The sequence below is a fragment of the Chlorocebus sabaeus genome, chromosome 12 (genome assembly GCF_047675955.1).
Source record: "Chlorocebus sabaeus isolate Y175 chromosome 12, mChlSab1.0.hap1, whole genome shotgun sequence".
In the NCBI taxonomy this organism is placed as follows: Eukaryota; Metazoa; Chordata; class Mammalia; order Primates; family Cercopithecidae; genus Chlorocebus; species Chlorocebus sabaeus.
In genome coordinates this window covers 113,003,356-113,070,312 of record NC_132915.1, presented here as the reverse complement: position 1 = coordinate 113,070,312, position 66,957 = coordinate 113,003,356, and the positions used below count along the sequence as shown (strand labels likewise).

The window sequence follows — 66,957 nt, the reverse complement described above, 5'->3', positions numbered from 1 at the left end:
AGAGAAGAAAATGGTTGATAGCACCTCAAAGATCTGTGGGGCAAGACAAAAAATGTAAACTAGCCTGAGAAAGAAAAGAAAGTGAGAATATATGAAGAAATAGTGGCCAAAATAACCCAAACTTGATGAAAACATCAACTTAGATAGCCCAGAGGCTCAGAGAAACCCAGGTGGAATGAAAAAAAGCCTCACAAAATCACACCTAGGAACATTATAGTGAAAGCACTGCCAACCAATGATTTAGATAAAAATTTAAGAGGATCTGTGGGTAAAACACAGGACACAGCCAGGCTTGGTGGCTCATGTCTGTAATCCTGTAATCCCAGCAATTTGGGAGGCCGAGGTGGGAGGATCACTTGAGGTCAGGAGTTTGAGACCAGCCTGGGCAACATAGTGAGTCTTCACCTCTCTTTAAAAACAAACAAACAAGCCGGGTTCAGTGGCTCACACCTGTAATCCCAGCACTTTGGGAGGCCGAGGCGGGTGGATCACGAGGTCAGGAGATCGAGACCATCCTGACTAACACGGTGAAACCTCGTCTCTAATAAAAATACAAAAAATTAGCCGGGCGTGGTGGCAGGCGCCTGTAGTCCCAGCTGCTGGGGAGGCTGAGGCAGGAGAATGGCGTGAACCCGGGAGGCGGAGTTTGCAGTGAGCCGAGATCTCGCCACTGCACTCCTGCCTGGGCGACACAGTGAGACTCCATCTCAAAACAAAGAAACAAACAAAAAAAGACAGGGCATGATATAGTTTGGCTCTGTGTCCCCACCCAGATCTCATGTGGCATTATTGTAATGCCCAATGTTGGAGGTAGGGCTCGGTTGAAGGTGATTGGATCATGGGGATGGATTTACCCTTGTTCTTGTGATCATGAGTGATTCTCAGGAGATCTGCTTGTTTAAAAGCGTGTAGCACTTCCCCTTTCATTCTCTCTCCTGCTGGCCATGTAAAGACTTACCTGCTTCCCCTTCACTTTCAACTATGATTGAAAGTTTCCTGGCTGGGTGCAGTGGCTCACGCCTGTAATCCCAGCACTTTGGGAGGCCGAGGCAGGAGGATTACCTGAGGTCAGGAGTTTGAGACCAGCCTGGCTAACATGGTGAAACCCCATTTCTACTAAAAATACAAAAAATTAGCCAGGCATGGTGGTGTGCACCTGTAATCCCAGGTACTTGGGAGGCTGAAGCAGGAGAATCGCTTGAACCCAGGAGTTAGAGGTTGCAGTGAACCGAGATTTCATCATTGCACTCCAGTTTGGGCAAAAAAAAAAAAAAAAAAAAAGGAAGTTTTTGAGGCCTCCACAGCCGTGCTTCCTGTACAGCCTGTGGAACCATGAGCCAATTAAACTTCTTTTTTTCATAAATTACCCAGTCTCAGGTAGTTCTTTATAGCAATGTGAGAATGGACTAATACAGGGCATAAATGGGGGGACACAGTGGCTGTCTTCTCATGGCAAATGGAAACCAGGAGATGACAATAGGGAATCGTTACATTGCTGAAAAAAAAAATCAAAGCAGATCTCTATAACTAGGACAGATATTCTTCAAAACTGAGGGTCAAATAAACATACTTTGAGACAACTGGAAGTGGAGGGAATTTATCTCTAACACAGCTTCAGTACAATAAATAAATGCCAAGGATATTCCTCAGGCAGAGGGGAAATGACTCTGGATGGCCACTCAGGTCTGCAGGAAGAAGATCCGTGTGACAAATGGGGACCAAGTGAGTCCATTGGAACCTGCATTCCTTGTCCTCCATTTGGTTACTTAATTATGTCAGCATGAACTCAGTAGTTCCTGTTTTCTTCCATAGGTTACAATTGATGAAAATCGTTTCTACCCAATGGGAGTGCCTTCGAAGTGGCTTCAGAGTATTGTTGGCACATTCCCCGATTCCTTGGGCACATTTTTGCTTTTTGGCACAAAAAACATTCCAAGTTCCTCTTATGTTTTCTGTACACAGGCTTTGAATAATTCACCTTTTCGTATAGAACCGTGTTGAGAAACCAAGCTCGGAGTGTTGGGCGTGCTTGCTTTTGCTTTTACTGGGTCTGATTGTATCTAAACCTTCTCAGCAGACAGAGCCTGGACTTTCCTTCTTCCCCTTCCTCCCTCCTTCTTCTTCCTGTCCCCTGCCTCCCTCTCTCTCTCTCCTTCTTCCCTTCCCCTCCCATTTCTCTCTCCTTCCTCCATCCTTCCCTTTCCTCCTTCCTTCCTTTCCTCCTCCCTCTCTCCTTCCCTCCCTGCCTCTCTTTATCTGTCTACCAAAATCGGAGTTCACATGGATACCTCCAATTCCAACCCAATGCCACAGGGTTCACTTTGATCTCTCCCCTTTCTACATGTCTATATTTATAATTCTCTTTTCCAACACAGAGAAACCCATTATCCTTGATATATTTACTCATTAGGTCCCTTCTAGAGCTCACGGAAAGTAGTATCAGAATTGCTCACCCAAACTACTATTAGCCATGAGCCTGCCCGCTAGAGCTTAGGATGTGTTTACAGCTCTTTCTACTGTTAGCCCGAGAATACAGAGAAAAACTACTGTGTTCAGAAGTTACCAGGGGCAGTCCTTTCTCCTTCAGTGTGGCTGTCATTTATTTATAATGCAACTGTATCCGATGTTAGGAATTTGTTTATTTTACTTTCCTTCCTTCCTTCCTTCCTTCCCTCCCTCCCTCCCTCCCTCCTTTTTCTTTCTTTCTTTCCTTCTTTCCTTCTTTCTTTCTTTCTTTCTTTTTTTCTTTCAATGGAGTCTTACTCTGTCACCCAGGTTGGAGTGCAGTGGCCGGATCTCAGCTCACTGCAAGCTCTGCTTCCCGGGTTTACGCCATTCTCCTGCCTCAGCCTCCCAAGTAGCTGGGACTACAGGTGCCCACCAACAAGCCCAGCTAATCTTTTGTATTTTTAGTAGAGACGGGGTTTCACTGTGTTGGCCAGGATGGTCTCGATCTCCCGACCTCGTGATCCGCCTGTCTCGGCCTCCTAAAGTGCTGGGATTACAGGCTTGAGCCACTGCACCCGGCTCGCCCTTTCTTCTTCCCTTCCCTTCCCTTCCCTTCCCCTCCCTTCCCCTCCCTTCCCCTCCCTTCCCCTCCCTTCCCCTCCCCTCCCCTCCCCTCCTCTCCCTTCCTTTCCTTGATGGATTCTCACTCTGTCACCCAGGCTGGAGTGAGTGCAGTGGCGTGATCTCAGCTCACTACAACTTTCACCTCCCGGGTTCAAGTGATTCTCCTGCCTCAGCCTCCCGAGTAGCTGGGATTATAGGCACCCGCCACCACACCCGGCTAATTTTTGTATTTTTAGTAGAGATGGACTTTCACTATGTTGGCCAGGCAGGTCTCGAACCCCTGACCTCAGGTGATCTGCCCACCTGGGCCTCCCAAGTGCTGGGATTACGGGTGTGAACCACCACGCCCAGCCTCATAATTCTGTCTTGTTTTTTGTTTTTGTTTGTTTTTGTTTTGTTTTGAGATGGAGTTTCTCAAAAGATTATAGGTGCACACCACCACGCCAGGCTAATTTTGTGTTTTTAGTAGAGACGGGGTTTCACCATGTTGGCCAGGTTGGCCATGCACTCCCAACCTCAGGTGATCCGCCTGCCTCGGCCTCCCAAAGTGCTGGGATTAAAAGCGTGAGCCACCACACCCAGCCCTGTTTTTAATGGTATAAAGGTTTAAGGTGGCCGGGCGCGGTGGCTCAAGCCTGTAATCCCAGCACTTTGGGAGGCCGAGACAGGCAGATCACAAGGTCGGGAGATCGAGACCATCCTGGCTGACACGGTGAAACCCCGTCTCTACTAAAAAATACAAAAAACTAGCTGGGCGAGGTGGCGGGCGCCTGTAGTCCCAGCTACTCGGGAGGCTGAGGCAGGAGAATGGTGTGAACCCGGGAGGCAGAGCTTGCAGTGAGCTGAGATCCGGCCACTGCACTCCAGCCTGGGCAGCAGAGCGAGACTCCATCTCAAAAAAAAAAAAAAAGGAAAAAAAAAAAAAGGTTTAAGGTATTTTTCCTATGATTCCTGTTTTACATAGTGTTTTTGTTATATTTATATTAATGAAATTCTGTAATTTCAGTTTGTATTTTTCTTTTCATCTGGAAGTATTTTTTAAAATATGTTCAAAATGTTCCAGGCTGGGCGCAGTGGCTCACGCCTGTAATCATCCCAGCACTTTGGAGACTGAGGTGGGTGGATCACCTGAGGTCAGGAGTTCGAGACCAGCCTGGCCGACATGGTGAAAACCCATCTCTACTAAAAACACAAAAATTAGCCAGGTGTGGTGGTGAGTAGTTGTAATCCCAACCACTCGGAGGCTGAGGCAGGAGAATCGCTTGAACCCAGGAGGCAGAGGTTGCAGTGAGCCAAGATTGCGCCATTGCACTCCAGCCTGGGCGATAAAGGGAGGCACTATCTCAAAAAAACAAAAAGAAAAGAAAAGATAAAATGTTCCAATTTTCTTGTACTGTGGCCAGAGAAGGTTGGCATATTACTAGTTTAAGATGCTTACTTACACTTTCTTCATGGCTGAAAAAATGATCAAGTTGTGTGCCTGTTCAACTCTCTCTCTCTCTCTTTTTTTTTTTTTTTTTTTTTTTTTTTTGAGACAGGGTCTCACTCTATAGCGGATGTTGGAGCACAGTGGCGCAATCATAGCTCACTGCGGCCTTGAGCTCCTGGGCTTAGGCGATCCTCCCACTTCAGCCCGTTGAGTAGCTGGGACCACAGGCACATACCACCATGCCCAGATAATTTTAAAATTTCTCCTAGAGGTGGGGCCTCCTTTTGTAGCCCAGGCTGGTCTGCAAATCCGGGGTTCAAGTGAGACTCCCAAGGTGCTGGGATTCCAGGCGTGAGCGCCCACATGCGGCCCACCGGCCCCCCTCGCCTAAGCTGTGTGCCCATCCTCTCGGCTGACACTTTGCTCTTAGAAAGTGGTGACCACTCAGGGCTGGGCACAGTGGCTCACACCTGGAAACTCAGCACCTTGGGAGGCGAGGTGGACAGATCACTTGATGTCAGGAGTTCAAGACCAGCCTAGACTTCCTTTCCTCCTCTCCCTCCCTCCCTCTTCTTCCCCTCCCCTGCCTCCCTCTCTCCCTCCTTCCTCCCCTCCCTCCTTCCTTTCCCTCCTTCTTTCCTCCCCTCCTTCCCTCTCCAACTCCAAAATGGGAGTTCACATACAAACTTCTAATTCCAATCCCACACCACAGGTTTCATTTTGATCTCTTCCCTTTCTATATGTCTGTATTTATAATTCTTTTTTCCAACACAGAGAAACCCATTATCCTTAATATATTTACTCATTAGGTCCCTTCTAGAGCACATGGAAAGTGTATCAGAATTGCTCACCCAGGCCGGGCGTGGTGGTTCACACTTGTAATCCCAGCATTTGGGGGGGCCGAGGCAGGCAGATCCCGAGGTCAGGAGTTCGAGACCAGCCTGACCAACATGGTGAAACCCCGTCTCCACTAAAAATACAAAAATTAGCTGGGCGTGATGGCGCGTCTGTAATCCCAGCTCTCAGGAGGTTGAAGCAGAAGAATCACTTGAACCGGGGAGGTGAAGGTTGCAGTGAGCCGAGATTGCACCACTGTACTCCAGCCTAGATGACGGAGTAAGACCCGCATCTCAAAACAAAACAAAACAGAACAAAACAGAATTGCTCGTCCAAACCACCGTGAACCACGAACCTGCTGACAAGAGCTTAGGGTGTGTTTGTAGCTCCTTCTGCCATTAGCCTGAGAATACAGAGAAAAACTACTGCTCAGAAGTTACTGGGGGGCAGTCTTTTCCCCTTTAGTGTGGCTGTCTTTATCTATAATACTACTGTATCCCATGTTTGGAATTTGTTTATTTTACTTTTGAGTATAACGGTATAGTATACCAAATTACTTTGATTCCAAAGTCAAAACTATACAAAAAGGTTTACTCAAAAAAGTCTAAATTCCTCCCCCCACTCTGTTCCAGCTCCCAGCCTTGGCAGGGAACTTGTCTCATTAGACTCTGAGGTTTATCCTGTGCTTTTTGTTTTTGTTTGTTTGTTGTTTTTTGAGACAGAGTCTTACTCGCTCTGTCGCCCAGGCTGGAGTGCAGTGGCGCAATCTCGGCTCACTGCAACCTCCGCCTCCCAGGTTCAAGCGATTCTCCTGCCTCAGCCTCCTGAGTAGCTGGGATTACAGGCATGTGCCACCACACCTGGTTAATTTTTGTAATTTTAGTAGAGACAGAGTTTCACTATGTTGGCCAGGCTGGTCTCGAACTCCTGACCCCAGGTGATCTGCCGGCCTCGGCCTCTGAAAGTGTTGGGATTATAGGCATGAGCCACCGTGCCCGACTGATGCTGTGTGCTGTTTTGTGGCTACCTTGAAAACCAGCCTCCCACAGCCCTGAGGGACACTGTGGGGCTAGCGGGTGTTTCCTTGTCAGAGGCCTGGCCCAGCTGCTTGACTTCCTCCTTTTTGTATTTTTATTTTACAGATGGGGTCTTGCTGTGTTGCCCAGGCTGGAGTGGAGTGGCACGATCACAGCTCACTGCAGCCTCAACCTCCTGGGCTCAAGTGATCCTTCCACCTCAGCCTCCGAGTAGCTGGGACCACAGGAGCACGCTACCACGTCCAGCTAATTTTTAAATTTGTTTGTAGAGATGAGGTCTCGCTATGTTGCCCGGGCTGGTCTTGAACTCCTAGACTCAAGTGATCCTCCCACCTCAGCCTCCCAAAGTGCTGGGATTATAGGTGTGAGCCACCGCGCCTGGCCATGGCTCCCTCCTGAAGGCTCCAGGCCTAAGTGTCCCACCCCCTTGTTCCGTGGCTCAGCCCCTGGGCAACTCCTGCTTGCCATGGCTTTGGCTGGCACTTCCATGGCCCCACTGCCTGGTCAGTCTTCACAGGCTCGGCCCCCAGTAGCTGCGTGGTTTCTGCTTTCTTCCTGCACTCTGGTGGTCACAGGCCCTGCTGCGTGGGTACAGGGCAGGCGGCCAGGGCTGCAGTGTAAGCTCTGTGAGCGCAGGCGGCCCTGGGCACTGCAGCCTTGTTGCATGGACATGCTCCTTGCACCCTTGTTGACGAATGAGTGAAGGTGTGTGGGAGTGAATCCCAGAGGGTTCAGGCCACGGCACTGGGGGAGGACCCTCCCGGCTGCCTCCCAGTGGGCTTCAGGGGCTCAGATAGACCCTGACGAGCACCTCTGTCCTCTGCTCCTGGCCAGGGGCTGCAGAGAGCTGTCAAGGGGCCTTGGGAGGCACAAGCAGGCCAGGGTCCCAGGGAGGGGAGGCAGGAGGCAGCAGGGCCGGAGGGTGGGGTGCAGGGGTGAAAGGAACAGGACAGTCTGGCCTGGGGGTGCTGGCTGTGGGGGACAGGAGGCCAGGCCACAAAGCAGAATGGTGTGTGGGCAGGGAGCGGGTGGGAGCTTTTATCAAAAGGCTTTCAGGGACTTTTTATATTTAATGATCGAAACAAAAGATATCCAAAACCGCAGTTCCTAAGAACCGCTTGTTCTTACCCTGCTTGTACCTCTCCTAGGGCTTGACCCTGGCCTCCCGCCGGGCCTGGCAGCGGACAGCAGGGTCCCTGCTTCCCAAACTGGGTGAAGGAGAGCGTGGGTCCCCAGGAAGCGGGGAGGTGATGCAGCTGGCCTTAGGATGCCCATTCTGGAACCTTCTGGTGGAAGGAAGCAGAGATCAGTACACTGTGGTGGATGCACACACTCCAGACCCTCTCCCTGCTGTGCAGCTGTCTGATCTGGGCTCAGAGGCTGCCACTGCTCAGCGCCCCCCTGGGTAATTTTGCAGGAGGCCAGGAGGGTTCCTGGCAGTTAGTGCCGCCCACACGGAGAAATTCAGAGCCGTATAAATGGGTCTCTGGGGCCTGGAGGGACTGCACATCTCGGGCCTGAGGCGTGGTGTGGACCTGGGAGGATGGGGGGCCTACTGCTGGCTGCTCTTCTGGCTTTGGTCTCAGTGCCCAGGGCCCAGGCCGTGTGGTTGGGAAGACTGGACCCTAAGCAGGTACAGTCCTCCTGGGGGTGGAGAAAGCTGGTCCTCAGGGGCCGGCCCCTCCTTTAAGGCCACACAGCTTCTGGGTCCCCCAGGGCCAGCCCAGACCAGCATGGGCAGTGGGGAATGAGTTGGGCCAGCCTTTGGGGGTCCCAAAGGCAGGAGCCTCAGGGCAGGAGGGGTGGATGCTGGAGGGTTGGAAGCTGGAGGGCTGGAGGATTGGAGGCTGGAGGGCTGGAGAATTGGAGGCTGAAGACTGGAGGTTGCAGAGCTGGAGAGCTGGAGGCTGGAGAGCTAGAGGTTGGAGGCTAGAGGGGTGGAAGGCTGGAGGGCTGAAGGCTAGAGGCTGCAAAGCTGGAAAGTTGGAGGCTGGAGGGTGGGAGGATTGGAGGGTGGAGGCTGGAGGCTGCAGGGCTGGAAGGCTTGAGGCTGGAGGGTTGGAGGCTGGAGGCTGAGGCTGGAGACTAGAAGGGTGGAAGGCTGGGGGGCTGTAGAACTGGAGGCTGGAGAGCTGGAGGCTGGAGGGTAGAGGCTGCAGGCTAGAGGAGTGGAAGGCTGGAGGGCTGGAGGGTGGGAGGGTTGGAGGCTGGAGGCTGGAGGGCTCGACGGTTGGAGGGTGGAGGCTGGAGGCTGCAGGGCTGGAAGGCTGGAGGCTGGAAGGCTGGAGGCTGGAGGCTGGAGGGCTGGCGGCCCTCACAGGAGCGGCCTCAATGCAGCTTCTTGGGCGCTGGTACGTGCTTGCGGTGGCCTCCCGGGAAAAGAGCTTTGCAGTGGAGAAGGACATGAAGAACATCGCGGGGGTGGTGGTGACCCTCACTCCAGAAAACAACCTTCGACTGCTGTCCTCTCAGCACGGGTGAGTGGGGTGGGTCCTGCCAGGCCTTCCCGCAGGCAGGCCTGTGGCTCAGGCACATCATGTCCTTTGCACATCTGCTCCCGGGCACCACGGCCTGGGGGTTCCCACGGCCCCTCTGCTCTCCCCTCACTTTTCCCGCTGGGCTCTGCTCAGAGACACCAGCCCTCTGCCCAGCTCCTCACAGCTGTGTCCCTGGGGCCTCCAGGTGGGACTCCCACCTTCAATACTGCGGCCGGGCACCGCTCTGACCACGCTCCTTGATGCATTCCTGTCCTGGGCCATCTGGCTGCAGGCTGGGGTCAGAGCTGGGGAAGCCGGTCCTCTCGGCAGGCTTTTCCGGGAATTCTGTTTAAAGGAGGGTAATGCATTTGGGCCTAAGAACCACTGGTTCTTTTATAATATAAATCCCCAAACAATATGGTCATGCAGGCTGTCGGCCAGACTGGCCTTGTGGCCTCAGGCCGGTGCACCTGACCACACGCATGGCTGGTGGCAGTGTGCAGGGATGGGTGTCCAGCCTCCAATTCTCCAACCTTCCAGCCTCCAACCCTCCAGCCCTCCAGCCTCCAACCCTCCAGCATCCACCCCTCCTGCCCTGAGGCTCCTGCCTTTGGGACCCCCCCAAGGGCTGGCCCAACTCATCCCCCACTGCCCATGCTGGTCTGGGCTGGCCCTGGGGGACCCAGAAGCTGTGTAGCCTTAAAGGAGGGGCCGGCTCCCGAGGTCGTGCTATGCAGGGGACACCTACAGGGCAGCCAGGCTGCAGGGGTAGCCATGCTGGGGCAGGAGTCAGTGCCTGCCTCCCTTCGCAGAAGAGTGACCTGCTGGGTGGCGTGGTGGGCGTCTACCCCGGCAAGCTGGTGGCAGAGCCCAGGCCTGAACCACTGAGCCAGACACAGGGCCCAGAGAGGAGAACCTGCCCTCCTACCCAGCGTGCCCTCCCCCTGCACCTGTGCCTGGAGGCTATGGGCAGGGGCCCTGCTGCACCCCCCAGGCCAGGCCTGGCCTCAGGGTGAGCTGGGACCAAGGGGCTCCAGGCTGAGGTGGCACCTCACACGTGGCTTTCCTAGTTCTTCTTGCTGTTTCTCCCGCATGGACTTCAGCCTCAGCTTCCTTTGTTGGCAAATGCCACTGCACCTTTGCTGGGTTTTGCTCACTCTGGAGACTGACCACTTAGGGAGTGCCGGCCTCTTCCCCTGAGTTGTGGGTGAACCTCCCGTCTGTTGAGTCTCCTGTTGCGTCCTCAGCAGCATTCAGCGTTCCTGGTGGAGATCTGGCACTGAGGATCTCTCAGGAGGTGAATAGCAGTGTCCGCCCCTCTCAGGACTCCCACGCCATCCACTCTCTGAGAGCAGGTTTCCAGGCATCGGGGCATCTGGCAGAAGATGGAAGCTCTGGCCTTGCTGCCGGCTGGCCTGGCCTGGACTCGACTCCTGAGCTCCGTCTCCTCTCACCGGGCCCCGGGGTCTTGACCCTGAGTGGGTGATGGGCCTCTTCTTTTCCAGGCTGCAGGGGTGCAGCCAGAGTGTCATGGAGCTGTTGAAGCGAAACTCCGGATGGGTGTTTGAGAATCCCTGTGAGTCTGACCACCACGGCCTCACCCAGGCCGTTCTTCCCTGCGGCCAGGGACGGACTCCACTCCTGAATGCCAGGCTACAGGTTCTGGTCTTAGGATTGGTGCCCATCCTGAGGGTGAAGAGAGGCCCCTGGACAGAGGACTGGAACCTTGCTCCCAGCAGGCTCAGATGCCAGTGGAGTCCAGTCAAGGTCCCCGTAGGTGCAGAGGGCAAGGGGCCTGTCCAGTGGCTGTCCATAGGGACAGCGCTGGGCCAGTGTGACACAGCCACTCCTCGTTCACACCCGGGACAGGCTGGGGCAGTGCTCGTCTGTCTGTCTGTCTGTCCATCAGTCTCTGAAAGCCCCTTGATGCTGGCACCAGGTGGGGTCGGGGTCGGGGGACAAAGCTTGAGGGCTCTGGGTGTGTTTCGAGGGGTCTCCTGGGATTGGGAGCTCTCACTTGAATTGGACCCTCCGTCCCTGTGGCCAAGCACCAGCCCAGCAGCCCCTGGATGGATACAGCAGCTGCCCTCCCCCACGGCGGGGGTTTTGTTTCCCAGCAATAGGCGTGCTGGAGCTCCAGGTGCTGGCCACCAACTTCAGAGACTATGCCATCATCTTCACTCAGCTGGAGTTTGGGGACGAGCCCTTCAACACCGTGGAGCTATACAGTGAGTACGCCGTGCGGGGGCCACGCGGGGAGCTGTGTGGTGGGTGGGCCACTCGGGGCCTCATGCAGGCCAAGTTCCCCCACCTTGAGGCTCGCTGCACTGGAGGTGGCCTTGGAAGGGCCGGGGCCAGCATCCCAGGGCAGGTGGTCTCCTCCCTGACCCCAGCCCCTCCCTGGCCCCTCCCCGGCTCCTCCCTGTCCCCGCCCCGGCTCCTCCCTGTCCCTGCCCCTGCTCCTCCCTGTCCCCGCCCCAGCCCCCTGGCTCCTCCCCAGCTCCTCCCTGGCCCCGCCCCAGCTCCTCCCTTGCCCCGCCCCATCCCCTCCCTGGCCCCTCCCCGGCTCTCAGAGGTTGCTTCCCCCTGCACTGCCCTGGTGCCCCCAGGTCGGACGGAGGCAGCCAGCCAGGAGGCCATGGGACTCTTCACCAAGTGGAGCAGGGGCCTGGGCTTCCTGTCCCAGCAGCAGGCCCAGCTGCAGAAGGACCGTGAGTGTCCACCGGAGCAGCCACAGGGGAGGCTTGGGGCAAGTTCTGGTGCCCACAGGGCATGATGGGGTGGCACAGACCCTGGGGCTGATTCTGGCTTCTGCCTGACTCAGTCACCCTCAGGGAGTCAGGCAGGCTGAGGGGGTCCTCACCTGCCCCTGCCCACAGTCAGGCCTGGGGGCTGGTCCCCACAGCAGACGAGTCCTGTGGGCGGGGCCAGGGGGGCTCAGTCCTTTTTCACAGCCAGTCTTGCCTCCTCTTCTAGTCACCTGTGCTCACAAGATCCTCCCGGTAAGCCGCCGTCCTGAGCCTCACCCTGGACTCCCCTGGGGATTGGGGTGGGGGAGGCCACCGTACGCACAGTGGGCGGGAGGACCCTCTGCCCAAGCCCACGGGTTCGTGGCTCCACTGCCTCTAGGATGGCTGAGGGTGTGGAGGGCGTCTCCGTGGTGGGCTGGGCCCCTCACACTTGTCTTGGTTTTCAGTGAATGCTGCGTCCCTAGTAGGGACAGCGCCTGCAGGGTCCTGTGACCCGGCCAGGGTCCGCCCATTTCGCTCAGCGGCTCCCAGGGCTCAGCTCCAGCTCAGAATAAAGCAATTCCACAGCAAACCAGGGGTGCTCTTGACTGGGGGCCAGCCGGGGAATTGCGGGGAGGATGGCAGGGGTCGTCACCAAGGGCCACAGAACCATAGAGCCAGCTGCACAGAAGACGCGTGCCCGACCCAGTCCCTTGCCAGAGCCCCTCTGGGTCTTCAGACACCCCAATTCAGGCCCCGCCTTGGAGGTGGGGGCTGGTCAGGGGACACAGCCTGGGAGGAAGCCAGCAATGACGTCCACCAGGACCACGGCTGGGGTGCCACAGGCTCCACAGATTGCCTAGGACAAGAGCGTGGAGGCTGGTGGGGCTCAGAGGGGCCCCTGACCCCCCAGGCTCAGGCTTCTCTGGGCTGGAGTTGTGGCTCTTGCCTAGGCAGGGGCGGGGACCCCAGATGCCCGAGCCTGCAGGTCCTCCTGTGTTCTGATGGGCGTGGGGGGCTGCCTGCCGTCCTGGGAGAAGCACAGGCCGTGGGGGCCTCGGGGCTGGATGCGGGGCTTGGGACTGTTCGAGGCTCATGCTGGAGTGAGGTGAAGCGCACATAGATGCCTTGACCTGCAAGGCTAGGCATGCACACGTGTGCACATGTGAGCACGTACCCACACATGCGCACACACACACACACGGGCGCGGGCACACAGCCCCGGCCCACCCTTCGGTGCCTGCTCAGGTGCTGTGGTGCCCTCAAGAAGGTGGCGGGGGCAGTGTATGTGGCGGCCACATGGTGCTCCCCACGCCCACATATGCCCCAGAACGGCTACGACCAGCCCTTTGCCTGTCACCTGGAGGCCTGGGATGAGGGCCAGGGCTTAATGAGTCTCGGGCACACACAGTGACCCCAGGCAGGGCACTGAGGGCAGGAGGGTCCTGGGGCCTCAGAGCGGCCTCTGTCTGCCGGGGCAGCCCAGGCCAGCAATGACCACGGGGCGGGGCTGTGTTGGCTGTGTCTGAGTGTTTGGGGGTGGTCCCTGGGCGGGGAGAGGGTAGCAGAGCCCAAGGCCACACCTGCTGCCTCCCTCCCCTCCCTCCCCTCCCGACCCAGGCTGGTGGCTCCAGGGAGGTTTAAACACTGGCCTTGGCGGCTGAGGGAGGAGGAGGAGGATGAGGCAGGGGCTGCTGGTGCTGGTGCTGGTGCTGGTGCTGGCTGCAGGGTCCCAGGTGCAGGACTGGTACCCCAGGGAGTCCCACACCCTCAACTGGAACAAGGTGAGCCATGCGCCGCTGGTCCCTGAGCCGGGCACCGGCCCTGGAGCTGGAGGAGGCTCCTGCAGAGTCTCCCGGCAGCCGCCCCGGAGCAGGGCTACCAGGAGTTCCAGGCACGGGCGATGCCCACCTGGCTTCTCCCACTGCAGCCTCCAGCACAGGGGCCCGCAAGCTGCAGGGCAGAGGCAGGGAGCCTCGAGGGGTTCAGGGGAGTCGGGGGGATCAGGGAGGGTCAGGGTGGAGGGGCCCAGGGAGCTGTGGCCGAGGAGGTTGAAAGACACCGAGAGGGCAGAGTGGGTGTGGAGCAAGCGGGGCATGTTCTGTAGCGGGAGGGCCCGGGCACCTGCAGAGTGAGCCGTGGGAGCAGCACTCATTGGCACGGTGGTGCCCAGGGCGCTGGGGTTGGCAGCAGGCAGAGTTGGGGGCCGAGGGCCGGCGGGAAGGGAAGTGGCCAAGCAGTACCCAGCCCCTAGGAGGCCACGTGGAAAGGAGCCGGGGCCTCTGAGGTAGGGAGGCCTTCCACCTGCTGGTGCCACGGCCCAGTCCTGTGCTACCTGGGGTCCCTGACCTTCTGGGCACCTGGTTCTCTGCGGCCCAGCTCCAGTGGCCAGGGCTAGAGTGGCCGGGACCGAGGCGGCACCCGGGTGGGGCTGGATCTCCGGTTCACAGAAGGGTTGCTTGTCTCCTGGGTTCTCTAGCTGGGAACCTCAGGGGTGGGGACAGCCCCTGGGTGGCAGCTCCTGTCCCCGCCCACACACCTGCTGTGCAGTTTTCAGGGTTCTGGTACATTCTGGCCGTGGCCACTGATGCCCAGGGATTCTTGCCGGCCAGGGACAAGAGGAAGCTGGGAGCGTCCGTGATAAAGGTGAACAAAGTAGGCCAGCTCCGCGTGCTCCTTGCCTTCAGCCGGTGAGTGGGCAGCGCCCCCCAGGCAAGGGTCTCCTCTTCCAGGGGGAGGGAGCTGCCTGGGGGCTGGAAAGGAGTCTGGGAGGAGCCTGTCTGTCTGGAAGTTCCACAAGGACTGTCCCCCAACTTCCTCCCCCTAAACTCGGAGGAAGCCGCCTGCAGCCCCTGGGCCCCCACACAGGTGGGAGTTGGGGGTTTCTCCTGGGCCATGGGACAGGCCCCGGTCCGAATTGGAAAATCCTCACACCACGGAGCCTCAAATTGACAAGAGTTAGTGAAGCAAAAAACTGGGGACCTGGTGCCCCAACCTTCCCAGGTCCCACAGGAGCAGGGGCGGGACCGAGATGTGTCGGTGGGATTCGGTGGCCGGCGTGGGGCGGGGAGGGGTTCCCTGGTCTGCAGCCTGAGCCCCTGCCTTGCCCCAGGTTGAAGGGGTGCCAGTCCCAGGAGGTGATCCTGAGGAAAGACGGGAAGAAGCCGGTGTTCAGGAACACCCGTGCGTACGCGGTGGGCCTGAGGGAAGGACGGGAGGGCGGTGTGCTTGGGCTCTGAGCCCCGGAGGAGCTGCGTGGGACGCCTCTGTCCCCTCTGTGCCTTGAGCAGGCCTGGCCCGGGAGGGGAGGCGCCAGGAGGGCACTCAGTCCTTTCTGGACACTGCACCCGTCTGGGGGCTCCGAGGCCTCAGACACCAGGGGTCAGGGCTCTGGGTGGGCACAGCCACGCCATCCGGGAACCAGCGGGCATCTCTGGGTGTCTCTTTCAGTGAAAGGGGTGAAGGCCTTCCAGGTGCTGTCCACTGACTACAGCTACGGCCTGGTCTACCTCCGCCTGGGGCGCGCAGCCCAAAACTACAAGAATCTGCTGCTTTTCCGTGAGCGGGCACAGTGGATGGCAAAGGATGGTGGAGGGAGTGCAGAGAGAGGCATAGAGGGGTGCTGGGCACACGGGGCCGGGCAGGACCCGGGAGTGAGGTGGGCAGAGAGAGTGGGGGTTGGGGCGGTGGTCAGGGCAGGGGCAGTGGAAGCCGAGACCACAGCAGGCAGGTCCTGGAGGTCGCTGAAGCAAGGATGGGGAACGTCAGGAAGAGGCTGCAGAGCAGGGTGGGCCATCCAGGTGGCGTGGAGGCCACCATGATGGTGGCAGGTACAGGTGCAACGTTCTGCGTGAGGGATGCAATGGGGATGAGGAGGTGCCAGAGGGGTCCCAGGTAGGAGTCTGCCCGGAATGGAGGGGTGTGGAAGTGACCTGGTGTGGGCTAAAGGCCACAAACCCAATTCTAGGCACCAACCACTGGGGGTACAGGGAAAGGAGTGGCCCTCCTGGTTTGAAGGGGTCGAGGGGAGGTGGGGTCCTGGGGTCTCAGTCGAGGCGGGGCACACTCAGGGTGCAGCAAGGCGGGGCACAGCTGGGGGATGGCTGGTGGGGATTCTGCAAGCAGAGAGGGCTCCCCAGGCAACAGCGTGGTGACCCTGGCTTCCCGTGCCTAGCTGCCTCGTAAGTGGGGAGGGACCCAGCGGCCGCTGTCCTCCTGTGGCCGATCGTTGCTTCACACCTAAGCTCTGAGGACATTTCAGCAGCTCCCAGGGTGGCGATGGGGGCCAGGGTGCAGATGCTAAAATGGCTGGAGCTGGAGCCTCTGATGCGATCCTGATCTCAACCTCAGATAGACAGAACGTTTCGAGCTTCCAGAGTCTGAAGGAATTCATGGACACGTGTGACATTCTGGGGCTCTCCAAGGCCGCCGTCATCCTCCCAAAAGACGGTAAACTGTGCCCTCAGCCTTTTGCCCTCCTGGCCTCACCTGCCCGTCCCACCCAACGGGGAGCTGATTCATTGAGGGAAGGAGAAACAAAAGGAGCCATCTGAAAGGTGCCATTTTTTTTTTTTTTTTTGAGACGGAGTCTGGCTCTGTCGCCCAGGCTGGAGTGCAGTGGCCGGATCTCAGTTCACTGCAAGCTCCGCCTCCCGGGTTCACGCCATTCTCCTGCCTCAGCCTCCCGAGTAGCTGGGACTACAGGCACCTGCCACCACGCCCGGCTAGTTTTTTGTATTTTTTTAGTAGAGACGGGGTTTCACCGTGTTAGTCAGGATGATCTCGATCTCCTGACCTCGTGATCTGCCCATCTTGGCCTCCCAAAGTGCTGGGATTACAGGCTTGAGCCACCGCACCCGGCCGAAAGGTGCCATTTTAAAGATCTGCCCAAATATGCCTCCTGCCCCGCCTCCTGACACCCCTGAGAATCGGGGCTTGGCCTGGCAGGCCTTGCACCGACAGCGAGAGGTGCCCGGAGCAGATGCTGCATCTGACCAGGCAGTGCCACAGCTGTGGCTACAGGATTGGGGGCTGCATGGCTGTGTTCTCGTGGTGGCCAAGACGAGCACGCGTGGAACCAGGGGGCGGCTGGGGCAGACGTGTTCACGGCTCATGTTTCTCCTCCGAGCAGCCAACCCACGCATGGTCGTGTTCCTCTCCCACAGCTTCCTGTGCACACACCATCCTGCCATGAGAGCCAGCGTCCTCTGCTCTTTCCTTTCGAGGTGTGGTCCTCCCAGACCCGGGGAGCATTGTTCCAGATGTCAGGTGGAGACCACGGCTTGTTGAGAGGTGTTTGGTGGCTCTAGGTCGTTGACAGTGTGAAACTCAAGTGTTTCAAGGGATCCTTTATGATCACAGAAAGAATGAGGAAGAAGGGTACAGGCTGACCGGGTGGCGAGATGTCAGTCAGGCCCCTTCCGCAGTGTCCTCTGGAGCACACTGCAGGCCGCTGCTGTTCCCTGTCTTCCGTGAAATAGACCATAGGCTGACCCAACGTAGTCCTCGCCATGTGCCTTCCCTCTGCCCTCCATGCCGCCGCCACCCTCTGTGTTCCTTGGCATCCTGCACTTTCCCAGGAAGCCGTTTGCACCCAACATAGAAGAGCCCCTAGGACGTGCCAGGGAGCGTGCTGCCCCTGTGGCTGCATTAGGGAGCAGAATCGGCAAACGCATTCCCAGAGTTAATGCCCGATCAGGAGACGCCAACCTCAGCAGCGTGATCACCCGGATACTCGAGTATAGACCCTAGATCATCCGGATACTCGAGTATAGACCCTAGAAGTCTATCTAGGGGCAGCCAGGGCCCAACAACAGCAGGTCTGACTCATTCCATCCAGGGCAGCATCAGGGAGAGCTTCCTGGGGGAGGTGGCATTTGGGTTGACTAGGGAAGGGTGGTGGGTATTAACTCAGTTTCAGTGGGGCTAGAGGAGCAGGGGTGCATCCCTAGAACAGGATATGACTTCTGAAAAGACATCAGAGTAGAGAAAATGGCTTCTCAAGGAGATTGGGCATGCCAGTATGAGAACGGCGGTGGGGAGAGCCACGCAGAGGAGCAGGAGGGGGCCCACCGGACCACGGCACCTTGAAGGCCACAGTGAAGGGCTTGGGTCTCATTCAAGGGGTGATTGTAGCAGGACGAGCCGCAGACAAAACTCCTCAGACACCGGATTAAATAAGGAAGAGGTTTTTTATTCGGCCAGGAGCGTAGGCAGACTCACGTCTTAAGAGCCGAGCTCCTCGAGAAAGAAATTCCTAGCCCTTTTAAGGGCTTACAACTCTAAGGGGTCCACGTGAAAAGGTCATAATAGATCAAGTAAGCGTGAGGAACGTGACTGGGGGCTACATACATCAGCCTACAGAACAAGAAGTTTTACAGTGCTTTCTCCTACAATGTCTGGAATTTACAGATAACACCAGTAGTTTTGGTCAGGGGTTAATATTATTATTATTTTAACCACCAGGGCCAGGTGGTGGCGCCAAGGTCATCTGGCTATTTATCTTCCGTTTCTTTCCAACTTTTTGCTTTCTCCCTTTTCTCCTGTCTTATAAACCAGGGAAAAGGGGAGGTGGGGGAGAAGCTGGGAAGGACAACAGGGGAAGTGGTGGTCTCATTCCATACGATGACAGGAGGTTGTCTGAGACGAACCCCCTCGCTGAATGAATGGACCTTCCTTTTTTTTTTTGAGACGGAGTCTTGCTCTGTCGCCCAGGCTGGAGTGCAGTGGCTGAATCGCAGCTCACTGCAAGCTCCGCCTCCCGGGTTCACACCATTCTCCTGCCTCAGCCTCCCGAGTAGCTGGGACTACAGGTGCCTGCCACGTCGCCCGGCTAGTTTTTTGTATTTTTTTAGTAGAGTCGGGGTTTCACCGTGTTAGCCAGGATGGTCTCGATCTCCTGACCTCGTGATCCGCCTGTCTCAGTCTCCCAAAGTGCTGGGATTACAGGCGTGAGCCACCGCGCCTGGCCCCCATGAATGGACCTTCTTCTGGCCCAGGGGGTTCCAAAGAAACCCTGAACCCCTGAACCCGAGTCCTCAGCCATGACGGGGTGAGAGGTCAGACCCCTCAAAGAGTGGTTCTGTGCAGTCCATGGAGAATTCACTCAGCTGCACGTACACATGCTTCTTTCATGAATATTCATGACTCCTGAAGCTTGTTGAACATCTGTATTTGGCCATCTCCTTCAGCACAAATTCCTGTTCCCTCTGCCCCTCCCTCCAAGTGTCTGTTCCAGGCTTCTGGCCCGAGGCTACGCTTCCCAGCCTGTCAGAAGGGCTGCCTTGCTGGCTGCAATCCCTTATGAGAAATAAAGCTCTCCTGTGTGCGGAAAAGTAGTTAGGAGCCCAAGCAACATGGTGAGACCTCATCTCTACAAAAAATACAAAAATTAGCTGAGCGTGGTGGTGGGCGCCTATAGTCCCAGCTACTCAGGAGGCTGAGGTGGGAGGATTGCCTGAGCCTGGGAGGATCACGCCACTGCACTCCAGCCTGGGCAACAGAGTGAGGCCTTTTCTCAAAAAATATATACATAGGCCAGGACAGTGGCTTACACTTGTAATCCCAGCACTTTGGGAGGCCAAAGCAGCCAGATCACAAGGTCAAGAGATCAAGACCATCCTGGCCAACACAGTGAAACACTTTCTCTATTAAAAATACTAAAAAAATTAGCCAGGCGTGGGGGCACACGCCTGTAATCCCAGCTATTCAGGAGGCTGAGGCAGGAAAATTGCTTGAACCCAGGAGGCAGAGGTTGCAGTGAGCCAAGATCACACCACTATACTCCAGCCTGGGTTACAGAGCAGACACGGTCTCAATAAACATTAAAGAGTGGCAGAGATGTGACCATCTCTTCCAGAATCCCAGGCCAAGGCATAGTCATGGAGAGGTGGGCCCAGGCCCCCGGCCCCCCTCCGATATCCCTGCTCCCTCATGCCGGCTAGCTGCAGAGGCAGGACGTGAGCTGAGCGGGAGCCCCAAACTGCTGTCCAGCCTCGAGAACCCCGAGTGTGGGCCTCTGAACCGCCCATTCACCAGGGTGAGGGCAATTGCTCTGTTCCGGGGCCTCCAGCTCTGCTCCCTCCCTTCCCTGGGCCCAGGGAAGCTGCCATCTCCACAACTCAATCCTGTCAGTGGGGAGGAGGAGGAGGAAGAAGGGAAGGAGCCGGGAGAATGGGGAGAGGGGCCACTTGGGGTCCCACGGGCAGGGGGGGAGGGACAGCAGGCGAGGTTAGACACGCACACACCACCCGCACCAGTGCACCTCCCTCCGCGGCTTGCCAGCTGGTGGGTCAGAGTTGCTTGAGGTTCTGTGGGTGCCAGCCGCCACCCCCTGCAGAGCCCGTGCGGTCTATGACGCCCTTTCATCACACACAGCCCTGTGGGTTAGGTCCACTCCATGGCCCTGGAGTGAGCCTCAGAGACACCACAACCTCAGCTGCTTCCACCATTTCCCTGACCCCCATTTCAGAGGCAGCGGCACGGCCAGGGTTCTCTCTGGAGGAAGATGAGAACAAGTATCCAGGAGAGGCTGGGTGTGGTGGCTCACGCCTGTAATCCCAGCACTTTGGGAGGGAGGCACAGGTAGGTGGATCACCTGCGGTCAGGAATTTGAGACCAGCCTGGCCAACATGGTGAAACCTCCTCTTTACTAAAAATACAAAAATCAGCCAGGCGTGGTGGTGCATGCCTGTAATCTCAGCTACTTGGGAGCCTGAGGCAGGAGAATCCCTTGAACCGGGGAGATGGAGACTATAGTGAGCCGAGATCATGCCACTACACTCCAGCCTGGGTGACAGAGCAAGACTCAGCCTCAAAAAAAAAAAAAAAAAAAATTGGGGGGAGCCCACAGGTGTGTCTGCTACCGATGAGCTCCCAGGTGAGCCCACAGCTGTGGACATCCTTGCTCACTGGCAGCAGAGACAGCTGCAGCCAGGCCGATGGGGCTGGCCAGCGATCCTGGACACCTCCGACCTCCCGAGGGCCCTGTGCAGTTCTGTCCTGGAGTTACGATGGTCACTCTGCTGGGCCTTCGAGGTCCAGGTTGGGGATGAAAAAGTGGCAGGGAGTGGCCTGAGGCTCTTGCCAGAGCCCCACAATTTTGGTCATAGTTTGCAATTCCCAAGGGTTCCGGCACGGGACTGGGCACCTGTGTGGCCCCATGGAAGGTGTTTATTTATTTTTATTTTATTTTTTTATTATTATTTTTTTGAAGGTGTTTAAAGACCCAGAGTCACCAGTTTGGGCTGACGGCTTTTTCACTGCACGTGACTGGGTCATCTTTCTTCTTTCTGTTAAACAAACGCCCTAACAGTTTCAAAGAACTGGATAGGAAGGGCCGACCTCCAGGTGACGAAAGCAAGGTGGACCGTGGGGTCAGGCCGAGCGTGTCTGCAGCCCTGGATCAGGCCTGCACTGTGAACGGCCACTGGCTGTGGGAGGTCCTGACATGCCCCAATACTGCAAACTGGGGACATCAGAAGCTCATTCTCAGTTCTAGAGGCCTGGACTTGGAAGTCCAGACCCAGGTGTTGCAGGGTTACGCTCCTCCGAGGGCGCTGAAGGAGGCTCTTTCCTGTCTCTTCCAGCCGTGGGCGGTGCTGGTAGGTCTGGGTGTTCTGAGGCTGGGGCTGTAGCTCCCCCATCACTGTCCCCCTCTCCTGAGGCCTTGTCTGCTGTGGCCGGCCTCCTCCTCTCAGCAGTCATTGGATCTAGGACCTTATTTTGTCTTTGGATTTGTTTTTTTGAGATAGGGTCTCACTGTGTCGCTCAGGCCGGAGGGCCGTGGCACAATCATGGCTCACTCCGGCCTCGACCTCCTGGGCTCAAACGATCCTCCTACCTCAGCCTCCCGAGTAGCTGGGATGAGTGTGCAGCACGACACCCAGCTAACTTGTTTTTATTTTTTGTAGAGTCAGGGTCTTTCTATGTTGCCTGGGCTGGTCTCGAACTCCTGGACTCAAGTATCCTCCCAGCTTGATTTCTCAAAGTGCTGGGGTTACAGGTGTGAGCCGCTGCGCCCAGACACCCTATTCCACACACGATCTGGGGTTACAGGTTCAGGTGGAATGACATTTTGGGGACACTGTTCAGCCCTGCACAGTCAGCTTCCCCCGATCTGCCCCTGCCAGGGTCAGACCTCCCCAGCACTCTCCCTTCCCCATGGGGGCTTGATCCCTGCTCATGGCCAAAACGTCCTGGGGTGCCTGGTTTCACACACTCTGCAGTCCCAGGAGCACTTGCCAGCAGCCCTGCGGGGCTCCACTGGGTACTCTGACTTGTACTCACCCTTCCACCTCCATCACGTGACCAGGGGCAGGGGCGTGACACCTCCACCTTCCCACTCCCACACCCACTGCCCACTTCACCGCCCACTTCGTTTGGACTTCGTGTAGAGGCCAAGAGCCCCTACGTTTTCTCCAGGAATGTCTTCCAGCCTCAGAGCCAGCTTCGTCCAGGCCTCGACCTGAAGATGATCACACGCCTCCTTCAAACCCCTCCCCATCAGCGCGGATCAACAAAGCAATTCCAGAACGTCCCAACCCTCAGGGGTGTGGTGGGGGGGGAGAGCTTGCGGGGGATGCAAACCCTTGGTGATGACCTTGGTAATGACCTTGGTGTGAACCTGTGTGTCCACAAGGCAGCCAGAGCAGGGAGGGGAAGGTGTCCACATTTAGTTGATTTGTTGTTTTATCCAGAATGGTGATCTGTGAAGTCTGGAAGAAATTCTGAGTCATCACAGAGAGTGTGGGTGCTCTGGGACTGCAGGCTGTCTGTTGCTGTCACTTTTGTTTTTTTTTTTTTTTTTTTTGAGACAGAGTCTCACTCTGTTGCCCAGGCTGGAGTGCAGTGGCACAATCTCTGCTCACTGCAACCTCTGCCTCCCAGGTTCAAGTGATTCTCCTGCCTCAGCCTTTTGCTAGCTGGGATTACAGGCATGCGCCACCATGCCCGGCTGATTTTGCATTTTTAGTAGAGACGGGGTTTTCCCATGTTGGCCAGGCTGGTCACGAACTCCTGACCTCAGGTGATCCACATGCCTTGGCCTCCCAAAGTGTTGGCCTTATAGGCGTGAGCCACCACACCCAGCCCGGGCTGACCTGCACAGAAGTGCCATCTACCTACCCTCTGACTTCTGTCATGTGACCCGGGGCAGGAGATGCGACATCTCCACCTTCTAAGTACCCCACTGTCACGGGGCAGCTCCTCTCTCAGGTGGTGGGGCTCAGGTCCTCTCCTGGGGCTCAGCAGGTCGTGGCCTGCTCCGGGGCTACGCATACCGGTTTTAGTAAGTGCTCGGTAGCTCTTCCCCCCAGCACAGAGCAAGTGCTGGGTCGGGGTGCAGGGAACTCAGTATCTCTGGAGAAGGAGATGTCTCTTGCCCTCTCTCCACAGCTAGAGCTTTCACTAGCTACAGAGCTACAGCCAACTCCTGCACCAGCTCAGAAGGTAGAGCCAGCGCCAGCTACAACTCTGGTGCTAGTTCCAGGATCAGAGCCAGCTCCAGCAGCACACCCAGAGATAGGGGCAGGTCTAGGCACCTCTGTGCCGGCTCCAGTACAGCTCCAGCATCCACCCTCCAGCCAGGACCAGCTCCAAAACCATTTGCATGGCCTCAAGCCAGTGACAGGTCCAGAGGAAGGGCCAGCTGCAGCACCACCTCCAGAGCCAGAGCTGGCACCAGACATAAAGCGATGGCTGATTCCACAACCAGAACCAGAATTAGAGGCCCTCTAGAGCTACAGCCATCTCAGACCTGCAGCAGCTCCTGCACCAGCTTCAGAACGACAGCCAGAGTTCCTGCCAGCTCTAGAGCGAAATCCAATCAAGAACCAGCTCTAGCACCATATCCAGAGCTAGCACCAGCTCTGACACTCTTCCCAGGGCAAAGATTAGCAACAGCAACACAGCTAGAGGCAGTTCCAGAACGTCAGTCCCCGGGGCAGAACCAGTTTGTCTCCAACATCCCTGTCAGTGCTAGGACAGAGCCTGCACCACCTCCGGAGTTGGAGCCTGCTCTGGTGCCAGCTCCAGCCCCAACACCAGGTGGGGCCACACAGGGAGGAGCATCAGACCACACAGCTGCAGCCCAGTTGCGAGGTGTCCTGGGGTCCTGGGCTGGGGCTTTTCTTAGGAGCCCTGAGGTGTTTTCTGGCTTTGCAAAGGCAATGAAAATTTGAGTTGAATTTATCAACTGCTCCTGCCCCCTCTAAGCCAGCACCCGAGCTGCAGCCAGCTCCTATGCCAGCTCCTGCACCCTGGCCTTCCTGGCCTTTGCCTGTGGCTGCAGAGAGCAGGCTGAGCGAGAAGCCTCATCTCCTGATGTCCTCTCCAGGCTTAAGGCCAGAGCGGTCTGCCCTGAGCAATGCAGAGGCTGCCCAGCCCCAGGACAGCAGCGCGGCCTTCCTCCTAGCCCCTGCGGCTCTGGCCTGTCATCCCCTGCTATGGAGTTCGCGTCCTGGTCCGAGTCCTGGCACCACCGTTCGCAGCCCGGCGACCGCGGCGAGTCGCTTGGTCGCGAGGCCTCGGTGTCCCGCCCTGCGCGGTGACCGAGGTCCCAGAACACAGCGCAGACAGGGCGCTGGGCAGGCCTGGCCGGGGTTACCCGGCCGGCCGGGACCCTCGCCCGCCTCAGCACTCATTAGGCGCCTGGTGTGTACCCGCGCCCATGGCCGACACCGGTAGAGCCCCTGGTGGGGAAGGGACGGCGCGCGTCGTGGTAGACCCACGCTGCCCCGGGCGGGCGCTGTTCGGCAGTTACGGGAGCCGCGGATGGCTGGGACCACTGGGACCCACGGGCTCGTGGAACGTCCTCCTGACCTGGCCTGGGAATCCTCCGCGAAAACGGGGAGCCGCGAGTGTCCGTGGCGTGCCCGGCACCCGGCGGGTCGGCGACGGCGCGGCCCCGGCTGCTGGCCCCGTGGGGCGTCGCGGTGCAGGACACGGGTCACGGTGCTTCCGCTGCTCTGCGTGGCGAACCCACGCGCCCACCCGCCAGCCACGGAGCAGCGCCCACCGGCGGGCGCGGGGAGGGGCACGGCCGGGGACCGCTGGGGGGCGCTGCTTGGGCGGGGAGGATTGACTCCTGCGGGCCGCCGTCCGCGCTATAAAAGCTGCGGCGCGTCCTCTCGCGTCCTCTGCGCGCGCCGGCGGCTGCCATGGCGAGTCGAATGTTTGCATTCTCCTGCCGCCCCTTTCCCGAGCGCCTGCGCGGGCCCCGCCCTGCGTTCTTGCTCTCGCGGGCGCTGCGCGGCCTAAGGGACTCGCCTGCCGGCCTCCGGGTGCGGGGTGGGGGCGGGCTCTGACCTGGGGCGTCCTGGCCGCGTGAGCCGCGGGATGGGGCCCGGGCCGCGGAGGAGGCACCGCTGCTGTGTTCCTTGGTGGCGAGGGGGCTGCCCGGTCCTGCGCGGTTTCCAGCCAGGAAGCTTCGAGAATCCTGGTGAGAGCTCAGTGCGCGAATTCGGATCTTAGAGAAAAGCACCCCGTTCACCCACGACCCTTCCGCTCCTGCTGCTGCTTCCCGAGTCGCTGAGGCTGTGGGAAGATGTTTGTCGCATCTTTGAAAAATGGATTTCTTAGGCAGTGTGCACGCGTCCGGTGGTTTGCGTGTCACTGTGGCTGCTCAGCGGGAGGCCACAGTGGCTCTGTGGCTGGCCGAAGGAGGACTGCTCAGTTGTCTGGCGGGCATTCCGCCTTATGGTCCTGGTGCCTTGGTACCTGCAGGGGATCAGCAGCCCGCGTTCCGTGGCACAGTGTTGTAATTCCAGCTTCCCCTCCCGCAAATTAACCAGAGAGTAAGGGGAGAGAGTAACTTGGGTCGGATTTTTCTAGAATGGCCCTTGTGGCAGTGAGCTTTTTGGTGGCAGGGATCATCTTTGGTCCGCCCTCCTGGAGACCGGGAACGCGGCCTCTTTTGAGACAGAGTCTCGCTCTGTAGACCAGGCTGGAGTGCGGTGGCGCGATCTCAGCTCGCTGCCACGTCTGCCTCCTGGGTTTAAGCGATTTTCCTGCTTCAGCCTCCCGAGTAGCTGGGATTACAGGCGCCCGCCACCAGGCCAGCTAACTTTTTTTTTGTTTTGTATTTTTAGTAGAGACGGGATTTCACCATGTTGGCCAGGCTGGTTTTGAACTCCTGATCTCAAGTGATCCCGCCCGCCTCGGCCTCCCAAAAAATGCAGTGTTTGTGTGATGCCCTTCTGTGGTGTTTGCAAGATTTATACAAAATTGGGGTTTCTTTTTTCTCTAGGACGTGTGCTCACTGGAAACGGCATGTGCTTGGGGTGTTGGGTAAGTTGGTACGTGGGAGCTGGAACAGGGTCAATCCTCCAGTGTAACTAAGCCCTGCTGTGCGACATCTTCAGTGACTGGAGGGACCAGTCGGTCTTGTGTTCACGTTGTGGCTAGAAGCTGTCTCTCCAGGGGAATAAAAACGGATTATTTCATCTTCTACAGGACACTGCCCCTAGAGGCGTTGCAGCTGTGGCTGCCGTGTCACATCTGTGTCATTAGGTGGCAGAGATTAGAGAGGCTATGTCTACGCTCGGCGTTCTGCCCTGTGAACGTTTGAATGTTTGATAGTCTGACACTCCTGTTTTATGGACAGGCATCTGTTTTCCTTTGCTGGTATCAGAGGGCAGGCCTTGTGCGTGGGCTTTCTAACCCTTGCTCTGGGCTAGGCTGGCCGCTAGGGGTCTGAAGGGATAGTGGGAAGGTAGAGGGTGCCTTCAGGAGCAGCCTTCAGGAGTGAGTTTTAAGAACCTGTGAGAGGATCGGTCAGGTCTGGTGTGCGCTGGGTCACGCCATACACCGTGTCAGGATCACGCAGGACAGGACTGGGGAAGGGTTTGCTGGTGTCTGAGTTAATAGCAGTAACGGCAGCCACTTGATTGTGTTCTTGATTCTTTGCCAAGCATTTTTGTTATTTAACACAGGAAGGAGGTGACTTCGCCTGTGATGGACTTCCAGTGTGAGCACTGGCCAGGGTGACCAGGCTGACCTGCACCAGCCCTGATCAAGGTAAGAGGTGAGGCCAAGCTTGCCCTCCCTCCCTGCCTGCCCTTGCTGCCGGGTAGGTGTGAGCGGCTGCCCTGCAGATGCTGTCCTGGACCTGTCGGCACCAGACAGTTGCTCTGCCGTGCCTGTGACCTCGGGGCAAAGAGGAAGTGGCGATTTCTACACTCAGTGCCCGGGAACCAGTGGGCACTGAGAATGGTTTATGGCCTGACATGACATGACTTGCAGCCAAAACCAGGCAGCGTTTGGGTTTTGCTTTGGAAAACACCTTACCTGCTTTGCTCCATGAGGGAGGGGCAGCAACATTGCTGGGAACCCTGAGGTGTAGATATGTATAAATGAGGTCCGTGTGTGTCTGAAGCTCCGGGCACTTGTGGGGTTACCAGGAGTGTGCGTCTCACTCCCAGGCCTTGTTCTGGAAATGAATCTGCAGGTCTGTCTGGGAGGCCTTGGGCAAGTTTGACTAAGAGCAGTTGAGCTGGGATAAACAGGCTATTTGGAAACAGGAATCCTCTCCCCAGAATGGGTAGGAATGGGGGTACAGAGGCCAAAGACACAGCCACACGTCCTGCAATGCCTGGGACGCCCCACAGTGAAGAGTGATGTGACTCTAAATGTCAGCAGTGCCAGTGTTAAATTTCTGCCAAGAGATCATATCAAGAAAGATAACTTTAAAATACAGTTTGCGGAGGCTGAGTGCGGTGGCTCAGGCCTGTAATCCCAGCACTTTGGGAGGTCGAGGCAGGTGGATCACCTGAGGTCAGGAGTTCAAGACCAGCCTGAAACCCCGTCGCTACTAAAAATACAAAAATTAGCCAGGTGTGGTGGTGCGAGCCTGTAATCCCAGCTATTTGGGAGGCTGAGGCAGGAGAATCGCTTGAACCTGGAAGGCAGAGGTTGCAGTGAGCCAAGTTCACGCCACTGTACTCCAGCCTGGGTAGCAGAGTAGGACTCTGTCTTGGAAAAAAAGAAAGTTTCAGGATTTCATAAATTGGGTTCTCTGAAGGTCATTTGGTGAATCCAGGTTAAAAAACGATGGTCTGCATCACTGTCCTTGTTTGTTTTTCAGATGCAGAGGCCAGGATGTGGGCCCAGCCCTGTGCAGGAGGCTGGCTGGAATAAAGGTACAGATACAGGCCTTGCCCCCTCTGGGACCACTGGCACTCGGGGTGTTTGCAGCCTCAGAGCCCAGCTTTCCACAAGCCCACCTGCCCCCAGGGCCACAGCTGCATCTCCTGCTCTGCTTTCATTACAGGGATGAGCAGGCTGGCATTGGGGCACTCGCTGCCCCTGCCTGGGTAGTGCTGTGTATTCCAGCCAGGGGCCACTGCCAGGACCACCCCTCCATTTTCATATCGCGATTCTTAAGTTCTGCCATTGTGGTATTCTGGTGGAAAAAAAAAAAAAAAACCGGTTGCTTGGCTGTTTTTGAACTGCCTGGAACCTAAGATCCTGAATTTTCCCCTATAAGGGGGAAATCTATATGGAAAACGTTTATTTTGAAATACAGAATGAAGTGAATTAAAAGATTTAATGCACACTTCTTCAAGGATAGTATTTCTGTGTTGGCAAAATTTGAGAATAAATTGGCCTTGAACGGAATGGATTGTCTTGACTCAGACGTTGGGAGCAGAGCCCGGCCTGAAGAAAGGTGTTGCTGTGGTGGGATCTTCTCCTGGGGGACGGTTGCTGGGTGCCCTGGGCTACTGGGGAGAGTGCACGGGGCTGGAGAAGAAGTTTCTAGGGAATGAGTTGTACATCTCATGGCTGGATTTTGTAAAATCAGTTTTTAAAATAACGCGTAAATCTGTTTTGTTATTAGAACACCTTTTTGTTCTGTTGTGTCACGGCCCAGGTTTAGGGGTACTGGTCATTGGCTGTTGCAGAAGCCGCTGTGTTTGGGGAACTGCCCTGGCGGCTTCAGAGGTGTGTGTGGGTTGAAGGGCAGGCAGGGGCTCTGGAACAGACCTCACCTTGTACTAACACCTGAGGGCTGCCTCCCCAGGATTCAGGGGCTCACCCCAGCCTGACGGCCTGGATCCACAGCGGGTGCAGGGTCCCGTGCGCAGCATCGATGGGGCTCAGGGTACTCAGCCCTGGGCATTACATAAAAGCTGTTTATTGACATCACATTCTTCAGAGTAACAAAACCCCTTGGAGGGCCCTCCTGCCAGGATGTCCACCTTTGCTCTGAGCTGGGATCTCCTGTCTGTGGTGTTGGAATCCAGAGCCCTAACCTTAGGAAAGTGATTTTGCAACAGTTGCATTTCATACCTTCTGACAGGATTCCTTGAGGGCGGGCTGGACCCTGGTGCCCGGCCAGCTCCAGGAAGGGTGGCCAGGCCCTCGCTGCCCATCAGGAGTACTTGGTGTTGGAGATCTTCTTCCAGAGCAGAGTCTTGAGGTGGCTGAGCACCAGCGAGTGATGGGCCTCCACCTGGCTGGCCAGCCCGCTCAGCGTGGTGCAGGTGCGCAGCTGCGTGCCCAGCTCCTCGCGGAGGTCGGCGGGTGCGCCAGGCAGCAGGTAGCCCCGTAGCAGCGCACACACCTTGGCCAGGTTGGGCTGGATGAGGTCGCCCTTGCACTGCCGCATGAGCCTGTCACATGGGGCCCTGCAGTCGCGCCCGTAGGTGCAGTCTGCGCTGTGCTCACAGCGGCGGCCCTGCAGAAAGCGGCGCACGGTGGCCTCAGGTGCTACCTGCTGCAGGTCGGCCATCTTGAAGTCGTAGGTGGCTGTGTAGCCCACGTTGGCCAGTGTGGTCTCACACATGTAGAAAGTTCCATAGGAGCCGTGGAAGAGCTCCTCCACGAACTCCAGCAGACCGATGGCGATCTTGGCCCGCCAAGGCCACGCGGGCCCCAGCCACTGCTGGAGGGCACCCTGCAGGGCAGGCGGCAGCAGCGGGCGCAACAGGGGTGGCAGGGCGGCTGCGTGCCAGGCGCCATGGGGCACGCCCTCGGTGAGGTAGAGGTCCCCGCAGTAGCCCAGCAGTCTGGAGGCATGCTCCTTCTCCTGCAGGGACAGCAGCAGCAGGAACTCGTTACGCTGCAGCAGGGCCCACACGGATTTGGCTTCCGCCAGGGACACCCGGTTGTCCTTGTTGAAGTCGGCCATGAGCAGGACCTGGCCAACCAGCGCTGGCAGGGAAGGCAGGTCTCCCATGTTCGCCTGGCATTTGGGACCAAGAGAGGAAAAACCAGTTGATGGGATGTCTGGGAGCACAACCTGGCTTTGACCTGGGTGGTCTGCCGACCAGACCAGCACTCTGCCAGGTTAGGGGTCCCAGCCCCCAGCTACACGGGGGCAGGAGGCGGCCAGCAAGGTGCCCACTCACTCTCCTGGCCTGTGTTGCTGCTGCCAGACAGACCTCCCATCTCCCAGCAGCTCTGGGTGCACCTGGGGAGCTTGGGGGTGGACACCTGAGCAGAGAAGCCTCAAAGCTTCCCTGAGGATGAGAATGCCCTCTGCGCTGGCTGAAGCCCTAGGAAGCGGCCCTTCTCTGCAAGCCCTGGTCTCCGCTTGGGGCACCTGCCGTGCTTGACCCATGGCCCTTGACTGCAGGAGCCTCCTCTCAACCTCAGCTGCCAGCCCACCGGTGCCCCCAGCCCTGGAGAGGCTCCTTCCCTGGCAGGGCTCCTGCCCAGGGGCTGGGGGATAGGAGGTCTGCCCAGGGTCCACTTGGGCCTATTTATGCCTTTGTGCTGAGCATGTTGGTGCCAGGGCCGCCCGCTGGGCACATGACTGTGGTGTGGACTCCTGCCCTGCCCCTCAGGAGAGCTATCTGACCTTGAGGAAGCTGAGGGTCATCTCCCGGAATTCCTTGATGGAGGTGCCCCGGGTGGGCTTGTCGAACAGCACCAGCTCCCGCCGGGGGGCCGCATCCGACCGGGCCTTCAAGTCGAGGGTCTCCTCGATGCCACACTTGATGGTTACATCCTTATCCCGCCAGAGCCCACTGTACACCTGGACAGGGCCATAGAGGTCCTCCGTGCAGACGTCCCCCTCCCACTGCACGGGCAGTATCAGCCCCAGGCCCACCCGCCCTGCCCATGGCCATACCTGTTGGGCCGGGGCTGCCGAGAGGCAGGTCCTCCACTCCACCATATGCAGCTCACACAGGTCCTGGCAGATGGAGCCCGAGATGATCCCCTTGCGGTACTGGTCACACTGAGGAGATAGGTGCAGGACGTGCTGGGGTGGGGCAGCCACATCCCTGCCCCATTGAGCCCCTCCCCACAGGCCCGAAGCCCAGCTGCACCCATTCCTCCAGGACCCCTGGGAGGGAGAGGTCACAGGTGGGGCCAGGTGGGCGGGAAGGGGGCACGGAGGGCCAAGCACCCAGCACCGTGGTCACTCCGTCCCAGCACCCACTGGGCCCCTGTTCTTTGGCCATCTTTTCTCAGACCCCCAAACTGCCAGAGCTGGCGACGGCCACCTCCAGCCCACACCCGTCCCTGAGCCCCACTGGGCCCAGTACCCGCCAGCTGGCAGGGGCCTCCACTTGCTGCAGTTGGAAAGCTGCCAGTCCCTCACAGGCAGTGCCAGGGCCCTGGGCCATGCCATTGCTGGCTGCACGATGGGGCTGTTGGCTGCAGGGGCAGCCCTGCCAACCCTCCGGTCTGGTCCCATCCCCACCACCCTGGCTCCTGTAACAGGACAGCTCAGCAAAGGCCACTGCCTGGACAGGAGACAAACACCACACCCAGTGTCAAGCCCAGGCCAGGGCCAGAGGCAGGAACCCGGAGGCAGCTCTCCCGCCCAGCCGACCCAGCTCTCTGGGCCATGCCGGTATTGGCTGGTGAACTAGAATTCGCCCTAGTCCCTAATACCTACACCACCAGCTGCCACACGCCCTGTCTCTGCCTGACTCTTCATTGCTGCCTCGGGTGACGCCGGGAGGGAGGATGGCCCCCTGACTCACGGCCCCCTCCCTGCCCAGGTCAGTAAGTGAGACATCTCTGAACTTGTTTCCCATGGTGGTGCTGACTGGACGGCGTCTTCCGTCTGAAGGGCCAGGAGCTGCCCCGCTCAGGCAGGGCTTTCCCCGGGACACCAGGAAGAACAGAAGGGTGGGCTGTTGGTGCCAGAGCGATGGTCAGGCTGGTAGAACCTGGACAGGAGTCAGGCACGAGCCACAGGGCGTCTGTCAGAGAAGCAGCCCCCTGGTCAGAGGTCAAACATCTGGTGTCAACCTGTGAAGGGCGCCGCGCCCAGCCCCTCTGCTCCCCGTCGGGGCGGGCTGCCAGCCATTCTGCACTGGGCACTCATGGGCGCGCTCAGGACAGATCCTGGTGCCCAGAGCCACACCTGCATGGCGGCTTCCGGCTGGGTTTCCAACGCTCCCAGGCTTGGGGCTCCTCCTGTCCCAAGGACTTGGCCTCCATCTTCGGCCCCTCCCAACCTTCCCCAGGCTGAGGCAGGAGGAGGGCAGGCCGCGGCCTCACTGTTTGCCCCACGTGCAGCCAGGACAGGGCTCACTGCCGGAGCTGACAGCCTCAAGCGCTCTGTTGTCAAGGCTTAGAAAACGGATCCCTGGGGCCTCACAATGACTCCGGGCCTGTCCTTCCCGGTCCCACAGGCCCCCTCCTTAGCCAGACCCCCAGGGAGACACTGTTAGTGGTAATTAAATCAGGCCCAGGGCTGGCTGCCGCCCCTCCTCAGCCCCCACCCCAGCTCTGGGAGCCTGGCAGCCCCTGAATCCCAGCGCCCCGCGGGAGGTGACAGAACGATGCAGCTGGCCCGCCCCTCTGGGGGTGGGGGAAGAATTCCTGGATGTACAGCCTCCGTTGCCATGGAGCCTGGCCAAGCAGGCTTGGAGGGAGCCAGGGAAGTGAGCTGCGGAGCACCCCGCCCTCCGGGGTGGGGGAGAGGGAGGGTCCCTGCCCCCCTGCCCCACACACCAAGGGTGGGGACAGAAGTGAGATGGGCCAACCGGAGACCGAGGACCCCGCCACATGAGGCATGAAGGCAGCCTCTGTCTCAGCAGCAAGAAAACACTGACTCTTCATCAAGAGAGAAAAGAAAAATGAAGGAAAACCGCACACTTGTCCAACCCTCCACCTTGCAGGCAGGCCCTTCGCTAATGGAGTCCACTCCAGTCCCCAGACCAGCCCCCTGCGCCCAGAGCCACAGACCCCAGGAGGATGCCCTGCTCCTGGCACACAGTGGTGCTGGGGAAGGAGCCTGTGGGCCACGCTGCCCTCTGCCAGGCTGGGGCTGGGGCCGGGGCCGGGGCTCGGGGTCCCCCCGGGGTGGGAAGATGGAGCTGCCCCCATGGTCCTGGGTGCCTCCTGCACCTAGCAGGATGGGGAGAGGCTTCCTCAGAGGCTGAGGCGGGTGTGTACTTGGCCTCGTCAGGGTCCCCACCCACTGCACATCGGTCCCCAGCCAGTCCCCTCACCGTCCAGCCTGTTACGTGTCTGCAGCAGAGCTCAGTGGGGACTCACAGTCCAGTTCTTGCCCTTTCGAGGGCCCTGGTGGAACCTGGGACTGGCCCTACACTGCTGGTGCCTCACTGTGTGAGCTGGGCCAGCCTCTGTGGCTCTCTGAGGCGTCCAATGCCTCCACAAGGCGGGGCAGGGAGCCTCCTCTGGCAAGGAGGGGACGTCTCCATGGCCCTGGGATGGCCTCAGGAGAGCTGAGCTTGGCCTGACCTCTGGGAAGGCTCTGAGCAGCCAGGGAAACCCCCGCTGGGTGAAGGGCCAGGGCACCCTGGGAAACCGACACGCAGGTTCCTCTTGTTTGCGGGGGCACCTCCTCCTGCTCCTCAGCGGCCTCTGCGGTCTGGCACCCAGTAGGTGCTCAGAACCCGCCCGGCCATGTGAATCCTCTGCTCACTCCCACCCACCCCTCCCCACAACACCCCGGCCCAGAGGTCCGGCCCCCCCTACCTCCCCACAACACCCCGGCCCAGAGGTCCAGCCCCTGCACCTCCTCCGACCTTCTAGGAGCTCCAGGGGTGCATCTGCTCGGGGCACAGCCCTCCCCACTCATGACCCCAGGACGAGCCCAGTGTGCCACCCTCTGGCCCTGCTGAGCTCAGAGGCGCCCTGGACTTCAAGGGTGAGCAAGGCCTGGTGCCAGGAGCCTGGAGGCCTCCCCTGGGCTGGCATGGGTTCCAAACAAATCCTGGGCACAGAAGCTCTCCTCCTCCGGACCCCACATCCCACTCCTCCACTGCCACCTCTGGGCCTTTCCACATGTGGCCGTCAGAAATGGCTCTGTGGGGCATGGGCCTGCCCACGCCCAGCTAGATAGCTTCACCACCCAACTGCCAGGAGAGACGCCTTCCCCATCTGACGGAGGACACCCCGAACTTGGGGTCTCCCTGCACCCAATCCCCCTGTGACAACCCACAGTGACCGCTGTTACAGGCCAGATCCACCTGTGCCCTGGCCTGACCCCAAGTGGAGTGGAGGCATCGGAACACTGGTCATCAGGCAGGCTGGGGTCAAAATTTGGTGGGGGACCTGCCCAGTTCTGGGCGAGTCTAGGGTTTGCCAGGAAGACAGAGCTGGGATGACCTCCCCGCCTAGCTAGTCACAGGGTGTGCAGAGGAGCAGAGGGTCACCTTGGTGTGCACTCATGTGGACATGCTTGCTCCCAGACACACACATGCTCACATATGCCAGGGGACTTAGCCCTGTCTCCCTGAGGTGGAAGCTGTGGAGGACCCTGCCCTGCCGCCTGCCCTGCTGCCTGCCTCGGGGAACCCCTGGTCCCAGGGGAGCTAGCAAGGCCACTAAGGCCAGGGAGTCTCCATCCTGGGTCACTGAGGATATCACGTGGGGGGCTCCATCCTGGCCAATGAGGACACCACACAGGGGTCTCTATCCCGGCCAGTGAGGCCAACACATGGGGGCCTCCATCCCAGGCCAGTGAGGCCAGCTGCCCACCCCAGCCTTCCTGCTAAACATCCTCCCTCCCAAACATTTCTGGAGTCTGCCCTGCCCCCAGCCTCTCTCTCTCTCCTGAGCCCCTGCAGCCACCCCCACGTCTCCCCTGTCCTCCCCTGGACCCCCATCCTCCACACCCAGTCTGAGGCAGCTTTGCAGATCCCACCTAGAAACCCACATGCCTTGTGGGCCCTGGATCTGGGGAGGAAGGTGTCTCCGGGGCCTGGTGCCCCAGCGTCTAGGGCAGCAAGGGGGCACAGCCCAGTCCCCAGCCCACACACGCAACACTTACAATGACCACCTGGCAGACGTGGCCACGACAGCGTTCCGAGTAGGACGAGTAGTGCACGTATACCAGCCAGCTGCCCGCAAAGATGCCCAGCCATGCCAGGAAGATGCACCGGACCCTGAGGCCTGGGAGTCGACCCTGTAGGGGAAAGGGCTACGTGAGGAGGTGCCCTCGGGGCACCCACACTCGGGGTGCTCTCAACCCCACTTCCCATGGGAAGGGCCTCTGGATCCACCCCAGCCTTCCCCTGCCATCCCCTTGGCCCACTGGTGCCCCCATCTTCTAGAATCACCCCCAGCTCAGCGACACCCGCTCCTGGCTCTGCCTCTCCTGGGTCACATAACGGGCTGCCGGGGCCAGAGGTGGGGGCAGGCGCGGCCCAGACTTTCAGCGTTATGGGCAGGTACAAATAAATGTCAAAACCAGGGGACTACATGCTGGCCAATTCTTTTCTCTGCTGAATGAAGATTTTTTTTTTTCTGAGAGGGAGTCTGACTCTGTACCCCATGCTGGAGTGCAGTGGTGCGATCTCGGCTCACTGCAACCTCTGCCTCCCGGGTTCAAGTGATTCTCCTGCCTCGGCCTCCCGAGTAGCTGGGACTATAGGCACGAACCACAACACCCAGCTAATTTTTGTATTTTTAGTAGAGAAGGGGTTTCACCATGTTGGCCAGGCTGGTCTTGAACTCCTGACCTCAGGTGATCCACCTGCCTCGGCCTCCCAAAGTGCTGGGATTGCAGGTGTGAGCCACTGCGACTGGCCGAATGATTTTTACAAAGCTTTCCTATCCTGACCTCATTTCATAACATCATCACCTCTGCACAAGGTGAGCACGCCCACCGCGAGTGACACTGCCCCATTTTTCCCACTGTAATGGAGATTGGTAGGAAGTTCCAGCCGGACCAGGCCTGCAAAGAAAACCAGGTTTGGAGAACGGGGCCCCAGGAGCCCAACGCAGCCACATCGTGGAAGCCTTTAAGAGACGCAGGCGGGCCAGGCGCGGTGGTTCACCCTGTAAACCCAGCACTCTGGGAGGCTGAGGTGGGTGGATTGCTTGAGCCCAGGAGTTTGAGACCGTCCTGGGCAACATAGTGAAACCCTGCCTCTACAAAAATACAAAAATTAGCTAGGTGCGGTGGCTTATCCTGTAATCCCAGCTCTTTGGGAGACTGAGGTGGGTAGCTTGCTCGAGCTCAGGAGTTCGAGACCAGCCTGGGCAACATGGCGAAACCCCATCTCTACTAAAAATACAAAAATTAACTGGGCATGGTGACTCACGCCTGTAGTCCCAGCTACTTGGGAGGCTGAGGCTGGAGAATTGACAACCCAGGAGGTTGAAGTTGCAGTGAGCTGTGATTGCACACTACACTCCAGCCTGGGTAACAAAGCGAGACCCTGTCCCCCCCCCCAAAAAAAAAAAAAAAAAAAAGACGCAGACTCAGACACCGATGTTCACAGCAGCCCAGCGGTGGGCAGTCCTTGAGTTCGCAGCCAGGGGATGGAAGAGCAGCTGCGTCTGTCCTATCCACACTGCGGAGTGACTGCGCCCTGAGAAGGAAGGAGATCCTGATGTTCACCCAGCAGGGAGGAATGCCAGGACAAGAGGCTCAGTGAAACGAGCCCGTCACCAAAGCACGAATCCTGCAGGACCCACTTACACGAGGTCCCCAGAGTCGCCAAAACCATAGACACAGGAAGAAGAATGGAGGGAGCTGGGGGCTGGGAAGTGACTGGGAGTGTGCGTTTGATGCGGACAGAGCTTCAGTTTGGAAAATTGGAGAGCTCTGTGGACGGAGAGAGGTGACGGCTGCATAACGAGAATCCTTTCTTTGGTGCCATTAAACTGTGCACTTAAACAGGGTTAAGATGATACATTTTATGCTATATGTATTTTACCACAGTTAAAAATTAAGGCCAGGCACGGTGGCTCACGCCTGTAATCCCAGCACTTTGGGAGGCCGAGGTGAGCAGATCACCTGAGGTCAGGAGTTCGAGACCAGCCTGACCAACATGGAGACACGCCATCTCTACTAAAAATACAAAATTAGCTAGGCATGGTGGCGCATGCCTGTAATCCCAGCTACTTGGGAGGCTGAGGCAGGAGAATCGCTTGAACCCAGGAGGCGGAGGTTGCAGTGAGCGGAGACCCCGTCACTGCACTCCAGCCTGGGTGACAGAGCGAGATTCCATCTCAAAAACAAAAAAAAAAAGTAATCACACAGCTCCTGGCCCCTGCCTAAAACTGACCCAGATGTCTGGGAACCAGCTTTTTGGGAGGGCTCCAGGTCACTCTGCCATCCTCAGCCCCTCTGCCTTGGTTTCCCTGCTGGCACAAGGAGGCTCAGGCAAGGGCTCTAGAGTGCAGGCTCAGGCTGCTGGGCGATCCATCCCCATCCAGGCCTCCAAGCTGGGCTTCCAAAGGTGACAGCCAGGGACAGCTGTGTGCCACCTTCCCTCTCCCCAGCCCCTAGCAAATTTCAGGCCTCTCAGGCACTGTCCAGGAGTGGCCAGCAGAGGGGCCTTGCCCTACGCAGGGGCTCAGACATCCCTGACCTGCAGCTGAAGGGTGAAGGGCCCAGGCTTGGGGGCCAGCTTCCCCTCAGAGAGGCCCCACCACTGGCTCCAAGCACTCCCTGTGGCCTCCTGTCCACCTGCAGCCAGGGAGAGGCCACTCACTGGTCACATCCTCCTCCTGGCAGCGCCTGGCCACACCCCCACCTGCCCAAATCAGAGCCCCTGTCAGAGGTCGTGGGCTGCAGCCCTGCTCAGGCTGTGAGCAGGGGACTCCTCCCTGAAATGGGGCCACCAGCTTCTCAACGAGGACAAGGCACAGTCCAGGCAGCTGAGGTCATTTTTCTGGTTCTTTCAGGAGGGGTGGGCCCTGGCCTCCTGCTTCCCTGGCATCCACTCACTGATGGCTGCCCCAGGCAGGGCTACAGAGGGAGGACCCCCAGCAGCTGGGGAAGGGCCCAGAGCTCCAGTAGCAGTGGGGTCCTGGGGGGCCTGGAGCAGAGGGCATGGCTCCGGTGGGGGGAGCCCTCCAGGCCCAGGTTGGTCTCGCCCCCTCAGACCACTTTTCCTGGGCACTGGATCTGTTTCCGGCAGACTTGCTCAAGATGAGAAACAGGAAAGCAGAGAAACAATGGGGGGTGGGTGTTGCTCTGGCAGGATAAGGTCCGACAGCTCCGTCTGGGGTGAATGTGCCCGAGGCAGGGCCAGGCAGGGAGGCCCAGCATGGGCGGAGCCTCGGAGGACAGCCAGGAGGAGGAAGGCTGCAGCTGGTGCTGGGCCCAGGGCTGACCCCAGCTGGGGACAGTGACACCAAGCTAAGGACTTACCCAGTTCTGCTCCCCAGAGCCCTGCCTGGGCTTGGGCCAGGGCCTGTTTCCGCCTGGCCAGCTCTGGTTCATCCCCCAGGTCTTTTGTTGTTGTTGTTCTCTTGAGACAAGGTCTTGCTGTGTTGCCCAGGCTGGAGTGCAGTGGTCCAGTCACAGCTCACTGCAGCCTCGAACTCCCAGCTTCAAGTGACCCTCCCACCAAGCCTCCCAAGTTCTTGGCATTACAGGCATAAGCCACCTTGCCCAGCTCTCCCCCAGGTCTTGATCTTCCCCAGCTGCCATCCCTGGCCCTGCTGTGGGTCCTGGGATCCCAAGCAGCTGCTCTGCAAGGCCCCCATAGTGCTCCCTGGCCCACCCTGGCTCCTGGACCTGGCACAGATGGATGGGCAAAGCTTGAGTGTGGAGGGGGCCCCACCATCCAGGACCTGGGCTGGGGCTTTGCAGGGGCAGGTGGGGACCAGCTGCCAGTGTAGCCACTTGGAGGGTGGGGAGGGTCACCCAGGGGATGGGAACAGCACTGTGGTCCTCAGCCCAGCAGGCTCAGACCATGGGCCGGGAGCCCCACAGCACTGACCCAGAAAGGCAGTTCACAAGGCCAGGAAACTGAGGCCACTAGAGGGGCAGGCTGGACTCCCAACAGGGCTCTGGCCCTGAGCCAGCCACCCTGGGAACAGCCAACACCCCTCTCCTGCCATTCCTGGGCGGAGCTCCAAGCATCAGCATCTCTTCTGCAGCCGCTGGTTGAGGCCCTTCCTCCGGGGAGGGGACCACTGTGCACCCCACCTCCCAGAGACTGGGGTGGTCCTCAGCTAAGGGTGGTCCCCTTAGCTCTCACCCTGCCCCAAGGCTGAGCCGGGACCACCACACCCTGAAGCCCTAGGTGGGCACAGAGCATCTCACTGCAATCTGGGAGTTGCTGGGTTCCATGCACTCTTCCCAGAAGGGGAGCTGAGGCCAGCCAGGCCCTGAGCTCAGGCAGGACCCTGGCAGGGTTCCTCCTGCTGACCCGGGACCACCCTGCGGGGACCAGGGAGGTACAGGCAGATCTGACCAGGACTGGCTCCTCTGGCAGATGCCTGGGGGGGTCCTGGAGGGTCTGGGAAGGCATCCCGTCAGAGGCTGGGCCCTGGATGATTGCAGCCTGATGGGCCTGGCCTGCATCTCCCCAAAGCAGAAGGTGAAAGGGCGCCTGGCAGCCGGAACCCCAGGCAGCCCGGGTCTCCCATGCGGACCCGGCAACGCCCCTGGAAGGGACGGTGACTTGTTCAAGGTCATCCCGGGGTCAGGGCAGGGTCCCTGCGCTATGGCTGGCTGATGGGATGAAGGGGCGGGGGACAGGGAGGTCATGTCCTTGCCAGGGCGTTTCTGTGTGTCCCAAGTTTTCTACCGCAGAATAACACACCTTATTTTTTAATGGAAGAAAAGAGGAAAGGACTTTTGTGTGGTTTCTGGGCCTGGGGGGCAGGGACCGCCTGCAGGGCGGGGCGGGGGGCCTCTAGGCCGCAGCATCCCCCGCCCGGACTCTCCTGTCGCCGCCACCGCCCCTTGCCCAGCGTCCCGTCCTTCCCGAGCCACTCGCCCCCTCCCCCCTGCCCAGCCCGGGCTCATGAACCCCTCGTGTCTGAACCCGGGGCCCCGCTCCGCGCTCGGCCCACTCCCGGGCTGGAGCTTGGCCTCCCCGAGCAGAGGCGGCCGGGGGCGGCGGGCGCGCACCGCGCTTACCTGCAGGCCCTTGGAGAAGGGGCAGAAGAGCACCAGGTGCGCCAGGCGCCGCAGCCGCCGCATGGTGGGCGCCGGCCGGGGCTGCGCGGGCCCCGCGGCTCGCTCGGCCTCAGCCCCGGCCCGGCCCGGCCCGCAGCGGCCGCCGCTCCTTCGCCATGCGGGCCGCGCGCCCCCGGGCCCGCGTTAAAGGCAAAGGCGCGCGCCTTTCTGACGGCCGACGGCGGCGCGGCGGGGGCGCGCGGGGGCGCGCGGGGGCGGGGCTTGGCGCGCGGCCCGCCTTCGACCCCCGACTGGGCTGAGGAGGGGGCGGGCACTGAGGCCACGCCCACTCGCAGACCCCGCCCCTCCTGCAGAGGGGCCGGGGGCGCGCGGGAGGGTCCGGGGGCGCGCGGGAGGGGCCGGGGGCGCGCGGGAGGGGCCGGGGGCCGGGGCCGGGACCGGGGCGCGCCTTGGCGTCTCGCGGGCGCTTCCCACGCAGGAGGGAGGCCCTGTGCGCTGCGCCGGCTGCGGGGTTCAGGGCGCCCCACGCGCGCCCTCGGTTCGAGGCCGCAGAGCCAGGGCTGGTCCTTTCCCTGGGTCCTCAGGATGGGGTCAGACGCGCGGAGCCCTGGACTGGCCGATCCTGCAGCCCGCCCCGGGGTCTGACCCTTCCCTCCGGCCTGAGACCCCGCGCCTTGGCCCCTCGCCGCGAGGACACTCCCGTCGCCTCCGCGTGGGGTGCTCAGGGATGAGCCGCTGCCGCCTCCACAGACAGGTTCCGTGTGAACAGAAGTTTTCATTGCACTTGGGTAAACACCTGGGAGGGCTGAGTTGGACGGTGAGGGATGTGGGGCGCCGCCAGCAGCTGCCAAGACGCGCTCCCTCCCCGCGGCCGCCGGCGCTTCCAGCTGCTCCGCATCCCGGGCGGCTCTTGCCATCGGCAGGTTTTTAAATTTTAGCCATTTCCCTGGTGGTGGCGTTTCTCTGGGGCTGTGGTTCGCGTTTCCCGAGTGAGGAATGAGGTTAAACACTTTTTTTTTTTTTTTTTTTTTTGAGACGGAGGCTCGCTCTGTCGCCCAGGCTGGAGTGCAGTGGCGCGATCTCCACTCACTGCAAGCTCCGCCTCCCGGGTTCACGCCATTCTCCTGCCTCAGCCTCCCGAGTAGCTGGGACTACAGGCGCCCGCCACCTCGCCCGGCTAGTTTTTTGTATTTTTTAGTAGAGACGGTGTTTCACCGTGTTAGCCAGGATAGTCTCGATCTCCTGACCTCGTGATCCGCCCGTCTCAGCCTCCCAAAGTGCTGGGATTACAGGCTTGAGCCACCGCGCCCGGCCGAGGTTAAACACTTTTTGCTTGATCATTTACCACCTGTGTATCTTCTCCAGAGTCTATTCAAGTTTTTGACCATTAATAAAAATCACGTTCTTTCCTTATTAAGTTTTGAGACTTCTTTACATTTTGGTTTTAATTTTTAATATATTGAATGAGACTGGGTCTCGCTATTTTGCCCAGGCTGGTCTCGAACTCCTGGGCTCAAGGGATCATCCCGCCTTGGGCTCCCAAGGTGCTGGGATTACAGGCATGAGCCACCTGATGTCCAGCCGAGAATTTTTTTTTTTTTTTTTTTTTTTTTTTTGAGACAGAGTCTTGCTCTGTTGCCCAGGCGGGAGTTGTCTCAAACTCCTGGCCTCAAGTGATCCACCTGCCTCAGCCTCCTAAAATGCTGGGATTACAGGCGTGAGCCACCATGCCTGGCCCGAGACTTCTTTATATCTTCTGGATATCTGTCCATTATTACACATGTGATTTGCAAAGATTTTTCTCCCAGTCTGTGACTTTCTTTCCATTCTCTTAACATTTTCTTTCTTTTCTCTCCTTTCCTTTTTTTTTTTTTTTTGTCGGAGTTTCACTCTTGTAGCCCAGGGTGGAGTTCAGTGGCGCAATCTCAGCTCACTGCAACCTCCACCACCCAGGTTCAAGCGATTCTCCCACCTCAGCCTCCCAAGTAGCTGGAACTACAGGTGCAAGCCACCATGCCTGGCTAATTTTTGTATTTTTAGTAGAGATGGGGTTTTGCAATGTTGGCAAGGCTCGTCTCGAACCCCTAACCTCAGGTGATCTGCCCACCTTGGCCTCCCAAAGTACTGGGATTACAGGTGTGAGCCACTGCGCCCGGTCAACAGTATCTTTCAAGGAGCAGAAGTTCTTGATTTTGATAAGGGCCAATTTAACTTTTTTTTTTATTTTATAGATTGTGCTTTTGCTTATTTATTTTGAGACGGGTTCTCACTATCACCCAGGTGGGAGTCCAGTGGCTCACTGCGGCTTCCAGCTCCTGGGTCCAGTGATTCTCCTGCCTCAGCCTCCTGAGTAGCTGGGACTACAGGTGTGTGCCACCACACCAGGCTAGGCTAATTTTTTTTTTTTTTTTTTAGACGGAGTCTTGCTCTGTCACCTGGCCAGAGTGCTGTGGTGCGATCTCGGCTCATTGCAACCTCTGACTCCCTGGTTCAAGCGATTCTCCTCCCTCAGTCTCCCAAGTAGCTGGGATTACAGGCACGTGCCACCACGCCCAGATAATTTTTGTATTTTTAGTAGAGATGGGGTTTCACTATGTTGGCCAGGATGGTCTCAAACTCCTGACCTCGTGATCCGCCTGGCTTGGCCTCCCAAAGTGCTAGGATTACAGGCATGAGCCACTGCGCTCGGCCACACCAAGCTAATTTTTAGATGTTTTGTAGAGATGGGGTTTTGCCGTGTTGCCCAGGCTTGTCTTGAACTTCTGGACTCAAGCGATCCTCCCACCTTGGCTTCCCAAAGCGCTGGGATTCCGGGCGTGAGTGAGCCACTGAAGCCAGCCCGGATCATGCTCTGAGTGTGTCATCTCTAAGAAAGTTTTGCCTAACGAAGGTCACAAAGGTTTTCTGTGCTTTCTTCTAGAAGTTGCGTAGTATTGAGCTTCATATTTAAGTCAGCGACCCAGTTCGAGGTAACTTTTGTGTATTGTGCAGGGTGTGGATCGGAGCGTTTTCAGTTTGGGGTTTGGGGGTTTTGTGAGCATTTTTTGCACATGGACATCCAATCCTTCCGGCAGCATCCGTTGAAAAGATGAGTCCCTCCCCACAGAATTGCATGGCAGGGAGTTAAACCGAGAGGGATGAGGCCAGGGGGCAATGGGGTCAGCGTTCTATGCCAGGTATAGAAAGGAGGGGTGGGCCCAGGGGTGTGGCAGTGGCCTAGGCCAGAGACCTGGATGGACAGGGCTGGAGGCAACGTGAGGAAGGGGAGAGGGGCCAGTGGGAGAAAGTGGCAGGTAGACCCTCCCAATCTCAGTGACCCCCAAGGTAGCTGCAGCCCAGGCTGGGAAGAGGGACTGCCATGTCCCCGAGTGACCTTTCCTCTCTCCCTCAATCCAAGCACTGTCTCTCACCCAGTGAGGGTCCCGGAGCTCCAAGAAAGGGAAGAGCAGTACGAGAGGGTGGGACACAGAGCACAAGCACCAAGAGGCCAACACGCGGGCTTCTCCCGGCCTGGAGGGAGGCCTTGCCATGTCTGCAGCTGGGAGAGCATGTGCTTCCCTGAGTGGCCTGTCCTCCTCCTGCAGGAGGGCTGTCCCAGGGCCAGAGGGAGTGGGTGCAGGGCAGTGGTGGTCGGCCTGGCCTGCAGGGAGTTCAGCCAGAGGGTTCAGTAGTGCACACCTTTCATCATTGTGAGCCAGGCCAAGACTGCGGCCAAGAAAGTTCTGGAGGGTCTCCCGGGGAGGGCTTCCTGGGGGAGGGGCACAGGAGAGAGTGGTCCATGGGTCAGGATCTGGGGGAGGTGTGGGCCATGAGAAGGATGAGCGCAGCCTCAGTGCCACCCCCAGGCTGCTAGGAGGGAGATGGCCCACCCTGGGAGGAGTGCCTGGTGAACACATAGCTGGCCCTGGGTGACCCTGTCCCTGAGATCTTCCAAAAAGGCATTTCCCAGCAGGGCCCGCGGGATGGGGTGCTCCCTCCAGGCAGGGACCAGTGACCATGTTCTCCTGTGCACCTGCGGCTCCCGGCCCAGAACCTGCACACAGTCCGTGGATACTAGCCCATCAAGTGTTCATGGAATGGGCGCTGGCCGGGTTCCAGTTCAGTTTGAGTGGGTCTAGTTCTCGTTTTAGGGCCCTTGTTTCTGCACCGCCAGTGAGTGGTATCCACCTGCCTGAAACACAAATGGGGCAGAGGATCCGGGAGATGCTGACCGGTATCTCAGGTGTGAGGGGCAGGAACTGGGCCGTGCCTTGCTGTTTTCAGTGCCGTTTGTGGCCTGAGGCCCTGAGCTCGAACCCTGGCCAGTGGAAACGGCAGGTAAACGAAAGGCCCGCTACAGAGACACAGGCTCACACACACCTTTGGGGGAAGGCTCCGGGGGCCATTCTGAAAGTCGAGGGTCTTTCTGCCCTCTCTTTCCTTCCCATTCCTCCTGAGGCCTGGGAGTTTCCTCCCCAGGCAGGGGGCCCATTGCTCTCCCTGCCCTGCTGCAAAACTGGCATGTCCCATTCCAACTGCTATAACTGAGTCTCTTCCCCAATCATCCCCTACTCACACCCAGACCTTTTATCTGGAAGGGTCATTGCCAGTTATCAGTTTAATCCCTCGCAGCGCCAAATTCACCCTACGTTGCCTGCCTGATGAAAATTAAGCTGGACCCTTGAAATGCGTTTCCTTTGCCAGCGGGCATGATGCAGAGTGTTGGCCATAGAGGGCGCTGGAGAGCATGCTGGGAGGGGGCTTTGCCTTCCTGGTTTGGAAGTGTTTGCACAGCCAGCCCCTGTAGCAGGCATGCTTCTCTTGCACCTGGTGTCCGCCGCATCTGACTCCTGCCCAGTGGCCCGTAGCTCCCATGACAGCCCCTCAGGCAGTTTGGTAGTGACCGCCTTCCGTGAGACGCCTTCCTGTGAGCGGCTTGCCCTGGCACCCAGCAACCTGGTTTTCCAGCAAGTTCCAGAGGGCAGATTTCTAGAAAGTTCTGGCATGGCATCACAGTGGGCCATAGCTGTGCCTGCCCTACAGGGTCTGGATCTCAGCCTAGGGGCAGGGGCTGTAGCTCAGCCCTGGGGGAGTCCTTGTGTCCGTCAGTCACGCCTCCATTGTAGTGAACAATTCTTGGTGGTAAATTCTCCCTGTTGAGATCACCATGTTGCTTCTGTCTCCTGAGGGGACTCTGGCTGGCGGATCAGGTACACAGGAACACGGGCATTTTTATAAAACGTACTGAGGCCGGGTGCAGTGGCTCACACCTGTAATCCCAGCACTTTGGGAGGCCAAGGCGGGCAGATCACGAGGTCAGGAGATTGAGACCATCCTGGCTAACATGGTGAAACCCCGTCTCTGTTAGGAATAGGCCCCCAAAATGTGGCCATAAACTGGCCCCAAAACTGGCCATAAACAAAATCTCTGCAGCAGCGTAACATGTTCATAATGACCCTAACGCCCAAGCTGGAAGGTTGTGGGTTTACCGGAATGAGGGCAAGGAACACCTGGTCCGCCCAGGGCAGAAAACCGCTTAAAGGCATTCTTAAGTCACAAACAATAGTATGAGCGAGCTGTGCCTCAAGGACATGCTCCTGCTGCAGATAACTAGCCAACGCCCATCCCTTTATTTCGGCCCATCCCTTTGTTTGCCGTAAGAAATACTTTTAGTTAATCTACAATCTATAGAAACAATGCTTATCACTGGCTTGCTGTCAATAAATACGTGAGTAAATCTCTGTTCGAGGCTCTCAGCTCTGAAGGCCGTGAGACTCCTGGTTTCCCACTCCACACCTCTGTATTTCTGTGTGTGTGTCTTTAATTCCTCTAGCGCCGCTGGGTTAGGGTCTCCCTGACTGAGTGGGTCTTGGCATGTCTCTACTAAAAATACAAAAAAAAAAAAAAAAATTAGCTGGGCGTGGTGGCGGGCGCCTGTAGTCCCGGCTACTCGGGAGGCTGAGGCAGGAGAATAGCGTGAACCTGGGAGGCGGAGCTTGCAGTGAGCAGAAATCACGCCCCTGCACTCCAGTCTGGGCGACAGTGTGAGACTCCGTCTCAAAAAAAAAAAAAAAAACTTACTGAGACCATGGCTGGGCGCGGTGGCTCACGCCTGTAATCCCAGGACTTTGAGAGGCCGAGGTGGGCAGATCACCTGAGGTCAGGAGTTCGAGACCAGGCTGGCCAACATAGTGAAACCCTGTCTCTACTAAAAATACAAAAATTAGCCAGGCATGGTGGCGAGTGCCTGTAATGCCAGCTACTCGGGAGGCTGAGGCAGGAAAATTGCTTGAACCCGGGAAGCAGAGGTTGCAGTGAGCCAAGACCGCACCATTACACTCCAGTCTGGGCAACAGAGACTCCATCTCAAACACACAAAACACAAAAAACCTCACTGAGACCCACTACACCATTCTTGGGCCCCTGTGGTCCACCTGGAACACCAAAGGGCAGTGCCCTCGGCTTTCTTGGTAATGATTAGGGTGAAAGAGTGGCAGGCATAGTCCAGGTCTATTTCGGACATTCTAGGTTCTGCCCTGACCCTTCCTGGACAGCGCCATACCACCCCTTCCACCTTTTATCCTGATCATTACCAAGGAGGTTACCAGACAGAGATGACCCTCTCTGGGGACAGCCACATTCATTGGGCCAGGAGGAGGTGACAGAGGTAGCGTCAGAAATCTTCTCAGAGGCTGGGTGCCGTGGCTGACGACTATAATCCCAGCATTTTGGGAGGCTGAGGCAGGTGGATCACCTGAGGTCAGGAGTTCCAGACCAGCCTGGCCAACATGGTGAAACTTTGTCTCTACTAAAAATACGAAAATTAGCCGGGCATGGTGTTGGGCGCCTGTAATCCCAGCTACTCGGGAGGCTGAGGCAGGAGAATTGCTTGAACCTGGGAGGCAGAGGTTGCAGTGAGCCAGGATCGTGACATTGCACTCCAGCCTGGGTGACAGAGCGAGACTCCGTCTCCAAAAAAAAAAAAAAAGTCTTCTCAGGTGAATTTTGGAGAGGGTTATTCCAGTTCAGCAGCACCACACACCTGTGGGCAGCAGCAGGCATGGGAGAGCCTTTGTGTATCCTGGCCATCAACCCACGATTGGCAGCTTTTGCAATGAAGGAAGCACTGCTGTCAGACTGGGAAGGAAGCTGAAGACATACTGATGAGCTTCAGCGGCCACCAGGGCGTGGCCCGGTCAACGGACTGGCTGGAGACACAGCACCGACCTGGGGAAGTGTCAAGGGTCGGGAGGCTGTGAGGCACCAGCCATCACCCGGAGCAGGGGTTGGAGGTCTGATGGAATCAGTTTCCCAGGAGCTGGGGTGGGGGAATGAAACCACCTTTGCAAAATGGTGACTGAGACAGTGAAAGAGAATCTAACTTAACCAGCTCCCTCTTGCTTCTAACCTCCAAGCTGTCCTTGTTCAATCCTGGGCGTAGGCTGAACTAACTTTGGGAGCAACTTAGTTTATAGGTTATAGTTTCAAACAAAGACGACACAGCCCTTTCCCAAAAACAAACCTCCTTCTTGCCTGGGGACTAGACTACTGACATCAGCCACAAGATGAGAAATTATGGTCTAGGAGTCACGCGGCTGGAGGCTGCAAGAGTCTGACCCTCCCTCAACGGCTCTTAAGATCACTGCTCGAGATGTTTTGCAGACCCTGCTCTTGAGGATCAGCTGGCACCACCCAGATGGATAAAGTGGCTTGTCTGATCTTGTGGCCCCACCCAGGATCTGACTCAATTTAAGGAGACAGTGACACCTTATAATTTCATCTCCAACTCAATCGATCGGCACTCCTGGCTCACTGCCCCTCCCCACCCACCAAACTGTCTTTAGAAACTTTGATCTAGGCTAGGCCGGGCGCGGTGGCACATGCCTGTAATCCCAGCACTTTGGGAGGCCAAGACGGGCGGATCACGAGGTCAGGAGATCGAGACCATCCTGGCTAACACAGTGAAACCTCGTCTCTACTAAAAAATACAAAAAACTAGCCGGGCGAGGTGGCGGGCGCCTGTAGTCCCAGCTACTCGGGAGGCTGAAGCAGGAGAATGGCGGGAACCTGGGAGGCGGAGCTTGCAGTGAGCTGAGATCCGGCCACTGCACTTCAGCCTGGGCAACAGAGCGAGACTCTGTCTCAAAAAAAAAAAAGAAACTTTGATCCATGCGGGATGTGGATGCCACTCCCCCACTGCACAGGACAGCCAGGTCCCGGCAGAGATGCGGCATCTGCAGCCAGGGGGCTGAGAATGTGGCCGCTCATATGCACCCTCTGTGTGCCTTTCCCCCACCCCCTTGGAGGCGGAAATCGCCCATGGGTCCCTGGCTCCGGATGCCGAGCCTCACCAAAGGGTGGTTGGGAAGGATCTCCCAGTGAGTGGCAGGATCCTGGCTGTCCTCGGGATAGCTGAAGACTGTCACCTGCTCCAAATTTCGGTCATCAACTTTCTCGACCAGCTTCCCCTGGTGGTGCGGACCGTGCGGAGCTTTGGGCGCCCCCCGTTTCCCACTAAGCCTGGCCTGGGAAAATGGGGCAAGGTCTAAGCCTGCCTCTCTTCCTGGGCAGTGTGTCCATCCCTCCCTAGGGCAGGAATTCCCACAGTTGCTGCTTTCCTGTGAGGGCCTCATGGTCAGCCTGAGGCCTTTGGGTGCTCAGGGGCCCTTCGTTTTTTTTGTTTTTTTTTTTCTTTTTTGAGTTGGGGTCTCCCTCCCACTGCACAGGCTGGAGTGCAGTGGTGCAATCTTGGCTCGTCACAACCTCTACCTCCCAGCTTCAAACAATTCTCCTTCCTCAGCCTCCCAAGTAGCTGGGATTACAGGCATGGGCCACCACGCCCAACTAATTTTTGTATTTTTAGTAGAGACAGGGTTTTGCCATATTGGCCAGGCTGGTCTAGAACTCCTGACCTCAGGTGACCTACCTGTCTCGGCCTCCCAAAGTGTTAGGATTACAGGTGTGAGCCACCGTGCCTGGCAGGAGCCCCCTGTTTTATCTGGTTCTTAAATGTTTGTTACTACAGAAAATAAAACTGACCTACTATACCCCTCATACCCCCCCCCCAAAAATAAAACAACTCTGATCCCCGGACGGTAATAATGAAACGTGAATGACCTTTTTTTTTTTTTTTTAGATGGAGTCTCGCTCTGTCGCCCAGGCTGGAGTGCAGTGGCACGATCTCGGCTCACTGCAAGCTCTGCCCCTCCAGGCTTAAGCCATTCTCTGCCTCAGCCTCCACAGTAGCTGAGATTACAGGCATGTGCCACCACGCCTGCCTAAGTTTTTGTATTTTTAGTAAAGATGGGGTTTCCCCATCTTGGCCAGGCTGGTCTTGAACTCCTGACCTCATGATCCACCTGCCTTGGCCTCCCAAAGTGCTGGGATTACAGGCATGAGCCACCGCATCCGGTCGTGAATTACTCTTTATTGCAATTCCCCTGTCTCAATAAATAGGCTCTGTCTAGGCAGTGAGCAAGGTGAACCTACGGGGCAGTTACAGAAACACCCCATGCAACCATGTCACCCCCCCATGAGAGAAACGATCAATGTGCAGCAGAAGTCCTGTATCAGGCCTGCAGAGGCCACGTCTGCAGCGGCCACGTCTGCAGCAGGAGTGAGGTCCATGGCATTGCACCCGATGTGATGCTACGTTCTTGTACCTGGTGCTGTGACAGATCCAGGCCACAGCTGGGGCCGGTGCGGTGGCAGAGCAGCTTCATTCTAGCCGGTCACATCAGATGTCCTTGCCACAGGCGTGTACAAGTGACCCTGACACTTCAGTCGGCAACTTTGATTTATTTCAGGTTTGTAGCCCCAAAGGCAGATGTCTTTAATCTGCAGTTTTCCAGGTGGCAGTCTGTGTCCATTCCCTAGGGCCGCTGTACTAAAACATCACAAACTCGACTGGGCACAGTGGCTCATGCCTGTAATCCCAGCACTTTGGGAGGCCGAGGCAGGTGGGTCACGAGGTCAGGAGTTCAAGACCAGCCTGGCCAACATGGTGAAACCTCGTCTCTACTAAAAAAATACAAAAATTAGCCGGGTATGGTGGTGGGTGCCTGTAATCCCAGCTACTCAGGAGGCTGAGGCAGGAGAATCGCCTGAACCTGGGAGGCGGAGGTTGCAGTGAGCCAAGATCGTGCCATTGCACTCCAGCCTGGATGACAGAGTGAGACCTTGTCTCAAAAAAAAAAAAAAAACGTCAGGCTGGGCATGGTGGCTCATGCCTGTAATCCCCGCACTTTGAGAGGCCAAGGCGGGTGGATCATGAGGTCAGGAGATCAAGACCATCCTGGCTAACACGGTGAAACCCCGTCTCTACTAAAAATAGAAAAAATCAGCTGTGCGAGGTGCCCGGTGTCTGTAGTCCCAGCTACTTGGGAGGCTGAGGCAGGAGAATGGCGTAAACCCGGGAGGCGGAGCTTGCGGTGAGCTGAGATCGTGCCACTGCACTCCAGCCTGGGCCATAGAGCAAGACTCTGTCTCAAAAAAAAAAAAAAAAAAGTAACAAACTGACTTAAAGCGACGGGAATGCATTCTCCCACAGTGCTGGAGGCCAGAAGTCTGGGACCAAGGTGTGGGGAGGGCTGCAGGGGAGGGTCCCTCCTTCTCCCTCCCGGCTTCGGTGTTGCTGGTGATCCTTGTGTTCTTTGGCCTGTGGATGCATCGCTCCAGTCTCTGCCTTTACTGTCACATGGTCCGGACCCCGTGTGTCCCCATCGCATCTCTGAGTTTCAGAAGGACACCAGCCATGGGATCCAGGGCCCCTCCTAGTCCAGTATGACCTCACCTGAACTCATTACATCTGCAGACGGCCCTATTTCCAAATAAGGACACATTCTGAGGTTCCAGGTGGACATGATTTTGGAGGGGACAGTATTCAAATCAGTACAGTATTCAAAACAGCCCAAAAGTCAGTGAAAATACAGCAAGTTTTGTGAACGGGGGTATTGGTCAGTGCTACACGATGGCTTGAATTCTGGCCACTGAGCCAAGTGACCATGTTTACTCTAGGTCCTGTGTCGCTGGTGCTGAGGCCAGACGTGGCCTCACTCTCGGGGTTCCAGCTCAGCAAGCCCTAGGTGAGCAGCCGTTTAGGGGGCCCTGGTGGATCGAGGGCCCTGGAGAGCCATGAACTTTCCTCAGATGGTGGAGTGCAGCAAGCAAAGTTTCCCCGAAAGGGAGAGCGATCACTTTCGATGTGAAGCTGAGACATCACTGGGGGCCTGCCTGCTGCTGTTGAATACAGAGTCTTCCATTTGCGAAGAGAAGCTCTCGGGCCCTCCTTCCTTGTGGTTGTTGTGTCTGAGTTGAAAACCCTCCGAATGGGACCGTCAGGCTCCAGTCACAAGGCCTCTGCGGTCAGGTGGTCCACTGGGACAAGAGCCCGTTGTAAGCTAATTGTGCTTTTTGAAAACAAGGGGGGCTGGGCACGGCGGCTCAAGCCTGTAATCCCAGCACTTTGGGAGGCCCAGACGGGCGGATCACGAGGTCAGGAGATCGAGACCATCCTGGCGAACATGGTGAAACCCCGTCTCTACTAAAAAATACAAAAAGCTAGCTGGGCGTGGTGGCGGGCGCCTGTAGTTCCAGCTACTCGGGAGGCTGAGGCAGGAGAATGGCGTGAACCCGGGAGGTGGAGCTTGCAGTGACCTGAGATCCGGCCACCGCACTCCAGCCTGGGCGACAGAGCGAGACTCCGTCTCTCTGTCGGGGTGTACCCGGTAGTCAGTCTAGTCAGTCGTGTCAGAGAGTCAGTGAATCCACCACCCCAAGGGGTGCATCTGGGCAGAGGCTGTTTCCCTTCTCTGGAGTTTCCAGATAACAGGATCATCAGCTAAGGTGACTTGTCATTCAAAGGGATCACTAGGGCTGTGAGGCCCTGAAGGGAGAAAGAGTGGCCCATGGCTCACCAAGCAGCAGCTAGAATAGCCTGTTGGTTCAGGTAATTTATCGTATTTTTATTTTTTTATGTTTTGATACTGAATCTTACTCTGTTGCCCAGGCTGGACTGTAGTGGTGAGATCTCAGCTCACTGCAACCTCCGCCTCCCGGGTTCAAGCGATTCTCCTGCCTGGGCCTCCTGAGTAGCTGGGATTACAGGCACCCGCCACCACGTCTGGCTAATTTTTTTTTTTTTTTTTTTTTTTTGAGACCTAGTCTCGCTCTGTCGCCCAGGCTGGAGTGCGGTGGCCGGATCTCGGCTCACTGCAAGCTCCGCCTCCCGGGTTTAGGCCATTCTCCTGCCTCAGCCTCCCGAGTAGCTGGGACTACAGGCGCCCGCCACCTCGCCCGGCTAGTTTTTTTGTATTTTTTTTTAGTAGAGACGGGGTTTCACTGTGTTAGCCAGGATGGTCTCGATCTCCTGACCTCGTGATCCACCCGTCTCAGCCTCCCAAAGTGCTGGGATTACAAGCTTAAGCCGCCGCGCCTGGCCAATTTTTATATTTTTAGTAGAGACAGGGTTTTGCTATGTTGGCCAGGCTGGTCTCAAATTCCTGCCCTCAGGTGGTCCACCCACCTCGGCCTCCCAAAGTTCTGGAATTACAGGTGTGAGCCACTGCATCCGGCCTGGGTTCACTAATTTAAGAAGTCAAGCGGAACGCCCAATTGAAGTACATCCTGTCTCCAACACCCACACGGTCTAATCAAGTGCTGGTTAGATCAACTCCATCTCAAAAAAAAAAAAAAAACTTGAATCCAGCCGGGCACAGTGGCTCATGCCTGTAATCCCAGCCCTTTGGGAGGCCAAGGCAGGCGGATCGCCTGAGGTCGGGAGTTCCAATTTTGTCCTTTTGGGTGAGATGAGGGAGCAAAGAGATAGCAGTTTTTCCTCGACTGGCTGAGGCAGTGAGTGCTGTGGACCCACCTGCCTCATCCCAAGAAACTCCACCTGGTGAGACAGCCACTGGACATTGGCGTTTTGCCTGCCTCTGTGGACGAGGAGGTGTGAGAGTCCCCCTGCCTAGTTCTAGAGACCCAAGGCTTCTGAGCTGCCAACTGCAGGACATCATCTGTATCATGGCACCTGTGGACATCAGAAGTCCTAACCTGCCCACAGGTGGCCAGTGGTGGGGCGTGTATGGGGAGCACACCTGAGTATTGGAGACCTTGCCATGTGAGTGCAAGCTGGTCTTGCTACTCATCTGCCGGTGCTGTGGCAAAAAGGCATTGGCAGGATCCAAGACAGTGTACCAAGTACCCGGAGCCCACGTGATGGGCTCGGTATGGTCACAGCGTCTAGGACAGCTAGGGCTCTGGGAGCAACGGTTGACGTCTTTTTTCTTGAGACGGAGTCTCGCTCTGCCGCCCAGGCTGGAGTGCAGTGGCCGGATCTCAGCTCACGGCAAGCTCCGCCTCCCGGGTTCACGCCATTCTCCTGCCTTAGCCTCCCAAGTAGCTGGGACTACAGGCGCCCGCCACCTCGCCCGGCTAGTTTTTTGCATTTTTTAGTAGAGACGGGGTTTTACCGTGTTAGCCAGGATGGTCTCAATCTCCTGACCTGGTGATCTGCCCGTCTCGGCCTCCCAAAGTGCTGGGATTACAGGCTTGAGCCACCGCACCCGGCAACGGTTGACTTCTGTAGGTGGTAATCCACTGTCAGCCACCAGCAGCTCTTACCTGTTCCACTGGCCATGCAGGGCTATTGTGTTGCCATATTTCTTTTTCTTTTTTTGAGATGGAGTTTTACTCTTGTTGCCCAGGCTGGAGTGCAATGGCATGATCTCGGCTCATCGCAATCTCCGCCTCCCAGGTTCAAGCGATTCTCCTGCCTCAGCCTCCCTAGTGGCTGGGATTATAGGCATGTGCCACCATGCCCGGCCAATTTTGTATTTTTAGTAAATACAGGGTTTCTCCATGTTGGTCAGGCTGGTCTCGAACTCCCAACCTCAGGTGATCCGCCCGCCTCAGCCTCCCAAAGTGCTGGGATTACAGGCATGAGCCACCGCGCCCGGCTGTTGCCATATTTCATCTCTTTTTTTGCTTTCTTTTTTTTTCTTTCTTTCTTTTTTTTTGACATGGAGTGTCACCCAGTGACTGTCACCCAGGCTGGAGTGCAGTGGCGTGCTCTCAGCTCACTGCAGTCTCCGCCACCTGGGTTCACATAATTCTCCTGCCTCAGCCTCCTGAGTAGCTGGAACTACAGGGGTCCGTCACCATGCCCGGCTAATTTTGTATTTTTAGTAGAGACGGGGTTTCTCCATGTTGGCCAGGCTGGTCTTGAACTCCTGACCTCAGGCGATTCACCCGCCTCGGCCTCCCAAAGTGCTGGGATTAGAGGCATGAGCCACCACGCCCAAACTTTTCTTTCTTTTTTTGAGGCAGAGTCTCACTCTGTCGTCCAGGCTGGAGTGCAGTGGCACGATCTCGGTTCACTGCAACCTCCACCTCCTGGGTTCAAGCAATTCTCGTGCTTCAGCCTCCCGAGTAGCTGGGACTACAGGTGCCCGGCCTGCCACATTGTTTTCAGCTGGATCTGTGGAGTTTGCACCATTTGGCCAACTCAAACTTGGTGTCATAGTGGCAATCTTATTTGAGGATTCTTCCTACTTTAGACAAAATAATGTAAAATGAAAAATAAATGTAACAGTTTATTTGAGCATTAAAGGAGGCATGAATCAGGCAGAACTCAAAGCTGGAAGAGGCTCTGAGAGCTGTGCCTTAGCAGCGTGAGCTGCTTTTACAGCGGGCTTTTACAGGCTGAATGTGGAAATGAAGTACAGAAATAACTCAAGGCCAGGCCGGGCACAGTGGCTCATGCCTGTCATCCCAACACTTTGGGAGGTCGAGGCAGGCAGATCACATGAGGTCAGGAGTTCGAGACCAGCCTGGCTAACATGGTAAAACCCCGTCTCTATTAAAAATACAAAAATTAGCCGGGCATGGTGGTGCACACCTGTAATCCCAGCCACTTGGGAGGCTGAGGCGGGAGAATCGCTTGAACCCAGGAGGCAGAGGTTGCAGTGAGCCGAGATCATACCACTGCACTCCAGCCTGGGCAACAGAGCATGACTCCGTCTCAAAAAAATCAAAGAAAGAAAGAAAGAAAAGAAATAACTCAAGGCCTTTGCCTTATTTGGGTGTGGTCTGATCAGTGGCTGCCCGTGATTGGTTGAAACCTGGCTATCTGTTACCAGATAAACCACTGAGTAAAGTTGCGGTTGGTTAGTGGGAACTCCCAGTACAGAGATGGCCTCAGGCAATGACTGCTCCTTATTTTGCTTTAAACAACTTTAGGCCCGGCGCAGTGGCTCACGCCTGTAATCCCAGCACTTTGGGAGGCTGAGGCAGGTGGATCACGGGGTTAGGAGATTTAGACCATCCTGGCTAACACGGTGAAACCCCGTCTCTACTAAAAGACACAAAAAATTAGCCGGGCGTAGTGGCGGGTGCCTGTAGTCCCAGCTACTTGGGAGGCTGAGGCGGGAGAATGGTGTGAACCCGGGAGGCGGAGCTTGCAGTGAGTGAGCCGAGATCGCAAGATTGTGCCACCGCACTCCAGCCTGGGTGACAGAGTGAGACTCTGTCTCAAAAAAACAAAAAAGAAAACAACTTTAATCCAGCCGGGCACAGTGGCTCATGCCTGTAATCTCAGCCCTTTGGGAGGCCGAGGCAGGCGGATCACCTGAGGTCGGGAGTTCCAGACCAGCCTGGCCATCATGGTGAAACTCCATCTCTACCAAAAATACAGAAATTAGCCAGGCGTGGTGGCAGGTGCCTGTAGTCCCAGCTACTCGGGAGGCTGAGGCAGAAGAATCACTTGAACCCGGGAGGCGGGGGTTGCAGTGAGCCGAGATCGTGCCATTGCAGTCCAGCCCAGGTGATAAGAGCAAAACTCCATCTCAGAATAAATAAACAAATAAATAAATAAATATAAATAAATAAAATTGAGTGGCACCTTTTCCTCCTGCTCCAGCCACATAGGATATGCCTGTTTCCCCTTCATCTTGTGCCACGATGATGTTTCCTGAGGCCTCCCCGAAAGCAGAAGCTGCTATGCTTCCTGTGCAGCCTGTGGAACTGTAGGCCAATTCAACCTCTTTTCTTTCTAAATTACCCAGTCTCAGGTATTTCTTTGTACCCACGTGAGAATGGACTAATACAGATGGTTTTGGGAGGTGGCGCCTTTGGGAGGTGACAAGGTCATAAGGGTGGAGATCTCATGAATGAGATCAGTGCCCTTAGAAAGGAGACCCCTGGCGGGCACGGGGCCTCAAGCCTGTAATCCCAGCACTTTGGGAGGCCGAGGCAGGTGAATCACCTGAGGTCAGGAGTTCGAGATCGTCCTGGCCAACATGGTGAAACCCCGTCTCTACTAAAAATACAAAGAGCAGCTGGGGGTGGTGGCGGGCACCTGTAATCCCAGCTACTCAGGATGCTGAGGCAGGAGAATCACTCGAACCTGTGAGGTGGAGGTTGCAGTGAGCCGAGATCACACCATTACACTCCAGCCTGGACAACAAGAGCAAAACTCCATCTCAAAAAAAAAAAAAAAAAAAAAAGAGAGTGACCCCCCAAGAGACCCCCGACTGCATTCACCATGTGACGTCTACGAGGAGGTGGGCGCTCAGCACACACAGAATCTGCCTGTACCTCGATATTGGACTTTCTAGCCTCCATCACTGTGAGAAATGCATTTCCACTGTTTGTAAGCCCCCTGGCTGGTGGCGTTTTTCCAAAGCTGACTAGGACAGTCACCTTCCCTTCACCAGGACCATAAACCCCGTGTCTCAGCTGTGGTTTCCTGCGAATTTGTCAGCAAAACCTCCTGAAATGCGCCAGAGCCCCCCCTTGGAGCAGCAGGACATGCCACGGAGACTTTCACCACGCCCTCAGGACAGATCTAGGGTTGGCTGGAGAGGTGCAGGAGCAGCTGGGCCACTCCTCCCTGACAACACTGGGGGCTCCACCCCCATGTGTCAAGGGAACCAAAGCTCCAAGGACTTCCTGGTTTCTGTCCTCGGTGGGAGTGGAGCCGTGGTCGGGAGACCCACGCCTCTGTGACTGTCAGAGAGGCGAGACCTTCTGCTCACACATCTTCTCTTTCTTTCTTTTTTTTTTTTTTTTTTTTTGAGACAGAGTCTTGCTCTTGTCACCCAGGCTGGAGTGCAGTGGTGTGATCTCAGCTCACCACAACCTCCGCCTCCCTGGTTCAAGCAATTCTCCTGCCTCAGGCTCCTGAGTAGCTGGGATTACAGGCGTCTGCCACCAGGCCTGGCTAATTTTTTGTATTTTTAGTAGAGACGGGGTTTCACCATGTTGGCCAGGCTGGTCTCGAACTCCTGAACTCAGGTGATCCACCCGCCTTGGCTTCCCAAAGTGTTGGGATTACAGGCATGAGCCTCCGCGCCTGGCCCTCTGAACCATTTTTAAGCACACAGTCAGTGACATTGAGTACATTCACATTGTTGTGCAGGCCTCACCGCCACCCGGCTCCAGAACTTTTCCATCTTGTAAAACTGATCTTGGCCTGTCACGGTGGCTCACGCCTGTAATCCCAGCACTTTGGGAGGCCGAGGCAGGTGGATCACCTGAGGTCAAGGGTTCGAGACCAGCCTGGCCAACATGGTGAAACCCCATCTCTACTAAAAATACAAATATTAGCTGGATGTGGTAGCGGGCACCTATAATCCCAGCTACTCGGGAGGCTGAGGCAGGAGAATTGCTTGAACCGGGGAGACAGAGGTTGCAGTGAGCCCAGATCATGCCACAGCACTCCAGCCTGGGCGACAGAGTAAGACTCTGTCTCAAAAAAAATGGCAAAATTGATCTCACTCGAGGTCTTGAACCTAATTACAGCTTTAAGACCCCATTTCCACAGAAAGTTGCATTTACACGTTCCAGGGGGACTTATCTTTTGGGTGTCACCATTTAGCCCACTACAGTGTCAAAATCGAGGTGCAGGGCAGCACGTGTAGTGTGGTACCATTTTCAGTTTTGTCATTTAGCTCTGTGTGTGTGTGTGCACGTGGGTGTGTGCCCGTGTGCATGTGTATGTGTGTGTCAGCCTCCTGTGTTCCTTCCATGTATAGGTGATTGAACCTCTCTTGCTATTTTTTTTTTTTTTTTTTTTTTGAGACAGAGTTTCGCTTTTGTCACGATCTCGGCTCACTGCAACCTCCACCTCCCAGGTTCAAGCAATTCTTCTGCCTCAGCCTCCTGAGTAGCTGGGATTCCAGGCATGTGCCACCACGCCTGGCTAATTTTTTTGTATTTTTAGTAGAGACGGGGTTTCACCATGTTGGCCAGGCTGGTCTCGAACCCCTGACGTCAGGTGGTCCACCCGCCTTGGTCTCCGAAAGTGCTGGGATTACAGATGTAAGTCACCGCACCAAGCCCTCTCTTGCTATTTGTAAAGGTACAAGTCGGGGGACTGAATCGTGTGCCCCCTAAATTCCTTCCTGGAAGCCCTAACTTGCCAGGAAAGGGTATTGACGATGTGGCCTCTGGGAGGTGCCTGGAGGTGGATGAGGTCATAAGGGTAGGCTTTAGTAGAAAGGGCACGGGTGCCCTCCCCTTGTTCCTTATCCCACCCTCGCGTCAGGACGCAGCGAGAAGGCACCAGAGAAGGGAGGCAGGGCTGAGCACAGGGAAAAGGGCTGGGTCCTTAGAGAGGCCGGGGCTGGGAACCTCAGGCGGGTTCCCAGGGTCTGCCAGGAAGAAGACCCTCACCAGAGCCCGACCAGGCGGCGCCCCCACCCCCAGCTTCCAGACCAATGGGGAGGAAACATCTGATTTGTGAGGATGCCCTGGCTGGCGGAGACAAACCTCAATCCTGCGGGTACTGGGGCCATGGTGCTGGTGCCCCCGGATCCTCCACAGCTGCTCAAGATGAGGGTGACGCAGACAGACGCCGCCGTAAACTCGAAGGTAGTGGATGGTGAAGCCGTCTCCGTGCTGTCATCCTGTGAGCGATGCTCAGTGTCTGGGGAACACAGGAGGCCGTCCCACTGAGCGGGGCTATGACTCGTGTTCATAACTGTCATCACCCTAGTACCTGCTGCTCCTAGTACCACTCCAGGTCAGCTGAAGCACACAGGAAGGTGGGAGTGGAGAGAGAAGGGAGGCAGGGCTGAGCTCAGAGCTGCATCCTTCGAGAGGCTGGGGCTGGGAACCTCAGGCAGATGCCTCTAAACCAGCCCTTGTTGCTGTTGTTTTATTTCCTTATCACCGATGTCTTGAACGTTCATTGTAAAATATGCAGGTTCATCTGAGGCAGGACAGGCAGTCGAGGAAGTGACCGTGTCTTCGGAACATGTCAACCGTGGTGACCCCACAGTCAAACAGTAAGCCCTAGTGTTGGCCCTGTAGTCCCGCTCACTCGAGCACAGCTGTCTCCAGTAGGGGCCTTCCCTGTAGACACCATGGCATTTTTTCTTTTTTTTGAGGTGGAGTCTCGCTCTGTCTCCCAGGCTGGAGTGTGGCAGGGCAACCTTGGCCCACTGCAACCTCCACCTCCCAGGTTCAAGCAATTCTCGTGCCTCAGCCTCCCGAGTAGCTGGGATTACAGGCACCTGCCAGCACACCCAGCTGATTTTATTTTTATTTTTTTTGGAGACACAGTCTCACTGTATCCTCCAGGCTGGAGTGCAGTGGTGCGATCTCGGCTCACTGCAACCTCTGCCTCCCGGGTTCAAGCAATTTTCGTGCCTCAACCTCCCGAGTAGCTGGGATTACAGGCGCCCGCCACCACGCCCAGCTAATTTTTTTCTTTTTAATAGAGACAGGGTTTCACCTTCTTGTCCAGGCTGGTCTTGAACTCCTGACCTCAGGGGATCTGCCTGCCTCGGCCTCCCAAAGTGCTGGGAGTACAGGCATGAGCCACTGCACCCGGCCTTTTTTTTGAGACAGAGTCTCACTCTGTCGCCCAGGCTGAGTGCAGTGGCATGATCACACGAGGGCTCACTGCAGCCCCGACACCCCAGGCTCGAGTGGCCCTCTTACTTCAGCCCTCCTGAGTAGCTAGGACTATAGGCATGTACCACCATGCCCAGCTAAGTTTTTATTTTTAGTAGAGATGGGATCTCACTATGTTGTCCAGGCTGGTCTCAAACTCCTGGCCTCAAGTAATCCTCCCCCATCTCGCCTCCCAAAGTGCCGGGATTCCAGGCGTGAGGCCCTGTGCCCGGCCAGAGGAATGAAGTTCTGGCCCAGGCTATGTGGGTGAGTGGTGAAGCTGTCATGCTGAGTGAAAGAATCCAGGTACAAGGGTCCACATGGTCCCGATTCCATTTCTACGAAATGCCCAGAACGGGCAAATCCACAGACACAGGAAGATGAGTGGTTGTCATGGGCTGGGGGAGGAGGAGTGGGGACCCAGTGCCGATGCGGAGGGCATTTGCCTTTGCGGGGAGGAAAATGTTCTGGAGGTGATGGTTGCAAAACATTGGAGCCGTTGCAAAAAACTGAAAGCACTAAACCATACACGTTTTTTTCTTTTTTTTTTTTGAGACAGAGTCTCACTCTGTCGCCCAGGCTGGAGTGCAATGGCACCATCTCAGCTCACTGCAACCTCCGCCTCCCAGATTCAAGCAATTCTCCTGCCTCAGCCTCCCAAGTAGCTGGGATTACAGACATGCACCACCACACCCAGCTAATTTTTGTATTTTTAATAGAGACAGGGTTTTACCATGTTGACCAGGCTGGTCTTGAACTCCTGACCTCAGGTGATCTGCCCACCTCAGCCTCTCAAGGTGTCGGGATTACAGGCATGAGCCATCGTGCCCAGCCAAATTGTACACTTTAGAATAAATTTATGTTATATGAATTTCACTTCAATAAAAAAATACAGGTAAGGGCTGGGTGCAGTGGCTCACGCCTGTCATCACAGCACTTTTGGAGGCTGAGGCGGATGGATCACTTGAGGTCAGGAGTTCGAGAACAGCCTGGCAAACATGGTGAAACCCCGTCTCCACTAAAAATACAAACATTAGCTGGGCATGGTGGTGGCCATCTGTAATTCTAGCTACTCGGGAAGCTGACGCAGGAGAATCACTTGAACCCAGAGGTGGAGGCTGCAGTGAGCCAAGATCACACCACTGCACTCCAGCCAGGGCAACACAGCGAGACTCTGTCTCAAAAAAAAAATACAGGTAAGCAAAAATAAGTAAAGTTGGCTGGGCGCGGTGGCTCAAGCCTGTAATCCCAGCACTTTGGGAGGCCGAGACGGGCGGATCATGAGGTCAGGAGATCGAGACCATCCTGGCTAACACGGTGAAACCCCATCTCTACTAAAAAGAATACAAAACCTAGCTGGGCGAGGTGGCGGGTGCCTGTAGTCCCAGCTACTTGGGAGGCTGAGGCAGGAGAATGGCGTGAACCCGGGAGGCGGAGCTTGCAGTGAGCCCAGATCGCGCCACTGCACTCCAGCCTGGGCGACAGAGCGAGACTCCGTCTCAAAAAATAAAAAATAAAAAATAAGTAAAGTCATCTGTAACCTGGCCATCCAACAGATGGAATCACTGTGGAACCCAAATGTATAGCCTTCCAGATTGAGACCTTTGTTGTTGTTGTTGCTGAGACGGAGTTTCGCTCTTGTTTCCCAGGCTGGAGTGGAGTGCAGTGGTGCCATCTTGGCTCACCGCAATTTCTGCCTCCCGGTTTCAAGTGATTCTCCTGCCTCAGCCTCCTGAGTAGCTGAGATTACAGGCGTCCGCCACCATGCACGTCTAATTTTTTGTATTTTTTTTTTTTTTTTTGAGACGGAGTCTTGCTCTGTAGCCCGGACTGGAGTGCAGTGGCCGGATCTCAGCTCACTGCAAGCTCCGCCTCCCGGGTTCACGCCATTCTCCTGCCTCAGCCTCCGGAATTTTTTGTATTTTTAGTAGAGATTCGGTTTCTCCATGTTGGTCACGCTGGTCTGGAACTCCTGACCTCAGGTGATCTACTGGCTTCGGCCTCCCAAAGTGCTGGGATTACAGGCATGACAGATTGGGAACTTTTGACTGTATGTACACACACAGTCACACACCCACATAAACATACACAGGCACAAACATATGCATTTTGCATGAAGGGGTTACTTTACCTTGTTGCTTTTTTCAAAAGAACTGAGGGTCTGGGCCATATTATTGGGAATCACGCATTTGAAGCAAAGTTTTAAGCATGATGTTTTCCTGCTGATGATATGTAAAAGACATTGTCTAACCACTAGCGTAAGAGCAAAGCTTCCCTTGGGCATCAGAAAGACTGTTTTTCCCCCAACATCGTGGGCTTCGTGAGGGTGACCAGGCAGTGCCGTGAGATCCCCATGGGTCTTCAGGCTGATCTCCAGGATCCTGGGGAATGCACACCTCATTTAAAGGGATATGAATTCAAGCTCAGGACATTCTGAACCTTAGCTCCATTGTAAAAGTTGCTGCCAGGTGTGGTGACTCACGCCTGTTAATCCCAGTACTTTGGGAGGCTGAGGTGGGTGGATCGCCTGAAGTTAGGAGTTTGAGACCAGCCTGGCCAACGTGGTGAAACCCCATCTCTATGAAAAATACAAAACTTAGCTGGGCATGGTGGCATGTGCCTGTAGTCCCAACTACTAGGGAGCTGAGGAAGGAGAATCGCTTGAACCCAGGAGGCAGAGCTTGCTGTGAGCCAAGATCACACCACTGCACTCCAGCCTGGGTGATAGAGCAAGGCTCCATCTCAAAAAAAAAAAAAAAAAAAAAAAAAATGTTGTATAATGTTCTGTTTCCTGGATTGACCATAATTTATGCAACCAAGTGTCTCTTGGCGGGTACTTAGGATGTCTAAACTGTCTCTTTTTCTGAAACACGCTGTTTGAACAACCTGGCTATATCTGTGTCCTATTCCTTAATTATTAACTGGGGACAGATTCCTGCAGGTGACATATCTGGGTCAGAGACTTTGAACGGTGGCTTTCCATCATAATCTGCTCCAGAGAGCAGGGTATCCCTGGGGGTAGCTGAGGCAGAGACTCAGCCCACCCCTGTCCCGTGGGACTCCCTGGTGGCAGCACTGTCTGGACTCTGGGGCAGTGGCCCTTCCAGGGGCTACTTCCCTCCCTCCCCAGGCATGACCTTGGGGGAACGGACTGCCCTTACCTGGGCCCTCAGCCTCACTGGCCCCCATCTGGACCCTCAGCCTCACTGGCCCCTACCTGGGCCCTCAGCCTCACTGGCCCCCCCACTCTCCCCTTGTCCTGTCTTCTTTTGGTCTCAGAATTCATCTGGTCCTGCCTTGCCTTGGAGCCAATGCTATTCCCTATGCTGGGAATTCCAACCACCTGCCTGATGGCCCCGTGAGTAATCCAGCCCGGGGCACCAGCTCATATGACCCCGCTTTCATGGAGGCCCTCCTGATCCAACAGGTCAGGCAGACGCCCCTTACTGCCGGGCTCCCCACTAGCCCCCAAGCCCCCTCTGGTAGGACCCACCTTGCCTGTCTCTGTCCCAGTGCTGACCACCGCTGATTCCACACCTCAGCACTGGGGTGGAGGCATGTACACGCACGCACACGCTCGCACATACAGGGGCTAGCTCCCTCACGCCCACTCATGCACACACACTCCTTCCGGAGAGCTCACTGACACACATGCACTCACACTCACACACATGCGCGCGCGCGCACACACACACACACACACACCCTGGGGCTTGCTCAGCTCTGCTACGAAGGGCCCCTTGGGCTCAGGCCACTGACCCTGCGGCTCCTGACACTCCCAGTCCAGGGTCCCGTCAGCCTCCCCCTGAGCCTGGCTGGACTTTGGCCTGATCAGGGTCACTCAGTGGAGCTGTGACCTTCTCTTCCTCCCTCTAGAAGCTCCTGCAAGACCAGCAAGGGTGTTGAGATAGGGATGGAGGAGGGAGGAGAAGGGAGAGGGAAGAGGGGAAAAGAGAGGGAGGAGGGAGAGGGAGGATAGGAGGAGAAAGGAGGAGGGGAAGGGGGAAGGAGGAGGAGGGGGAAGGAGGAGGAGGAGGAAGGAGGGGGGAAGAAGGAGGAGGGGGAGGAATCTTGCAATCTGAATAAAAACATCTTTGGGCCTCATTTGCACCCCAGGCCTCCCAGGCTCCGCCAGGCTGGGTGGGTGGAGGTGCAGGTGTGACGGAGAGCTGAGTCCTGGACTGGCCTAGCAGATCCCAGTCCTGGCTGCACCGCCTCAACCTCGTGACTTTGAGGGGCAGCTCCTCCTCTTGACACCCCGGCTGTTCACCTGCACAGCCTGGAGCCCACCTGCTCTCAGGGCTGTGGTGAAAATCTGCTAAGGGCCTGTATTGCAGGATCTGGTGTCGCTCAGGGAAGTACAGCACCGGGTCGAATCTCCAGGCCTCCTGTTGTGTTTTAATCACAGCCTGCCTGTTGAGACCTAGTGTGTCCTACAGGGTGTGTGGCGGCCAGGCCCCAGGGAGCCCCAGGGACCCTCACCTCCTGGCATCTGTCACCTCCTGCCCTCCCACGGTCTTCTGGGCTTGGTCTGTGCACCCCACAGCCCTTGGTGGGAGTGCTGGTGTGTGGCTCCCTGGGCACCCAGGGTCCCTCAGTGGGGCTGGTTAGACCTAGTACTATGGCATAGACAGTAGCTGGTGCCAGGTGGCCCTGGCCGGAGATGTTCAGGGCACATGGTTGTGCAAAGACAGCAGGTGGCCGAATACCTGTCACCATCCCATGTCCCGTAGGGGGAGCAGTGCACATCGGCACTGGCCGTGCGAGCCCGCAGTGTGTAAATTCCTCCTGGGAACTTGTTCCCCAGCCCTGCTGAGAGCCGTGAGTGCAGCTGGCATGGGGGTCCCCGAGAAGAGTCCTGGCCCTGCTATGCTTGACTCTGCGGGGGATGCTCAGCCCTCCTCGACAGAAGGTGCACCTGGGAGATGGAGCTGGAGGCACAGAAGGAAGCCGGGGTTTCACCTAAAGCTCAGACAGATCAGGACTGGGGAGCCTGCCTGGGGGGACATTTGGGGCTCCCCCACAAGACTGAGCTCCCTGAAGGTAGGCTTTCCCCAGGGGGTGCAGCCTGCCATGACCCTGGGCCTGTGGGGACGGGCTCCTGACCGGCTGTGGTCTCACCAGGCAGACACTGGGCTCCTGCCAGGCCTCTTGACCGTCTGTCTTGCCAGCCAGGACACTTTCTCCTGGCCTGCCTGGCTTCTGCCTGCTTATTAAGAAGGTGGCATGAAAACAGAGCCACCCGCCATTGCCCCAGGGCTGCAGCCAGGTGCTCTCAGCAGGGTTCTCTGGGAGGCTGGGGAGGAGGAAGGCCCAGGGCCCGGGCCCTGTGCCCAGCCAGGCCCCACAGTGCTGGGCAGTGCAGTGCCCAGAAAAAAAAAAGAAAGTGTTTTTTTGAGACAGAGTCTTGCTCTGTCGCCCAGGCTGGAGTGCAATGGCGCGATCTTGGCTCACTGCAAGCTCCGCCTCCCGGGCTCAGGAGATTCTCCTGCCTCAGCCTCCCAAGTAGCTGGGATTACAGGCACCCACCACCATGCCTGGCTAATTTTTGTATTTTCAGTAGAGATGGGGTTTCACCACGTTGGCCAGGCTGGTCTCGAACTCCTGACCTCATGATCTGCCCTCCTCGGCCTCCCAAAGTGCTGGGATGACAGGCATGACCCACCGCACCCGGCCGGAAATGAAATTTTAGGGTGGAAGATTGTATCTGTCTTTATACCAACACACTCATAAAATATAATTTTCAATGTATTTTTATCAAGGAAGGAGCCCGTGAAGGCAAAGGGCCCAGGCCCCCAGGTTCCATCGTGCCCTGTGTGGAGGGTCCTGGCCATAGGGCAGGGGCCAATGGGGGGCTCTGGGAATACGGATGAAAGACACCTAAAAACTTGAAGGAATGGGGAAGGAGAAAGGGAGAGAAGGCAGGGCGGGAGGGAGGGAGGGAAAACTAATTCCCCAAGCCCAGAAACTAGGATGGGTGGACTGGCAGAGGGGGAGGAACTTTAGTGCACCCCAAATGCCCAGAGGCGCCTGTGCAGTTCCAGTCATGCGGGCAGAGCGGCAGTCTCAGGGCCGCTCCATGCTGGTTCCCACTAGCGGCCCAGGGGCACCCACTGCTTGGAGGACGCACCCTGTGGGTGGGGCTGGGAGGCTCCCGCCTGGCGCTGCTGAGCTTTCGGGGGGCCCCAGATTCCTGGGGTGGTACCCGCTCTGGGATTGTGCGGAAGGTTGTTGTACAGCAAGTGGCAAGTGTCCCTGGGGACGCTTTAAGGATCAAGGATGGTAGATCTAAAGCCGTGACCTCCTGTGGGCTCCCCCGTCCTCCCTCCATCCCTCTGCCCTGTGGCCTGGTGCCGCCTCCACCCCACCCCACCCCTACCCCCAGGCCTGTCCACCAGAGGGCAGTGCTGCCCAGGCCTTCGCAGAGGCCTGGGGGAGAATCCAGCGGTGGCCTTAGGGGACTCGGCCCTAGGCTGGGGAAGGGGTTGCCAGCTGAAATACAGGACACCCAGTTAGATCTGAGTTTCAGATAAACAACAAATAACACTTTTTAGTATATGTAAGTCCCCATATTACACGGGACATGTTTATGCCAAAATATCCTTCCTTGCCTACCTGAAGTGCAGATCTAACCTGAGCCCTGGGTTTTTGTTTTGTTTGCTAAATCTGGCAACCCTGCCAGGAGCAGGTGACTTGCAGGCTTTTGGAAGGTGGCTCCCAGGAGCAGGAAGGGCTGCAGCTAGCTCAGCAGGGATGGCCACTATCTGCCACACCTGCCCGAGGCTGTGACTCAGGCGGGGCTGTGACTCAGGCTGGATGTGGCAGGGCGGGGAGGGTGGGAGCTGGGGGGCTGAGCTGCTGGACCTTAACCCTCACCTCTTACCCAGAGACGAGAGGACCTGACCCACTCACCTGCACTCAGGGCTCTTGTGCTGAGGCCTTGGGGTGGTGAGGGGCGTGGTACGGGTCAAAGGCCAGCGCCCTGTGTCCTCTGCTCTGGAAGGCACGGCTGCAGTTGTAGTTAGTGTTGCTGACACCCTCTAGGCTTGTGCAGTGCACAACCTGCACAGCCGGGCTGGGCATCCGGGGCAGCTCCGCTGGCTCCCTCCTTACCCAAGTCCTGCCCTCCCTCTCTCCCTGCCTGCCATGCACCTGCCCTCACTGTGGCCTCTGGACTCCTGCTGGAGTTTCCTTGATTACATTTAAGTCACAACTCCACCGGGAATTCAACCTTGGCTCA

The 66,957-nt window shown here is 57.1% G+C and overlaps 3 protein-coding genes, 2 long non-coding RNA genes and 2 other non-coding genes across 8 annotated transcripts; 5 read left to right on the top strand and 2 right to left on the bottom strand.

The window, feature by feature from the left end:
- Window positions 1-6,797: 6,797 nt before the first annotated feature.
- On the bottom strand, window positions 6,798-24,627 carry LOC140713005 (uncharacterized). The gene is made up of 3 exons (XR_012094904.1): window positions 24,401-24,627; window positions 9,071-9,197; window positions 6,798-7,661 (listed from the first exon to the last, which is right to left on the bottom strand). It is a non-coding gene; the product is annotated as an uncharacterized lncRNA (long non-coding RNA).
- LCN6 (lipocalin 6) lies at window positions 7,877-12,285 on the top strand. Of its 2 annotated transcripts, XM_073022103.1 has the most exons (7): window positions 7,877-8,008; window positions 8,713-8,852; window positions 10,358-10,428; window positions 10,970-11,080; window positions 11,462-11,563; window positions 11,829-11,854; window positions 12,049-12,285. In XM_073022103.1, the coding sequence occupies exons 1-7, from the start codon at window positions 7,919-7,921 to the stop codon at window positions 12,049-12,051; spliced, it is 543 nt and encodes a 180-aa protein (XP_072878204.1). In that variant the 5' UTR covers window positions 7,877-7,918; the 3' UTR covers window positions 12,052-12,285. The 2 variants fall into 2 exon arrangements, with proteins under 2 accessions (XP_072878204.1, XP_008003792.2); XM_008005601.3 differs by lacking the exons at window positions 11,829-11,854; window positions 12,049-12,285 and having other exon boundaries at window positions 7,887-8,008; window positions 11,462-11,642.
- Window positions 13,261-17,858, top strand: LCN10 (lipocalin 10). The gene is made up of 6 exons (XM_073022157.1): window positions 13,261-13,365; window positions 14,132-14,271; window positions 14,694-14,764; window positions 15,032-15,139; window positions 15,932-16,030; window positions 16,747-17,858. The coding sequence occupies exons 1-6, from the start codon at window positions 13,261-13,263 to the stop codon at window positions 16,773-16,775; spliced, it is 552 nt and encodes a 183-aa protein (XP_072878258.1). The 3' UTR covers window positions 16,776-17,858.
- A 120-nt stretch (window positions 24,628-24,747) lies between the features above and the next one.
- Window positions 24,748-28,195, top strand: LOC103239615 (uncharacterized). Its single transcript, XR_499606.3, has 4 exons — window positions 24,748-25,019; window positions 25,827-25,867; window positions 26,512-26,596; window positions 27,663-28,195. It is a non-coding gene; the product is annotated as an uncharacterized lncRNA (long non-coding RNA).
- On the top strand, window positions 26,036-26,167 carry LOC119620208 (small nucleolar RNA SNORA17). Its single transcript, XR_005236684.1, has one exon. It is a non-coding gene; the product is annotated as a small nucleolar RNA SNORA17 (small nucleolar RNA).
- Window positions 26,676-26,809, top strand: LOC119620207 (small nucleolar RNA SNORA43). Its single transcript, XR_005236683.1, has one exon. It is a non-coding gene; the product is annotated as a small nucleolar RNA SNORA43 (small nucleolar RNA).
- Window positions 28,196-28,696: 501 nt separating the features above from the next.
- DIPK1B (divergent protein kinase domain 1B) lies at window positions 28,697-39,997 on the bottom strand. Its single transcript, XM_008005593.3, has 5 exons — window positions 39,840-39,997; window positions 34,782-34,916; window positions 30,654-30,761; window positions 30,381-30,557; window positions 28,697-29,762 (listed from the first exon to the last, which is right to left on the bottom strand). Exons 1-5 carry the CDS (start codon window positions 39,900-39,902, stop codon window positions 28,950-28,952), a joined length of 1,296 nt encoding a protein of 431 aa, XP_008003784.1. The 5' UTR covers window positions 39,903-39,997; the 3' UTR covers window positions 28,697-28,949.
- Window positions 39,998-66,957: the final 26,960 nt, after the last annotated feature.

What these genes read in the sequence shown, in the direction of transcription:
- LCN6 (XM_008005601.3), top strand. Translation starts at nt 7,919, where the DNA reads ATGGGGGGCCTACTGCTGGCTGCTCTTCTGGCTTTGGTCTCAGTGCCC. An exon ending in GAAGACTGGACCCTAAGCAG is followed by an intron (nt 8,009 to 8,712) that starts GTACAGTCCTCC and finishes GCCTCAATGCAG; the next exon opens with CTTCTTGGGCGCTGGTACGT. An exon ending in CAACACCGTGGAGCTATACA is followed by an intron (nt 11,081 to 11,461) that starts GTGAGTACGCCG and finishes TGGTGCCCCCAG; the next exon opens with GTCGGACGGAGGCAGCCAGC.
- LCN10 (XM_073022157.1), top strand. Translation starts at nt 13,261, where the DNA reads ATGAGGCAGGGGCTGCTGGTGCTGGTGCTGGTGCTGGTGCTGGCTGCA. An exon ending in GCCGGTGTTCAGGAACACCC is followed by an intron (nt 14,765 to 15,031) that starts GTGCGTACGCGG and finishes TGTCTCTTTCAG; the next exon opens with TGAAAGGGGTGAAGGCCTTC. An exon ending in CAAGAATCTGCTGCTTTTCC is followed by an intron (nt 15,140 to 15,931) that starts GTGAGCGGGCAC and finishes TCTCAACCTCAG; the next exon opens with ATAGACAGAACGTTTCGAGC.
- DIPK1B (XM_008005593.3), bottom strand. Translation starts at nt 39,902, where the DNA reads ATGCGGCGGCTGCGGCGCCTGGCGCACCTGGTGCTCTTCTGCCCCTTC. An exon ending in CCTTCTCCAAGGGCCTGCAG is followed by an intron (nt 34,917 to 39,839) that starts GTAAGCGCGGTG and finishes TTTCCCCTACAG; the next exon opens with GGTCGACTCCCAGGCCTCAG. An exon ending in CGGCAGCCCCGGCCCAACAG is followed by an intron (nt 30,558 to 30,653) that starts GTATGGCCATGG and finishes GGCCCTGTCCAG; the next exon opens with GTGTACAGTGGGCTCTGGCG.